Source organism: Podarcis raffonei, chromosome 8 (genome assembly GCF_027172205.1).
Source record: "Podarcis raffonei isolate rPodRaf1 chromosome 8, rPodRaf1.pri, whole genome shotgun sequence".
In the NCBI taxonomy this organism is placed as follows: domain Eukaryota; kingdom Metazoa; phylum Chordata; class Lepidosauria; order Squamata; family Lacertidae; genus Podarcis; species Podarcis raffonei.
The window spans coordinates 71,798,851-71,867,631 of record NC_070609.1 but is presented as its reverse complement, the minus strand read 5'-3'; the positions used below and the strand labels follow the sequence as shown (position 1 = coordinate 71,867,631).

At 45.4% G+C, this 68,781-nt stretch overlaps 3 protein-coding genes across 7 annotated transcripts; all 3 read right to left on the bottom strand.

The window, feature by feature from the left end:
• Positions 1–18,068: 18,068 nt before the first annotated feature.
• On the bottom strand, positions 18,069–34,363 carry CCNL2 (cyclin L2). 5 transcript variants are annotated; one of them, XM_053400746.1, is made up of 11 exons: positions 33,959–34,363; positions 29,367–29,441; positions 28,629–28,738; positions 27,856–27,976; positions 25,694–25,758; positions 23,046–23,145; positions 22,526–22,630; positions 21,987–22,128; positions 20,830–20,947; positions 20,260–20,352; positions 18,069–19,443 (listed from the first exon to the last, which is right to left on the bottom strand). In XM_053400746.1, the coding sequence occupies exons 1-11, from the start codon at positions 34,307–34,309 to the stop codon at positions 19,086–19,088; spliced, it is 1,638 nt and encodes a 545-aa protein (XP_053256721.1). In that variant the 5' UTR covers positions 34,310–34,363; the 3' UTR covers positions 18,069–19,085. The 5 variants fall into 5 exon arrangements, with proteins under 5 accessions (XP_053256721.1, XP_053256722.1, XP_053256726.1 ...); XM_053400747.1 differs by lacking the exon at positions 33,959–34,363 and adding an exon at positions 33,285–33,923; XM_053400751.1 differs by lacking the exons at positions 25,694–25,758; positions 27,856–27,976; positions 28,629–28,738; positions 29,367–29,441; positions 33,959–34,363 and adding an exon at positions 24,836–24,935.
• Positions 34,364–40,644: 6,281 nt separating this feature from the next.
• On the bottom strand, positions 40,645–46,357 carry MRPL20 (mitochondrial ribosomal protein L20). The gene is made up of 4 exons (XM_053400754.1): positions 46,147–46,357; positions 44,539–44,649; positions 42,871–42,948; positions 40,645–40,916 (listed from the first exon to the last, which is right to left on the bottom strand). The coding sequence occupies exons 1-4, from the start codon at positions 46,231–46,233 to the stop codon at positions 40,743–40,745; spliced, it is 450 nt and encodes a 149-aa protein (XP_053256729.1). The 5' UTR covers positions 46,234–46,357; the 3' UTR covers positions 40,645–40,742.
• Positions 46,358–50,662: 4,305 nt separating this feature from the next.
• Positions 50,663–56,806, bottom strand: ANKRD65 (ankyrin repeat domain 65). Its single transcript, XM_053400745.1, is given in 4 exon segments — positions 50,663–51,187; positions 53,196–53,745; positions 56,501–56,787; positions 56,789–56,806. Coding segments are annotated over 4 exon segments (1,323 nt in total). The 3' UTR covers positions 50,663–50,719.
• Between the last annotated feature and the right edge of the window lie 11,975 nt (positions 56,807–68,781).

Genomic DNA, 68,781 nt, shown 5'->3' with positions numbered 1-68,781 from the left:
ATGATATACAGGTGGTACATGACCCCAGTCAAGCTTGCAAAAATCTATCATTTGCCCGATAATAAGTGTTGGAAATGTAAGGAAAATGAAGGTACATTCTTTCACCTTTGGTGGACGTGTCCCAGGATTAAGGCTTTCTGGGAAATGATATATAATGAATTGAAAAAGGTATTTAAATATACCTTCGTGAAGAAACCGGAGGCCTTTCTCTTGGGCATGGTCGGCCAAGTTGGTGCCAAAGAAGGATAGAACTTTCTTTATGTACGCTCAGCGACGCGGACTTATAAAAAATATTGGGGGGGCCCGGGAAAGCTCATGAATAATAAATAAGCTCATGAATATGCAAATAAAGTGGCGCCGCCTCCTCGTGAGCGAATAGGGGAGAGCGTGCTGCGCCTATTAATCAGCTCCAAAGGAAATTGGGTGGAGCTTTTGCTCGGGAGGGAGGGCAGGAGGCATGCAGCCCGCCCCCCCTGTGCATTTTGGGCTGGGGGAGGGGCGGCGATGGCGCTCTGCTGGAGGGGCGCCGGAGATTATTGGGGGGGCGGAGCCCCCCCAAACGAATTTTTGAGGGGGCTCGGGCCCCCTCAAGCCCCATGGAGTCGGCGCCTATGTGTACGCTACAACAGCAGCAAGAATACTCATTGCAAAGTATTGGAAGACGCAAGATCTACCCACTATGGAAGAATGGCAGATGAAACTGATTGATTGCATGGGATTGGCAGAAATGACGAGCAGAATCCGTGACCAGGGAGAAGAGTCGGCAGAAGAAGATTGAAAAAAATTAAGGACTATTTACAGAAATATTGTAAAATTAAGGAATGTTGATGGTGTTGGATTGAAACTGAGTGGTTTCTAGCTGTAAGGTTATAAATGAATATAGATGGGGAAAAAGGGTTTGAAAAATAAGGTAATAATATAAGCTGTAATGCTTTAACTGAAGGATTTGCTGAACAAATAATTTTAATTGGAATACAAGGAGGAGAAGTATGGGGAGGTCTGAGAAATTTGTTATGGAAAAGTACGTTTTATGAACTATATGCCTTGTTTAATGTTTTTGTTTGTTCTGTTTTTGTTTGTTTGTTTAAAAAATTGGAAAATTTAATAAATATTTTATATATAAATAAAAATGAACCGCCTACCTTCTGATTGGCAAGTCCTAGGCTCTGTGGTTTAACCCTACGCCACCTGCGTCAGCCACAGCGTCACCTGCCACCCAGCTCTGGAAGAGATGACTAAAACCCCAGAGAGCCACTGCCAGTCAGTGCAGGCATTACTGAGCTTGATGGGCTAACTTTGACTCAGTATAAGGCAGCTTCCTATGTTCCTATTATTTGTTATTGTTATTTATTGGATTTGTAGACCCCCGCAGGTCTCAGGATGGTTGCAACATAAAATCACAATACAGAAACACAAAATACATAATCAAAATAAAAACAAAGCAGCCCAATAACCAACCCCCCAAAAAACACATTTTAAAAGGGCACTGGATGTCAATCAGCCAAAGGCCTGGTTAAAGAGGAATGTTTTCTCCGGTGAGCAATCTGGCCGCTGAATTCTGTACCAGCTGAAGTTTCCGAACCATCTTCAGAGGCAGCCCTATGTATAATGCATTGCAGGAATCTAAGCTTGAGGTTACCAGAGCAAAGATAACAGTCGTTAAGCTATCCCTGTCCTGTGGCTGGGACTGTGGGGAGCTGAAGTCCAAAATACCTGTTGGGCAGCAGGTTGGCCAAGGCTGAGGGTGGGGGAACCTTTACCCTCCAGATGTTGCTAAAGTGCAACTCCCATCAACCCTTGCAAGCAGGCCCAATGGCCGGGGATGATGGGAGTCGTAGTTCAACCACATCTGAAGGTCCACCATTTCCTCACACCAAAGCTAGAGCCTACATAACAACGGAAACCCCAGCCTTCCCCACGTCGTCGGGCTGTTTTGGTGACAGCTTTTGCCGCCTTGCCAATCGGAGCATTCATTAATGGCTTAAGACGCCTTTGAATCTGCTCTTTGCTTAATCCTGGATGTCAGCACAACAGTCAAGCTCTCTGGTGCCAGACACTCTGGCGTTCTTCAAAAGTCTGTTGACACAACAGGAGCTGTTCAGGGATGCCAGCTGTTGGAGAGTGTTGCGTGCTCACACATGTTGTGTGTGCTTGAGGTCAATCCGGACAGCAAAACCAACAACGGGGAACACGGCGGACCTGTGATTTGAGGGAGAGTCCTTTCCTGTGCAAGGGATCCTCTCCCAAAGAAACAAGGACTGCAAGGGTATCCAGAGGGCATTTCTCCTGCTTGGGCAAGCGCTAGACCTCTCGCTGCAGGGATAGAACATCCAGTGAGACCCCTCTGAGGAAGACCAGCACTGGATACAACCCAGTATGCGGGTGGCGCTGTGGTCTAAACCACTGAGCCTCTTGGGCTTGCTGATCAGAAGGTCGGCGGTTCGAATCCCCGTGACGGGGTGAGCTCCCGTTGCTCTGTCCCACTCCTGCCAACCTACCAGTTCAAAAGCACGCCAATGCAAGTAGATAAATAGGTACCGCTCCAGCGGGAAGGTAAACGGTGTTTCTGTGTGCTCTTGTTTCCGTCACGATGTCCTGTTGCGCCAGAAATGGTTCAGTCATGCCAGCCACATGGCCCAGAAAGCTGTCTGTGGACAAACGCCGACTCCCTCAGCCTGAAAGCAATATAAGCACCGCATCCCCATAGTTGCCTTTGAATGGACTTAACTGTCTTTACCATACACACACACATACATACATACATACATACATACACATAAACACACCGTATTTTTCCGTGTATAAGATGCCCCCGTGTATAAGATGCCCCCGACTTTTGGGGACCTCGAATTTAGAAAATGGGCATATGCACTATCAGTATATAAGACACCCCCAGATTTTTAACCTTATTTTAAAGTAAAAAAAACCTAGCCTTATACACGGAAAAGTATGGCGTGTGTGTCTGTCTGTCTGTCTGTGTGTGTGTGTGTGTGTATTACACACACACACACAGGGTAGCCCCTCCCTCCTTAGGCTTCTTTGTCTTTAAATCACTCACAAACCAGGCCGCCCTTCTAAGAGGGGACTTCTTCAAATAGAGGACAGCCCTCTTTTGGACAGGATGTGTGGCCACTCTGAGGATCCCTGATCACTTAACCAGGCCGTTTTCTCCATTAACATAAGTCGTCTCAAGCACTGAGTCAAGAGAAAGTGATTGATGTGTTGTTCGGTGCAAGTTTGAACCACACGGACTAGATCTAGTCACATCCAAGAAGCGTTTCGGTTAAACACATTGCAAACCCTAATCCTTCCCAAAACGGCTGGATCACCCAATAGGCATACTAAGGACATGCCTAGGGCAACTGCAATGCAGGGGCACCAGTGAGATAATTGTTTGGTGTGTTTTTTTTAAAAGAATTTGATATTTGAATTTTTTAAAAAGAAAAAATCCCCTAAAGTAGTCATCATTGGAATAATCAGAATTTTAGATTTCCTCACACTCCACTACAAACTGTTCCCCAATTTTCATGTTCTCTATTACTCATCCCCACTCGAAGGTGATGCCCAACTAACATAGGACAAAATCATGCAAAAAAATTGGATCCTCTCACGTATTGCATCAACATCCAAAAAACCAAAGTGCTGCAGCAACAAGTACGAAATAACCCCCTGCAGCGCCACAAATCCAATTCAGTGGTGTAATGTTGGAAACTGTCGATCACTTCTCCTACCTAGGCAGTTATCTTTCCACAAGGGCCAGCATTGATGCTGAAATCCAGCATCGCCTGAGCTCTGCGAGTGTGGCTTTCTCCCGATTGAAGTGCAGAGTGTTTGAGGACCAGGACATTCGCAGGGAAACCAAAATGCTTCTTTACAAAGCTATTGTACTACCAACCTTACTATATGCTTGTGAAACATGGACCGTATATAAACACCATCTCCAAAGATTCCATCAACGGTGTCTCCGAAAAATTTTACACATAACTTGGGAAGACAGGCGAACTAATATCTGTGTACTGGAAGAAGCAAAGATCACCAGTGTTGAAGCAATGATTCCTCAATATCAACTTCGTTGGACTGGTCACGTTGTGCGGGTGCCTGATGATCGTCTTCCAACGCAACTACTCTATTCCGAACTTAAAAATGGAAAGTGTAATGCTGGTGGTCAACAAAAGAGGTTTAAAGACTGCCTCAAGGCATTTTTAAAAAAATGTAGTATAAACACCGACAATGGGGAAACACTGTGCCGTGAGTGCTCCAATTGGCAAACAGCCTTTACCAAATGTGTCATGGGCTTTGAAGACACTCAAACTCAGGACGCAAGGGAGAAACGTGCTAAGAGGAAGGCACGCTTGGCAAATCCACACCGTTATCAACTCCCACTCGGAAACCAACGTCCCCACTGTGGAAGGACGTGTGGATCCAGAATTGGCCTCCACAGTCACTTACGGACTCACTGTTAAAACCATGTTTATGGAAGACAATCTTACTTGGCTACGAGTGATCGCCAAAGAAGAAGAAGATATATGTTATTCTGAGTTCTATGTAGCTGATGAGTTTTGATTTGCTCTTGATGGTTTTAATTTTTATTATGGGGGACACACCATAATATTTTCAGTGTTTAAAGGTCTTAATCTGGCTCTGCTTCCCATAATTATTTTTTTGGGGGGTGTGCCATGACTTGCTTAAAGTGGTGTGGTAGTTCTTTGAAGGGTGCAAATGTGGTCCTAATTCAAGGGTATTTTGGGGAGGATGTAATGAACCAGGGTCATTCCAACGTATGTGGGGAAATGTGGCAGTTTGGGACTGTGTTCTTTGCAGAAATTCCTAAAACAAAGGGGATGGCAACTATTGGAAACCTCCAGTATTGGCCTTGTGAAACCATTTTTTAAAAATGGCAATGGGAGAGTTGTCATTTCAAACCTCAAATTGGCTATCTTTTCCTATCTGCCTGCCTAGTTGTTTGATGTTGAAAAGACCTAAAGGGTGCCATGTTTGTTAACTGGTATAAGATGGCTTGGCAAGTCGGAAAAATTCACAAATAATCGACCTCTGACAGTATAAAGATTCTTTTGTGGCCTGGTGTTATTGTTTACATGAGCTAAGATGAAATACAAAGCCAACTCCCAGGTGACACAAAACTTTCTGGCTGCTATGAACATTGTGGACTTGAATTTTTATACTTCCTGATGGCTCGCACTGACGGATTAATATTTCGGGCTTGCCTTTTTTTTACTTTAGACTCTCCTCTATGAAATGTGGAGGAGATTGTTCTGTACTATTAAAATTGTGTTAATTTAAAAGCAGTCACAACCCTGCCCGCGCTCCTAAAGAACCCACAATAAATTAAGCACCAAAGGATGGCAACTTTACAGGACTGGTTTTGTACTTTTTAATCCCTCATTCTCTCACTTCATGCTCTATAAAAACAAAACAAGGGAAATGGCGTCACCTCCTTGCAAACACAAAGGGAGACAAAGGAAGGTAACCCAGCTATAAAGGCAAGGGGGGGGCGGGAGTAACTTAACAAAGAAACTGGTTCCGCCAGTTCTGCAGTTCCCCCTACTACAAACTACACTCTAACCAAATACTAAATCACTGGCTTGGTTGGGACCCACAGGTATCATCCAAACCAACCTTCAGTCCTATAATGACACAACATACCAAATGTAAAACAAGTCAACCCTTCACAATTTTAAAACCCTGAAATTTAAAATCTCAAAAAAGAAAAGAAGAAAAAAGGTGGCCAGAATAAAACACCCAAGAAGCAATTCAGGCCTCCCAAAATACCGTAAATCAGTTTTGACCACACACCTGGCGGGCAGAGTTGGCCCACAGCAGCTGGCCCTCAGCCTGGAGACTTATCATGCACAAGTAGAATGAGCGTTCACACTTATCTCCATCCTGTTTGGATACCACAGATTTCAAGCACCACCAGGAAAGAATTACGTCTCCCGTGGCAAAGCTGATAAAGACCCGGGCAGGTTAGCTAGTACAGGAAGCCCATCTACATCCAAGGGGGCATATAGAGTTTTTAAGCTATATATAGGTAAAGGTAAAGGGACCCCTGACCATTAGGTCCAGTCGTGGATGACGATGGGGTTGCAGTGCTCATCTCGCTTTATTGGCCGAGGGAGCCGGCGTACAGCTTCCTGATCATGTGGCCAGCATGACTAAGCCGCCTCTGGCAAACCAGAGCAGCGCACGGAAACGCCGTTTATCTTCCCGCCGGAGCAGTACCTATTTATCTACTTGCACTTTGAGGTGCTTTCAAACTGCTAGGTTGGCAGGAGCAGGGACCGAGCAACGGGAGCTCACCCCGTCGCGGGGATTCGAACCGTTGACCTTCTGATGAGCAAGTCCTAGGCTTTGTGGTTTAACCCACAGTGCCACCTGTGTCCCTTTAAACTATATAGTTAGGTGTAATAATTGGTTTCTTTTGTTAAAGTTATAAAAGAAAGGTGTGTCCGTGTTATATAGTACTACGTAAGAGGATTAGGAGTTAGGACAGTAGTACAGTGGTACCTCAGGTTACAGATGCTTCAGGTTACAGACTCCGCTAACCCAGAAATAGTGCTTCAGGTTAAGAACTTTGCTTCAGGATGAGAACAGAAATCGTGTGGTGGCGGCATGGCGGCAGCAGGAGGCCCCATTAGCTAAGGTGGTACCTCAGGTTAAGAACAGTTTCAGGCTAAGAACGGACCTCTGGAACGAATTAAGAACCTCAGGGCTCTGCACACTTACCTTTTGCTCTGCGCTTTGTCTTGGTCTGTGTCTGAGTGTTTTTCTTTCAACCATCCACTTTCCCCAGTAAAACCCAATCTCTACCGCTGAATCAGAGCAAGCAGCATTGTGGGTTTTCCACGGACTGCTGTTTGTTCCGGTCCAGCATTAAAGAGCGGATTTTTGCAGGGGAAACAGCAGGGGGTGGGGGTGGGGAATAAGCGCTTGGACACAGACCTGAAAATCATAGACCTCTTCCTAGAAATGCAGAGCAAAGGCAAGTACATGTGTGTCCCAATGAGAGAGAGCACAGGTTAAGGGAACAGTTTCCAGGAAGTGATTCAGCACTTAAAGTACAGGGAGAGAGCAGGAGGGTTCGTGAGAGTTAGCAGTTAAAGAAAGCTCGTATAGATAATGTTTATTGTTTTATAAGACTCCTGACTGATCCTTGAAACAACTGCCAGCAGCTTCTGCAATCCTTCCTCAGCCCAGATGCTTTGACAATTTCACACACATCTCTGCTCTCCAAACGCCTTCCAGTGGCTTCCCATCAAAATATTACCCTTGATGGTTATGGTGCTTGATGTGCCTTGAAATATTTGCACACACACATGCGCTGAGAACTGGCACTCAGCACCCATCCCCATCTGTGACAGGTACCGATTCTCTACCAGAGACTGTTGGGAGAGGAAAGGGAAGCAGGGAGGAATTTCACATGAATAAGGATGGATTTGTGAAGACGCCTGACTGAGTTCTGCCGCAGAAGCCCTTTCCCTGGCTTCTGCATGCACCGAAATAGATAACAGGAAGGAAGGCAAATCTACAAAAAATGTACCGTAATATGAACACTGGCAACTGGAAACAGTGGGCTGCGAGCGCTCCAATTGGAAAACAGCGTTTACCAAAGGTGTCATGGGCTTTGAAGACACTCGAACTCAGGTCGCAAGGGAGAAACGTGCTAAGAGGAAGGCACGCTTGGCAAACCCTCACTGTGATCAACTCCCACCCGGAAATCTTTGTCCCCGCTGTGGAAAGACGTGTGGATCCAGAATTGGCCTCCACAGTCACTTACGGGCTCACTGTTAAGATTGTGTTTATGGAAGATGAAATATACTCGGAGTCGAGTGTGAATTTCATGCTCTTTATTCAGCTCGTAGCAGCAATTAATGAATCTATCCCCAAAACATCTAGGTATATATACATTATTTACACAATGGGCCCCGCGTGATTGGCTAATTCCGGGCTGCTCCTGCAGGCCAATCAGGTTGCTGATTCACTTCATCCAGGAGCCTGATTAGCTGCTCCTGCAGGCCACTCAGGTCGCTGATTCACTTCCACATGGAGCTGGATTGGGTGGCTCCTGTGGACCAATCAGACTGCTGCATTCTGGATCCTATTGTTCATGAGTTCAGTACATAACAGAAGACAATCTTACTCGGTTACGAGTGATCACCAAAGAAGAAGACGACAGTGGAGAGAAGGCTCTCAGCATTCACATCTCAAGATGGTTCTTTGCTCCTCTCACAGGAGCAGGCAGACATAGGTCTACAGAGGAGCCAGCCATTCTGGCTGTCTCTTTGTTACCTGGAAAATGCCACAATTTTCCTTCAGCCTACATCATCCTATCTGAAAACCTAAACCTGTCTTTCCCTGCCCATGAACACACATAGCTGAAGGAGGAGCCTCACCCGTCCCTGTCTCTCACAGGCTTAGACCATGAGGACTTCCTCTAAGAGTTGATGACTGGTCTCATCAATCTTTGTTCCAACATAAAGGTTTATCTCCCAGCAATGTCTTGTGGTCCAGAGGGTCTGGTGGGGTTCTGTCCTGGGCCTGTTGCTGTTCAACATATTTATCAATGACTTAGATGAAGGAATTGAAAGGATGCTTTTGCATATGACACAAAACTGGGAGGGGTGTCCAGTGCTGTGGAAGACAGAATCGGGATTCAATAACGGATCCAATTTGAAACCACACCGGTTTGCATAGCTTTGTAAATATCCTAGCAGTTTTATTGCATCTCAGTATGCTGTGGGTTAAACCACAGAGCCTAGGACTTGCTGATCAGAAGGTCGGCGGTTCGAATCCCCGTGACGGGGTGATCTCCCATTGCTCGGTCCCTGCTCCTGCTAACCTAGCTGTTCGAAAGCACGTCAAAGTACAAGTAGATAAATAGGTACCACTCCGGTGGGAAGGTAAACGGTGTTTCCGTGTGCTGCTCTGGTTCTCCAGAAGCGGCTTAGTCATGCTGGGCACATGACCCGGAAGCTGTATGCCGGCTCCCTCGGCCAATAAAGTGAGATGAGCACTGCAACCCCAAAGTGGGCCACGACTGGACCTAATGGTCAGGGATCCCTTTACCTTTACTTTTTGTTCCTGGATCACTGGCCCTAGCCATCAAACTGGCTGGCGGGTGTTTGCCCTGGCTAGTAGCTCCTATCCTTCAATTTCCCTCTGGATTTGCTAGATGACAAAACCCATTTCAAGGAAGCATCTTTTGAGTTGTTCTTAGCAAAACCGAAACCACCAGAGGAGTTTTATCTTCATTGAACATGACTTAAAAAAACAAATACGTGGTGGCATTAAGCAAAAAAAATCAGGTATTTGGCATGCCAGCAGCCTGGTTCAAATCAAAGCATTCACATAACACACCCCAAATCCTACGGTTCAAAGACAAATAATACAGGCTGGATTTCCCTGAGTCACAGCTGGGTAATCTCCTGCATAAACTGTGCCTTTGTTAAGCACTGAAGACAGAAAGAGCAAGAACAAGCCCTGACTACCATCACTACAGAGAGGTCTACCTTGGCCTGGTGGTGGCAGAAGCAACACACACAACAGCTCCCTTCTATCATCACAACAGCATTGTGAAGTAGGCCGGGAAGAGAAATAGTGACCAGCCTCAAATCACCCCATAGAGCAGAGGTGGCAGACCTTTCCCAGTCAGAGGCCATATACCCCCCTGAGCAAGCTTTTGGGGGCCACATGCCAGTGGTGGGCGGGGTCAGAGTCAAAAGTGGGTGGAGCAACTGAGATGAATTTTACCTTTATAGAGTAAGTTAGTTTCTGCACATATCTCCCCCTGTACATTCAAGCGAGCAAGAGGCACGGTCTGAGTTCAAGCAAAGCAAAAACCAATTTTTTTGGGGGGAGGGGGTTGAAACAGGACCAACAAGGGTCAGGTAGCAAGGATTGGAAGGCTGCATTCAGGCCTGAGGCCTGAGGTTCTCCCACTCCTAAAACAGACTTTATGGCTGAGTAGGGATTAGAATCTGGGTGTTGCGTCCAGCTAAGTCAAATTCAGAGTAGTTCCATCAAAATTAATAAACCCAAGTTAGTCTTGGTGGATGTTCTGAAATAAGGGTGTCAGGTGCACTGGGTTACCATGGCAACAGAGCCGAGGTCGAGTGTATGACTTGCCAAGTCATTCACCTTCCCATTGGTTCAGGAATGTAGATATGGGCATAATAGTCTCTAGGTCATTGCTTTCATTATGTCCTGTGGCATGTCCTTTTTGGGGGGGGAAATCATTTTTATTTGATTTTACAAGTGCAAATTAGTTACAATACCATAAGATGAGATTTCTCTGAATCTCAGGACTGAATCCCCTCCATGGGTCCTATTGTCAACATTCCCAACTGCATATTATTTCATAGTCTGTATTTTGTACCTATCCATATTATCCATAATATTTGTTACATTACAAGTGGTATTAAAATCCTGCTAATGTTTTCATCTGCTTACAATGGTCTCCTAAATAAATTATAAACCTTCTCCATTCTTTCTTGAATTGCTTGACTTCTTGGTCTCTGAGCTTCCCAGTCAGTTTTGCCATTTCAGCATAGTCTAACAGCTTAGTTTCCCATTGCTCTTTCTTCTTTCCATCTCTGGGCTAGCAGCATCCATGCTGCTGTTGTCGTGGACTTAAAAAGTCTTTTTCTGTTCCTTTGGGATGTCGGTAATAATAGAAAGGCTTCTGGTTTGTTTTTTTTAATCAAAAGTTATTTTAAACATTTTTTTAAAAAAATCATTATATATCATTTCCCAGAAAGCCTTTATTGCTTTACAATACCACCACATATGATAAAATTGTGGCATATTCTGTTTGCTGCCTGGGTCTGACTCTGAATCTGTGAGAGTCAGGGGAAGAAGCTGGGAGTTTTACATAGCAGCATTAGCTAGCATGGGGATAGTTTTTGAGGATCTATCTATACATATGTCTCTTTAGTTCAAAGACCAGAAGAACTGTCTATAGTAGATTGCAGTGTTTAGCTCCATCTTGTGTCTAGAACCAATAAACATTTTGCTGCTTTGAACTGTGTGGAAGAGTTTTCCTCTTAACCGGGGACTCTGGAAGAAGTCGCTTTGCTGGGAGCAGGAGATCTCTGAACACTTTGCTGGGTCTCCGCATCCTCTGTTCACCCACCGCCATGGTTGTGGTGCGGCGAACTACCAACTGACTTCTGCAAGTCTCCAAAACTAACGTCGAAGGAACTACATCAAGTAGAACTCACGCAGAATACATTCCTGTCACTCTCTAGCCTTTACTTCAAACATTTTATCCACTTACTCCAAGCCCGGGTAGCCTTTGGCCCTCCCAATGTTCATGAACTACAACTCCCATCAGCCCCGGCAAGAGTGGGCAACTTGGGATGGGATGGGAGTTGTAGTTCAGCAACATCTGGAGGGCTGACGGTTCTCCACCACACCAAACAAAACAAAAAAAACCCGGTGTCAATGCTACAGTCAAACGAAACGGGTTAAATGTAGAGTTTCACCAAGCTCCAGCAAAAAGAAAAATGGGAAGCAGGACCCCTCTATCAGCTGTGGAGTCTATAGAGTTGCCAGCAGCTATTCTTTCTTGCAGAGGGCAATAAAGAAATAAACACACGTTTATTACAAAAAAATGTTTTAAGCAGGTGCTGGAAAGAGTATATTGAAGGCTCCTGCGTGGTGTCAATAGGCAAGGAGTTCCATAGTGTATGTTACAAAGCCAATTTCTTACAAGTGCAGAATGAGTATTTAATAATAATAATTTATTTATTATTTATACCCCACCCATCTGGCTGGGTTTTCCCAGCCACTCTGGGTTGCTCCCAACAAAATATTAAAAGCACGATAAAACATCAAACATTGAAAAACTTCCCTAAACAGGGCTGCCTTCAGGTGATTTCTAAAAGTCAGATAGTTGTTTATTTCCTTAACATCTGAAGGGAGGGTGTTCCACAGGGCAGGCGCCACCACCGAGAAGGCCCTCTGCCTGGTTCCCTGTAACCGCACTTCTCACAAGGAGGGAACCATCAGAAGGCCCTTGGTGCTGGATCTCAGTGTCTGGGCTAAACGGTGGGGGTGGAGATGCTCCTTCAGGTATACTGGGCCGAAGCCGTTTAGGGCTTTAAATATCAGCACCAACACTTTGAATTGTGCTCAGAAGCGTACTGGGAGCCAATGTGGCGCCACTTCTGCAGATCGAAGCGTTTGAGTGGGCATGTACGGGGGGGAGGAAGATGACCCTTCAAGTAAACTGGTCCCAAGCTGTTTAGGGCTTTATATACCTTTGATAACACATTGAACTTGGGCCGCCACTGCAGATCTCTTGATCAGAGGTACTATATGCTGAGAGGGTCTCATGCCCGTCAGCAGCCATGACACAGCACTCTGTGCTAGCCGCAGCTTCCGGACTGAGTGCAAGGGAAGCCCCACGCCCAGCGCATTGCGGTAATCCAACCTCGAAATCCACGTTGCCAGAACTACCGCTTGCCACAGGTATGTGACAAAGATTGGGAGCATCTGCTTCGAGATGAGTCACCTTTCTTGTGACACTGTGTTCTGCCAAGCACAATTATGTGGCGAGATTCAAGACCTGATAAAGGTGGAGAAAAATGCCCAACCGCAATAAAGAACAAAACAAAAGGCTATCTAAGGATAACCAAGGCAAAAGAACATAGGGTCTGGATTGGGCACAGCTAGGGGTGGGGAAATCTGTTACTTTCAACTTCCCTCAGTTCCTCATTTTTTCCAATCTTTAGTTCAGCTCTCCAAATTTCCTCATCACTTTGCTTTAAAAAAATAAAATAAAATCCTCCTGACGGTTCATCAGCATTTTAATGCGAATTTCCACTGATAGGCACATTTTTGTATGCATGTTTGCCTCATGTGATGTGGTTTCGTGTGTTATTTTGGCTTACATGTATTTAGATGCATGCTTTACCCTAGCACAAGCATGTTGGCAAACATTACTTGGCCGGAGAATGGCACTGCTAAATTCAGAGCAGGGCAAATCTCAAAGGCTGGCTGGGTTTTGGTTCACGTATCGTTTTAGGAATTGTGCATTAAGTAGGAACTGAATCAAAGTCTTCCCTCACTCATGGACATGGAGAACTTGTGGGCCTCCAGCTCCCATTAGCCCCTGCCAGCACAGCCCTCTTGATGGCGCTGTTGCTACCTGGTTAGGTAGCCTCCTTAGTGGTGGCTCCCCATTTTGTGGAATGTTCTCTGGTGAGGTATATCTGTAGGAGACTCTCCCCATGTTATTTCAGCTCTGAAACCATTTTGTGCAGTTAGAGCTATACAGTTACTAAATGTTTCCTAAGAGAGCAAGTGAACTGTTTTTAAGTGGAAGTATGCACAAGTCTATGTGCTCTTATAGTTCCCAGTGCAGCAGAAAGGATGAACGAAACACGAAGTCGGCCAAGCATCATAACTACACTAAGTCAAGCAGAGAACAAGATATCACACACCACAATTGCCTCATTACGTAAATCATGTCTAGAACACCACCACACACACGTAACTGGCTGTAAAGTAACATAACATTATATGTAATAAAACTGTAATTTAATTGTCATATCAAAAAATGGCAAAGCACAGTTCCTGATGGCAATAACATATCATATTACTATTAACCTTCTATATGTATTTATTGTCGCAAAGCCCAAGGATTGTCAAGTCCAATGATTACAACATACAGTTCCTCTTGGCAATGCCATTTCATACTAATATTTCCCTTCTGCATCGTCCTATGTCTTAAAAGTGTAACAAACGAAACTTCCTTCTGCATCATCCTGTCTTGAGAGTGTAACAAACGGAACTACTTAGTAACAACAAGGCAGTTCTCAGGATACACCCCTGTTTCGCCCACTGGGCTTCTTCAGTGACAAGGTTTCCAGGAAATTTTTCAGTAGGTTTTTTCAGCAGAGAGTAGTCCACAGGAACACAGAAGTTGCCAGTCAGAGACACTCCGTATCAATGACCATTGAAACTAAGCTATATAGGAGCAACCCCTGCAATGGGGCAGGTACATTAGGTGATTAGCTGTAAGGCTGTTTGGCTATTAAAAAAAATACTAAAAAACCTATTTTCAGATATTCTTAATGCTTTTAATTGCAGTGTTTTGCTACATTGTTGTGCGCTGTCATGGTCTCCTTTGGGAGAATGGACAGGGCAGAAATTTGAAAACCAGCCAGTACGATGTGGAAATCGTAGTCCCAAGCAGGATCTAGAACACAATCTCTCAATCTGCTCGCTGGATCATCATCTTGTTTTCTTTGCAGTGATGTTGTGTGCTACTTATAATCCTTTCTCAGGTGGAGATGGCAGGGATCAAATTATAGGATTAGAAACATGTGCAGACGGACATTCCCTCCTGGGACAAGATGTTCTCTCCCCTCCCCACAGCTTGTCCAATCCTTTTCTTATGGGAACCACCAATTCTTGACACACATGTAAAGGCAGATTTTAGGCTCTGGGGGCTTGGGGTTTTATTTTGGCTAAAGCGGCCTAGAGATCCCACAAGTCCTTTTGTTCTCCTGAATCCAGCAGCTCCATCTGCAAGCTGAGGCTCCAGAGACAGGGCTGTTCACAACCAACACACAGCTGCCACCATTAAGGGTGAGCCCTATCAAAGAACCCAGCAATTATGTGGATTCCCTGGTTTGTCCTGAAAGCTTCCGCTTTTTAAAGCACTCCGTGAGCTGGCGCCAACATCCGCTGGGACTGAGCCATAACCTACTATTGTCCCAGAATGTGTGGGGATCAAAAGGGAAGGTTGATTATCGAGTTAGAAATAAAATAAATAGCACACACTAGGACAAGTCTATTCTCATTTCCTGGCCCTCCGAAACCCGGAAGGTCTGCCTGCAAAGAGTGCACCAACGTGATCATTAGCTTAATCTTCACAGGGATGGTCAAGGTTTTCGGGCTAGCGGGTGCCTTTAGGGTGCTGAGAAAGCATCATGGGTGCCAGGCGCAAAACGGCTGCTGGAAGAGAATGACATGAGACAGAAAGAGACAAGATCGTAAGATGGTATGGGCATGTCCGTCCACGGGAAAGGCACCGACCTCAGCTACCACAGTCGCTCACAAAGAGAAGCTCTTTGCATCCCTCTTCCGCTTGGAACAGAAAGGCAGATGGATGTGCAGTCCTGGCAGCCAATGAAAATGTGACCGTGTTCTGACTTTGAGCCTGTGCAAAGAGAAACTCAAGAGCAAAGGCTAACATTGTGGATTTTTAAAGGGATGTTTACAGAGACCTTTTACGGGCACGGTGGTACTGCTCAGATTTGGTTCCCCTTATTCTGGACCTCAGCTTCAAGTACAGGAGAGGGCCGCTCTCAAGTTGTTACAATGCAGATCCCACTGGGATTCAAGCCCAGGTTTTTGGCCCAGCTTGTGGTGGCAAACTGCCAGGATCAATGCCGTTGAAGAAATTTATGGTGCAACTCCCATATTGTGTCCAGTTCTGGAGGGCTCACCTTCTCTCATAGCCACATAGGTAAAGGTAAAGGTACCCCTGACCGTTAGGTCCAGTCGCGGATGACTCTGGGGTTGCGGCGCTCATCTCGCTTTACTGGGAGCTGGCGTGGTGTGGCCAGCATGAATAAGCTGCTTCTGGTGAACCAGAGCAGTACACGGAAACACCGTTTACCTTCCCACCGGAGCGGTACCTATTTATCTACTTGCACTTGGACGTGCTTTCGAACTGCTAGCCACATACCAGGGTTCAAATCCCCACTCCATCATGCAGATCACAGGATTTATGGTTGTGGGGATTAACCGAGGACAGGGTGAACGATGTCTACCACCTTCAGTGCCTTCAATAAAAGGGTGACGTATAAATGCAATAAATAATTCTTGCAAGTCACTTTGGAGTGTACTGCCCTTGACTGACCTGCACCAGCCATGGAATAACATTTTAGAATTTCCACCCTGCCGTTTTGACTTTAGGGTTCAAAACACCTATATAAATATATAATTCCTCCACATGGTGACTGAAACAGCCACTACTACATCCCAGCTTCTCCTTGCCAGGCTCCCTTTCCAATCCGTTCCTTGCAGCACCATCAAGATCCACTGTAGGCAGTTTAGAAGCTCAACAGCGGCCACTAGTGCTCATTCCCTGATCGCTCATCTCAATGCTGTGGTTGTAGAGCAGTTGAAACGCTGCTCCACCTGTTAAGATGGAAACCAGGACCTACCAGTGCCTCACCTGGCAGGTGAACCTGGTTGCTGCCAGCAGCTCTTAACAGTTCTTGCAGTTGCAAACAGAGGGTTGGAGCCAACTAAGTTATTTTTTTAAACAGTACACCCATTCAAATGAATGGACCTAAGTTAGTCATGCCTGTTAATTTGAACGGGTCTAATCTGAAGACGACTAGCGTGGGATTGTAGAACCCAAATATTCCACAGCTATAGCTAGAAACACTTGGGGTTATTTTTAGCCAGGTGTCTCATTTTAAATATACTGTACAAAGAAAGCTATCCATAAAGGACTCTTTGCTAAATATATAGCCTAAGCAATGACTAGCTCAGCTGCCAAATGGGTCAGCATGCATTTCAAGGCAAGCCAGAGCCACAACTTGCCTTCTAAAGCAGGTCAATCAGGTGAGGGCTTCTAGAGTAGGCGAGACTTTTCGTTTTCAGAAATTTCTTAGAGCTTCCATCTTTCAGCAGAACTTTAGGAGGCAGAAGCTAAAGTGGGGGGAATCCCATATTGAAGCAGACTGCCTTAAAATTTCAGAAACCAAAGCCTCACCTATAACTAGAAACCCTCTCCACAAACGTCAGCAAAATGGTAGTTGGAACCAGGAGCAGAATCCACTTCTACTCCGCTGGTGTAAATTTGGGGCCAAGATAAGCCGCCGCTAGCAATCCATAAGGAAAGCTCCCAATACTACTGGCAATGTTACTCACCCACCACTCACTGAGAGGTCCACCTTTCCATGCCTAGGGATTCCTCCCATCTGACCCCACCCATTCTCTTTTACTACCACCCTCCCCAGCATGTGAAATGTGCATGTGGTGTCACCTGCCTTCCATTCCCACCTCCCTTTAAATGCCTTTGGTTTATCCCTCTTAATCCTCAATTTACAAATGCAATAAAGTCAGGCATGGAGAACCTCTTTAGCATCACAGGCTAGATCTTTATCTCCCCTAATGGGCCAATGTTGACAAGTGGGCAGTCCCGCCCCATCACCTGACCTGATGTCAAGATGGAACCTGGACGGCAGTTCCATCAGGCACCTGTCAAAGCTGACATGTGGGAATGGCTCCTTCAGGTGCACTCCTTCAGGGAACCCATTAGCAAAGCAGATCCCAGCAGGATTGAACCCCATCCCTCCAACATCAGCCACTGACAACACTTGGGACAGGTGGGCATGGTTTTGGGAGAAATGGCCCTACCAGCCAAGAATGGCCCACGGGTCAGAGGTTCCGCAATCCTGCTCTTACACAAATGGCATTAACTGTCCTCTAGAACTTTGAATCTCAGGTCAGTATTCAACTCACTTGGTGACCTTAGGCAATCCACTCCCCCCCCCAGCCCCCTGCTTCTCTACACCCCCTTGCTGATTTTGTGGAGTGGGAAACTCAATTTTTGCCTATGCACTCAGACATTGCTACATAAAATAAAAGCAGGCTATAAAAGGAGTAGAGATGTACAGGAAGCCAAGTTCAACACCCCATACAGTGGTACCTCTGGTTACGTACTTAATTCGTTCCTGAGGTCCATTCTTAACCTGAAAGCGTTCTTAACCTGAGGTACCACTTTAGCTAATGGGGCCTCCCGCCACCTCGTGATTTCTGTTCTCATCCTGAGGAAAAGTTCTTAACCCGAGGTACTGCATCCGGGTTAGCAGAGTCTGTAATCTGAAGTGTTTGTAACCAGAGATACCACTGTGCTGCATTCTTCACCTGTCCACCAGTGGAGAAACTCTTATTAACTATTCCTTAGTTAAGAGTTAAGCCCCCTGGGGTTGTGCACAGGCTAAGAACAAAGCCGTCTCGTTTCCAATGCTGATACTAAACAACCATCCTAGGCGAGGACAGAGGCAGAAGGTTTTTAAATATAAAATCAAATACTTTAATGAAAATCTGGGAACAGGAAGACAGCTCAGATATACCACTAAAACGGATATTCCTGCGCTGCATACAATTTCTCTCTTAATATAAACACCTTCTTATAAGCAAGCAACGGGAGGGCAAACTATCAGTTCTTCAAGAGTTTTTAAAGATCCTGAGTAGAGAGTTTATCTAAACCACATAAAACGTTATATTATATGAAAGCATCCGAAGTCCTGAGCTGGTGGCCAGCACCAGGCATTTCACCACGTTTTAAAAAATAGACAACTTCCAACACACTGAATCTAAATACTTTCACATTTCCACAGAGTTCTTTATGCAAAAAGAAAGAAGGGGGTGAGGAGAAGTCTTTAGTTGAGGAATTTAAATTTCTCAATATTCAGTATGCAGGTTACAAAGCCCCCCCCCATTTAATTCAATGCATTTGCACTTTGTGGGTGAAATTCAACAGGTTAAGGCCTTTCTCTGTCCTTACTGTTCCAACACCAGATATATACACACACAAAAAGGCCGCCTAATATAGGCATTGATTCTTATAAAATTTAAAAAAAAATTAACCTTGTGTTCTACAACGCAATCAAGTCCACTGCGAAATAAACGAACAAGGACTGCTGTTAGCACCAAGCAACGCTGTATGGTCTGAGTGTCCAAAATCCTTTGGGGCTGGGAAGGGCAATGTCTGAACACTCTGACCAGCCTCATAAGGCAATTCTCTCCACAGAGTCCAATATTATTTGGAAACAGTCCTGCTTCTGTAGCAGCAAAGAAGCATCGCCTGTCGAACACAGACAGATGATCCAGGAAGAGAGGGAGGCTCTCCCACATTATGAGACTCAAAAGACACCCGCCCCTCCAAAAAAAACCCCAACCATAGTAAATGGGACATGTCACAATTAAGTCCTTCTAACTATCCTTCCTTGCACCAAGCAGGCACCAAGAGTTTTAAGTCTGTGAGCCCCCGGAAGACAGAGCAAGAGCTCGTGTAGTCTGTTCTCTGGTCCTGCTCATCTGCGATGCCGGCTGTGGCCTGGGTGCTCCCTCTCATAGCGGTGGCCTGGCCTCTCATAGGAGTGGGGCCGCTCGGGCCTCTGATCCCTGTAGTAGTGGCTCTTCTTCTTGTACTTCCCAGAGTGGTCCGAGCGTTCTCGCGAGCGGCTCCGGGACCGCGACGAGCTCCTGCTGCGGGATTTCCGCTGCTTGGGAGAGGTGTATTTGTACCCCTTGGCCTTCTTGTAGCTCCTCATCTTGGAGGCTTTGTAGCTCGAGCTGCCATGGTTGAACTGCCGCGGGGGAGAGTCACTTCGGCTCCTCGAGCGGCTGTGGGATTTGGAGCCGCTCGATGGGGAATAGCTCTCACTCTTCCTAGTGGAGGGGACAAGGGGGGAAAGGCTTCAGTTTGCTAGCAAATTTGAGAAAGACACCCCTGTGGCTCCAATCGTGGAACAAGAACACCCCACAGGAACAACAGCATTCCTAGGCACCTATAGATGGGTGCTCCAGGTCCTATCACAGAGCTTTGCTGCAGCTCAGATCAGGCATGTTTTGACATTAATGATGTTGTCATCATCATCAGGTGCAGCAGAAACATGACTGAAGAAATACTGCTTTGGCTCTGGCAACAGTGGGGCTCGGGGAAGAGAGAAGCAGAGTCTCTGGGCTTAATGTGGTTGGCCTGCAGATCACCAAGCAAATGTGCCTATCACCAGACATGTTCCCCATGATTTCAGCAAATGAGGACCAGGTGTTTGCCAAGCTAAGATCTCCCCTCCCTCACAGCTTTTAAATCCATGCTGTTTCAACGTCTCCTTTTATATCTACACTAACGGGTGAAGCAAGCAATGCTATGGTCTTGTATGACCGAATCAAACACATGGTAAACTAGCAGGTCAAGGAAAAGTCTTGGGGAAATCTCTTTCCCCTGTGACATTTAACAGGAATGCTTTTCCCTAAATGCAGAGGTTCTCTTTCTGTGGTGGAATATAGAGCCAAGTGTTGCCGCCTCTGTGAGGACAAGGCCCCCAAATCATCTGAAATGCCAGAGACAGAGTGCTGGCCAATCACTACCACTACATTCACCTGAGACGCTGCTCTAGAGAGGTACGGGGTTGCTCTCTTCCCAGCTTGGGTATTGGTAGAGTTGGAACTCTAGTCCCTTCCAGAGGGCCCTGCAATACATACCTCTGCTTTGGAGATGGTGACCTTGAAGGAGACCTGGAATAACTCTGGTCTCTACTTCCACTCCGACTCCTGCTGTCTCGGCCTTTCTGAACGCTGGAAGGTTAAAGCAAGAGAATTTGATGTCAAAGCAACAAGTGGCCCAGTCAGCCCTTCAACCTAGGTACACATATGCCCAAGGCCAAAAATGAGGACAACCCACTTCTGGGGCAACACTGTCACAATAAGGCTAGGATGAAGTTAACAGAAGCAGGTCACACTTATCTGGACTCAATATGACCTAGAGATGTGATGACCTGGGTTTCCAGAAAGTGTGTCCCAAATCCTTAAAGCTACTTTAGCCTGTGCTAATATCGCCCCAAAGAGGCTCAGAGACCCTTTTTCCCACAACGTAATTTAAGTCAGACAGGAGGCAGTAGCCCTGGAAAGAAGGTTTGACTATGCCAAAGCCACGCCTATAGTCCCTCATGGCCTTATGGAGCAGTGTTACAGACCTGCACTGCTGCAAAAGCATTCAAAGAAATAGATACAGAGGGGGAAAAAAGAGACCAGTTTATCGTGCAAGGCCCTTACCCATTGACGGGACTGTTGGATTTCATCCGTTTCGTCGCTTCCATTTTCCGCTTGGCGTTTTTTACCACCTGCACAGCAAGTGGGGAAGGCTTGGTGCCTTTATTTTCCTTTGGAGACTCTAGAGATGCGTAAGAGGAAAGTCCAGTCAAAACTTAAGGGATGACATGCTTCTATGTACCATCACCCACAATGCACTTTTACAGATAGGGGGTCATATCCAAGTAGGTTCTACTCAGAGTAGACCCACTGAAATGAATGGACCATAGTCAACCATGTCCAGGAAATTCAGTGGGTATATTCAGCGTAGGGCCAGCACTGGAGACAAGCCAGGGCCTTTAGATTACAATGTTCCATGTCCAGAAAAACCCTGGAAAAATTAAAGTCGGGAGTGCTGACACAAATCTGCAAGTTCACCATAATGAGAGCTTTGATCAGAAAGGCTGACAACTACTATCAAGACAACAACAGGTCCTACTTTACTTAGCATGTTAGGGTGCAGCGTACATGCTAAATGGGATACAACTTCAAATGGGATCCTGCATGTGTAATTTACATGTGTGACATTCCATGTGGCTGACAGCTCCTTTAAAACTAGGTTGCCACCACCCATTTGTTTATCATTACTCTGGCCTGGGAAGGCATTTCATTTTGCATGTGCAGAGAACCAGATTTAAATGAGATACCAACCAGATGGAATGCTGTACCGGCTTCCTACATGCCCAGTCATCAATTTCAATTGGGTCACTGTGCTGAAGTGAGGCCTAAAGTCATCCTCTTCCTATAAAAGGCAGCACATGCGAGCAGACATCTAATTTGGTACAATTAAGGCCTAAACCTTAATAAGGATGGGAGGATTCGTCCCATATCTAGAGAAATTAGGCCCGGCCAACACAGAGCAGGTAGGCAGTGCAATGAATGACATGCACAGGTTTAGTTTGGGGGTCTGTTTCTTAATGCTCTACCCTAATAACTCCTTGCAAGGAGAAACCAGCACTGCATATAAAGAACTAGAACTTTCCCAGTGATAAGGTAGTTTTCCATTTGCAAGTAGTTTTGTTTTGAAGGTGGGAGGGCATTCAAAAATGATACTGCACCCATATTCCTGGCTATCCTGAGATAGTGTGAGGAACCACACATACAGGACCAGGGATACCAACCGGTTTTGGGAGCAGGAGAAAATCCCGACACTGTATCCAAATTGGGTGTTCCATCTGGTAAGAGGCCTTTGGCTTGCGCTTTTGCCTCTTCGATGGCAAGCTTTTTCTTCTCTACTCGGCTTTCCAGGATAGCTAGATCAACCTGTGGAAACGGGTGTGTGCTTTAGCAAAATATTGATCTGGCACTTACATAAGAGCATTGCATAGACAGGCTTTCCCCCAAAGGCTTACAATGGAAAACGCGAGGTAAGGCAAAGGAACAAAACACCAGGCACTTTTGTGAGACATGCTACTAGCAAGGTTACCTTCTTTATTAAGCAATATTACTATTATTATATGCAGAATTTGGGCTGCAACACAAATCCCAAATCTGTGTGGCAGGGAGGATGGAACAAAATTCTCGAGGTACTCAAGATGAAAAAAAGAAATTTAGATTCTAATCAACAGAACTTTGAAAATATGTGCCCTGAAGTCTTAAAAACACGCCAGTGTGCTTTCCCACCCTGTTTGAAAAATTCAAAAGAATAAGCAGGACCAACCTTTTTACGTGTGTATAATTGCAAAATTTTCGTGCATATCTCCTGGATTTCCTCTTCCGTAGCTCCAAACAGCAGGAACCAGTGAGGGCGGTTTGGAAGCGGAATCTGTGAGCAAGACACCGTTCACCATTAGTCACCAAAAAACCCCAACCCATTCAAAATCACTCTAAGGATCACTTCACCTTTCAGACAATAATCACTCTCTTAGCCTTTTACTGTTTATAACCAAGGAGATGGGTGGTTGTGAAGGAGTTAAGTGGTGTGATTTACATCAAGGATACCTTTCTCCTTAGGTCTGAGCTCCCACTTTCCTTCTGTGTATGAAGGAGGGTACTGACTTGGGAAAGGGGGAAATGTCTATGTAAGTCACCATTTCCCTTCTGCACATGAGAGCAAAAATAAAAAGGCAGCCACTATTAAATCCTCCAGATTTGTTCATTAAACACACTCATTGCGGCAGTAAAAACTCCACAAGGAAAACAAGAGCATCTTATATAGCATGAGTCAGGTTAACACCAACCTCCAGGGTCCTAGCAGCAAGGTAGATGCAGGCGCAAGCGATGCTCTCGGGGTGGAACCTTACAAAGACATCTGTCCGCAGACTGTCATTCATGTAGTTCCTGAGAAGACAAAAAGGAGGGGGGAAAGTTGCAGAAGTCTGCTGAAATCCCCTGCTTTGGCTATGCTGTTTTAAAGGCACACTGTAGCTAGCTGTCTAGGGCATTCTACAGCTGTTTGAATCCTAGATAATCCTGTGAAACCTGACAAGAAGTTGGAGTGCACAGATTTGACAGGGAAGGACAACTGCCAAGTATTTATTAACTGGATGTTGGCATTTTATGAAAGAGAACCAATTTTAACTTCACTTTTCTCCCTGCTATGAGCTACTGGCCTGTTCTCATGCAAAACAACATCAAAAATTCATTTTATTTTACGGTAGGCACAACTTTTGAAGCATAATTTGAAGAATTCTGTCAAAATCTACGTTTTATCCCGTCACGCAGAGCGACATGCAAACTTGAAAACGGACAGTCTGAAGTCACAGGTCCGGCTAGAAGTTCTTTGTCGAAGGAACGGGGCTTTTCCCAAGCATTCAGAATCTTCTGTTGCAATCTTCTTTTGGAGTGACCAGTCTCCACTCAGGAAAGTATCCGACACACAAATCGCTTTTAGAGAGAGCAAGAGAGCGCCACAGATATTCAGTCCAGGTGTCTGGTATTGTCACTGCTGAAGGACCAAAGTTCTTCAATGGGTTGTCATTGGGCCGCTTCCAGACTGCCCCACTGTAACAAGGTTTCTCAACACAAATGTTCACAGAATGAGGCAACTGTAAAAAATATTGCACTGTAAAAATATTGCACAAAGCCCAGCCAGAACATTTCACGCATTTCTGTGACCTTAAAATGAAAATCTGAAGGATAATTCCTTACAACACACCAAAATGCACAGTGGACAAAACCCAGAACAAAGTTTAAACAGTTGTAAAATGGAATGGGCCTATGGTTTGTGCCTGTCATAAAGGTGCAAATTAATATGTGACCAATGTCACTATACCAAATCAGGCTATGCACATAATTCCTACACAATTTGTTCAAAACCAAAGCAGCTGAAGAATATGGGGACTCTGGGTTTGGGTAGCAATGATTTTCAGTCTTCAGTTAGCAGGTTTTGAAAAAATACTATGGTTAACTGGATCCAAAATGTTTTCATTGCCATTTAGACTAACCCAGATGAGCTGGGATTTTGAAGAGTAGGCCAGCCCTTTAAAGGCTTACATCGTTCTTTAAAAGTGTTTCAGGGACCTTGAAAGTCCTATTTTAGGTGCAACCAAAGGGACTGCCTGGGTGGTCCTGTATATATTTCCCCACACTGAACTGCAGTTTCTCACAATATAATCCAAGTTCCAAAAGCATTTGTTATGATGCATGGAGGAAGAAACCCGCTGCAGAAATACATCCGAAGTTTTACTGGATATACATCAGTAGATATGTGCAGGACCCCAAAACACACAGTTTAAAAAGTACAACAGAAAAAATCTGAGGTGCTATGAAGTAACATATCTTCTTATTGCAATGCTTATGCTTTCAAGTAAGAATTAAGTTTTTAAAAACCCAACCCCACAAAGATTTTAAACCCAAGTTTAATAAAAGTCTGTGGGTTTTTTAAAGGACATAAAATGGGAACAAAGCATCCTGACAGTAACACAGACTTATCTGAAAAATGCACAAATAAAATTTAACAAGTTAAAAAAAGAAAAGAATCACAAGCAGCAGTCGGCCAGTTTTAACTCGACTTGTGTACGCATACCACCTGTCTAGAGCCAGCCTTCTCTCTGTGGAGCCTGCTTGGGTTTGACTGAAGACGGCAGTTATCCCTGCACCATAGCGCTTGGGCAGCAGAGGAGAAGTCTTAGTCACTTACCCTCAGAGGCTACCCTTTGATCAAAAGAGTACAGAAAAGAAGAGTCAAAAGAGGTTCTCTTTCAAAACAGCCAGACAATTTTAGTTAGTAGAAACACAAACTTTGCTTTCAGGTCAATTTTTACATCATGTCAGTTTTCACAGGTTACCATTTGTCAATGTATGCTTTCTTGGGAGCATGCCCGGGGGGAAGGGGGATATTTAATATAAACCCATACCAAGAAAGCGGCAGATAGACTACATATGGATACAATATATTGCATAAACAATGTCAAGAAGCTGAAAACTGTATGAGGAGGGTTGTTTTTACAATAATTTTCAAGTAAAATGATGGCATGGCAGAAGCGACCACCTCCCCACACTAGGAATGAAGGGGGTATATCTATGGTTAACACCTTATTCAGAGGCAGCATACTTCTGAATGACACATGCTGTTGGGCAAACAGGGGAGGGCGGGTGCCTTCACGCCCTGCTCCTGAGCAGTAACTTGAATGGGCAGGAGTAAAAGGAAGAAAGAGCAAAGGGTGCATTTGTGAGGGTGTAAAGCTCTCTTACCATTTTAGACAGTGTCTGAATCTTTAACAAAGAGGCCCGTCAACTTGGGGTGATAGAAGCAGCATTCCAGGCTAAGACTGGAACCATACTCATGCCACGAACATGAGTGGAGGAGAAAAGTACTGACCCCACACATGACATATTTTTGCCACTGCCCCGCTGGCCTCAATAAAAACAAGAAACATCAACTTACCATGAGGTCTGGACCAGGTGTTGGTTACGTTCACATTCTAATACCTGAAGGTACATAACGATTATCTGGAAGATACGGGTGATTGAGTTATACAGGTGATCCAAGTGGTGGAAAGAGGTTTTCATCTAGACAGAGGAGGGTACCCATGCAATGCAGGTTATTCTACTCTGGATCAATGGCCTGATAAGACTCCACAGTGTGTATAAAATGTTAAGAATATGTTTTAGGGTGTCAGAGAAGTGGTACTCTTGAGAGTATGTGTGCAGGAAAGCTTCTTTCCTCTGCACTGAAGTCTGCAGACACTGTCCCAAATGTATAATTTTAATCTGCTCACAAGTATCTCTTATTTTACCCCAATATTATTTGGCAGCTTTCCTTCTTCAGTGCTTGCTTCAAAGATATAGGACTAACAAAGAGGGAAATGGTGGAAGCACTTCTATACAAAGATTTGTTGCAATGAATTAGTACCACAGGTCAGATTTTGGGGGGGAGGTAGAGAGAAGAGTATATGATCTGCTGAATCAAGACCCAGAACCACAAGTTTTCATTTTTTCAAAAATGGAAAACACAAGAAGTACCAACGAAAGAAGAGAGGCAGATGAAAATGATGGACTCTGGAACTGGCAAAGCTAAAGGAAAAATCCGAAACCAGCATGATCAAGTATTCCAAAAAGACTGGAGTACATTTACAGGATATTTAAAAGATTAATTGTAAGCAATTAACATCACTAGCAGCGTTGTCTGAAGACTTGTAATGAGAAATTTTCTCCCATTCTATATTTATTTAAATTTTGAGTTTTTGGGGTAAGGAATTTATTACAATTGGAAAATGTACAAAATGCAATAATATAAAGGTTAATTATCAAACCCACAAGGCGGGAGGGAAGGAAGTCGAAGGGCTCTAAAGAGCCAGAGACATAAAGTGCATAATAATGGTGTGATTGTATATTAAATGGAAAACTAAGAAAAATATTTTTTTTAAAAAAAGGCCCAGAACCACCAGGATGTTCCAACAAATGAAGGCAAAGAGATTATAAAGGATGGTGCAGATCTGAGGACTGAAAAAGTCAGAGAAGATGGGAGCCTGCACTACTGGGTTATCATAAGCTTCCACTCATGGTAACCCCACCTACTACTGAAGGGTTCACATTTCCACAGCTGACAGGTATCAAACCAAATTTAATTAACCTTAGAAAATGCTACAATGTATCTTGCCCATTTTTTAATCCTGCCATTCCTTTACAGGGCAGAATTCAATCTTACAATCAAGACTTACAATCTTGCTATGTCAGGTTTTGTAGCATGCCCTGTCCAAGACGATCCAGCAAACCTAAGACATCATCTGGGCTTTAACCTCTTGAGCGTTCTGGGGGAGCCAGCCATGAGTGGCTAATGCTGAAGTAATGATGTAAGTGGCATAGCTAGAACATGAGCACCAAGGGCAGCTGAGGTAGAGAAGGGGATTGTGCCATGCCTGAATGGAACAAAGGAGGCCTGTAAGCTTCAGTTGGGCACAGAATTGGGTCCACACACCTGACTACCTCTCCAGCACTGCCTGCTTATTGGCAGTTAATTAGACATAAAACTCAAGAGATGCTAGAGTAGTGCCACCTATTAAGTGGGATGTTGTAAGTGACGTACCAGCCATGACTGCACAATTGGGACAAAATAAATTGAAAACGGCCAACGAAAACTGTCTCCCTGCTTCTTTAAAGTGATAGAACATGTCTCAATTATTTTCAGGGCAAAAAGTAAGCCAAACAGTAAAGCATACAAAGTGGGAGGAACAGAAGCAGCCACCAGTCCTAAGTAGGAACATCTTAGCAACACAAATGTAGTTCTGCACTGTGCCACTTGTAGGGCTGACCCGCCAAAGTCTTATCCACACTACCCAACAGATACACAATGGTGCTGTTACCTGCTTGCATAAGAATAAGCTGCTTTCATGCCAATGACTTTGAATGGAGAACTCAAGCTAAGTCTAGGCAGCACCTAATACCTGAAGCAACCAGTCTTCATTCACCAAATGAGACAGGATCAACTAGCAGGCAATTCTTGAAATGAGAAACAGAGACTGCCAATGGTTTGGCTACATTAAGAACAGGCTAATTTCTTATCCACTGCTCAAAAGGCAAACTTAAAAATACAAAAGAAATACAAACCTTGTGGGGATGTTTCACGTGTACGCAAAATCCCAACTCCTTCAGAACTCTCCTCTCAGCCTTTATAATTTGGTTCTTCAAGTTAACATACTCTTGATCCAGTATCAAAGGTACAGGCTTCCTGGGATTTTTTTTAGGGGGGGGGGAAATAGAAAAAAAAATCAGTTTAAATCCCTCCTACAAAAGTAGAGCAACAGTGGACATACCTCAGCGGAATAACACAACTTTGGTGTCTCGTGGGAACAGCATGAGAAGATTAAATTTTGACCAAGTTATCCAAGGAACTGGAGAATTGACTGTGGAGACTTTCAAGTCTGTAACTGTCTAGGCAACACTGGCACTGGTCGCCTTTTTGAACCCCAAACTTCCCTCTGGAACAGCCGACTCGTAGGAGGCGTGCAAACTTACTCCAAAAATGACCCCTCTCAAGAAGAAACTACCAAAATCTCAGAGAAGAAGCACCCACCTAAGCAATCTTTCAACCCTTTGAAGTTACAATTTGAAATTGTAAAATTTCACCCAGACACCGCCACTAGTTGAGGATGCAACGAGGGCTGGAAAAGTTGGAACTCACTGAAACTTTATTTCCAATTAGGTTTTTTGGGGGAAGGCGGGGTTCAGGGACATTCTTTGGGGTTGCATGAAATCCTCTGGAGTTTTGGGCAGGGGATAATGCAAGTCACAAATGGCCCTTGAGTAATTGCCACGATCCCTGGAAACAGATACTGTGTGTACTGTGTGAAGGCACACAGTTGGAGTAACAGTTGACTTACTTTTTCTCTCTCAGATACCGAAGTCTGTGGAACACATTAATGACATCTCTTATCCGCCTTGGGGCTTCTTCAATTTTCGATGCCAAGTGAACACAGGCCATCGACACATGCTGTAAATGAATATGGAACATAGCTAAGTTTTATTCTGATCTCTTACTATCCCCAACAGTTGAAGGAGCAATAACATGCAGAATATGGCCACCAGACTAGTGTAAGCATCTTGTACAAGGAGCTTCACCATGCATTTATGGGCACATTGAGAAAGGGATATGCATTATCTTTGAAAGCCCTGAACAGCTTGGGACCAGGGTGCTTGAAAGACCATCAGTTCAGATTTGACCTTATCAGGGAAGCTCCTTCAGAGAGCTTCTTTTCTATGGCTGAGTCCCAACTGTGGAACTCCCCTCTAAAGGAGAGACCACAAATAGATTTCTGGAACTTTTTGCCTCAAATGCAAACTATGGCAGAAAACCATTTTTAAAAAAGTTTTCTAGAATCTAAGGATTAAGAATCACTATGTTACAGAGATGGCAGAATAGCTTGCAGAATACATTTCAGTGACTAACACTTCAGCACACTTGCTTGGAATAGGTACAGCTGAGATCAATAGGAATTATTTGCAAATCAGTGTGCTAACACTGGGCTAACATGCAGGAAGCTCAGCAAACTAGTTTACCATGCTTAATCAATAAAATCAAATTGATACCAATTATTAATTGAATAGAACAAAGCCCATACCTCCATGGAATGCTTCACAAATGATTTTGTATAAAAGAAACGCTGGAATAACACCTGCCCCGTAGCCATGGCAACCTAAGAAAGAAAAGTGAGACTCCATATTAATATGACAGTAAATACAGTGGTACCTCTGGATGCAAACGGGATCCGTTCCAGAGCCCCGTTTGTATCCTGAGTAGAACACAACCCGTGACTGCGTGCGTCGCGATTCGTCGCTTCCGCACATGCACGCAACGTCATTTTGCGCGTCTGTGCATGCGCAAGCAGCGAAACCCGGAAGTAACATGTTCCGTTACTTTCGGGTCGCCGCAGAGCGTAACCTGAAAACGCTCAAGCTGAAGCATATTTAACCCGAGGTATGACTGTAGAGATGTTGGAAGGAATGCTAACAGACCACAACTGATTCGGCACCTATAAGACCACTATAAATGATTTAAGCCCTGACCAATTACAAGCCATGGATATTTAAGAACTGTTGACTATATAGTTGGGGAGAGACATTTATTTCCTTTTATCCCCATACCTTACTTACTTTCTTAGCTCTGCACTAATGCAGCAGTCTGCTAAGGTGTTTTAGGAAATCTTTCCTATTCAACATTGCAATATTAATCATACCTACTCCGTAGTAAGTCCAGCTAAATTTAATATGGCTTACTCCCAGGTAAGTGGGTTAGGATTGTAGCCCAATACTCCTGCATGGATCCAGAATCCTAGTCACACAGTATAGCTTCTATGTGTGTGACTGCCCTAGTACTGTGAAGACAAACACTTGCTAGAGGAAAGAAACCGTCACTGAAGACTCTCAAAAGATAACCTTCCTCCTCCACAGATAATGTTTACACCATTTCTATCTTGCTCTTCATCAATTTCATGATACCAGAGTGAATTACAATAAAACAGAAACAGTAACATAATTAAAAAGGGGTGGAGTGAACTCAAAAGAACTTCTCAGTGCTCTGTCAATTGTACGATGGGAAGGTGGGAGTCACAAGTATTTTTAGGTACAAAACTAGCCAAATTGTAACCATCCTCATCCAATGACTCTAACTTGGCTAGTGAGTTTGAAACATTTGCTTGGTGTTAATACAGGTCTTCAGACCATACAAAGTTTACCCGCCCACAATGCTTTGCTCATCTAAGCTTCCCCCCCAGAGATCCAGCTGTTAAAATTTAAGAGCTAAATGAAAGAGATCGTAGTTCCTCCTCAAAACTAGGCAACACAGTCCTTTCAAAAGCCAATCAATGAGCACAAAACATTTGATCAGAGGCAGTCCGGAAGGAGAAACCAAGAACAGATTCCCCTAAAAACATGAGAACAAAAACAAGTCGCTAGATACAAGGCAAGATGAATCAGCCACAGTGAACTCGTCACAGTTTCAGCATCAGAGAAATGTTACCAAAAACTCTTCTAGTTTGAACAGAAAAAAACACCACCACATCCTCCTCAAAAGGGTGGTAACCAGCAGGCTTGCCGGAATGTCTTGGCAAACATACAAGACTAGCAAGGGAGGGGATAGCGTCATTTCCGGGCAAGACCTGTTACATCACTCATTTCCTGGAATAGAACTACGGGCTTGCGAACCTCCTCCATTAAGCAGGGTTTTCCCCTCTCTGCCTTCCTCCTTTTCTTGGGACACTGAAATCCCCATGCCAGGGTGGGAAGGGGTCCTTATCAGAATCTTTAAGATCTACTCATCCTTGGCAGCCTAGGGTCCTCAGTTCTAGGGCTCAACTGTCCCAGAGGAAGAACGACACCCCCTGTCCAGTGCTAGTGAGGGAAACTGAACAAAGCAGCAAATCCAATCAACCACCTTTCTCCTATTCTCCAAACATTTACATCCAAAACATGGGAGTTCTAGTCAGCAGGCTTTCCTTTATCAAGACCAGGTCAGACAGTCTCAAACAGTGCTTCTCCAAGTTGCTTTCCTTGCTTTTGGAAAAGACCACCAACTCTTCTTTTCCCTTAAAATACAGCAGCTTCTTAGGAACCCTCCCAACTGAAGCCCCAGCATAAAGCACAATTATAACAGTACATTATCTCTACTGCATCTATGTATTATATAGCTTATATAAAAAAGTACACAAACATATTACACACATAATGCTAACTTGTTTTCTCCAGAAAGCCATCAAACTACTCTTCCAAAATGGTTTCTGCTTGGGGAAATGTGTGTTATAACCCCTGCCCCAACAACACAATTCTACCACCTCTCAGCAAGCTTTTAAAAAGGCCCTATGTTCAATTTTTAATGTAAATCCTACCTCATTACACAAACACACACTCCTCCCTATAGAACGCTTTTCCTTTAAGAACATCCTGCCCCAATCCCAGATCAAAGCATCAGTCAGTCCATGTCTTACAGCATTATCCTCCCAACAATATCTGTCTAGTTTATAGTGAAAACCATTATTTGTAAATTGGCATCCAGCTCTTAGTATCCAGTTATACTGCCTCTGGGCATAGAGGTTCCACTAAGCTATCAGTGCCAAGAACTAACGACAGACCTGCACACCATGTATCTATCCAAATCCTTACCCCCCAGCAAAAAAAATCTAGGTGTGCCTTGCTTTGCCAGCCCAATGGTTCATTTAGTCTAATGTTCTGTTTGACACAGCAGTCAACCAGCTGCCCATGAATTCCTCCTGTTCATGAATCCAGCCTTCATAATTTTATTTAATCCATTACAGGAAACAGTCTGTATCTGACCAAAGATCCAACTAGTTTGGTAGCCAGTTTCCAACTGTGACCTATCAAATACTTCCAGAAACTACATAAGCAAGGGAGAGCAAGAGTCCTCTCCCCTGGGGGCTCCACTTTGCTCTGGATGCAAAAGCCCCACTTTTGCTTCCATGACTTGGATACCACCCACGAACCTGAGAGTTTGGATGCAGACATCATGACTACCAGGCAAATTCATGAAGGTTGCTTAATGCTATAAAATAACTTGTTAAATTACAACAGACTTATCCTCAAAAAGTCAAAAATTGCCTTGATGAATCAAGCCAGAGGTCCTATTAAATCCACTCTCCTCCTTGAATAAGTCACACTCAGAAAAGGGTGTGTGTGATGGTGTACTATTCCAGTCCAGAATGGACAGAACAACCTGGTATTGACTATTTTCTTTGATGAATTCAACACCAATGTTAACAACATTGTATTGTAACACCTTAAATGGTAAATATTGGATCCAGATGAAATTAGTTGTGCTTAGGTTCCAACTGATTTCAATGGGAACTAAGTTCTGGATCTAACTCCAGAAGTTCTAGGAGAATACTTTTTCTAGTCTTCTGAAGTGTCACAGGTCTCTGTTGCTTTTGCTGCAACAGATTAACAAGGCTACCCCTCTCAAAAAAGCTCATTCTGTTGCCAGGTACATCCAGAGGATCAGAGGAAAGCGGAGGTCCCCAGAAAGAGAAGTGGGGTGGGGAATAAAAACAGAGAAGCTTGAACTTTATTGCTCTCTATAATAGGCTTCTCCACTTTTTACTGGGTATGTATTAATATATTTAGACACACTGGAGAGTCATGCTTTTTAATCATATATATAGATATATAGCATGGTAGCACTTTTATTGTAAAATAAACTAGTTGCAATAATTAGCTAAAAGAGATCCAGTGTGGTGGTATAGTGTGGCTGGACTATTAAACTTGGACCAGGCCAGAAAGACCCAGGCTCTAATTTCCATTCAATGAAATCACTGAGTGACCTTGGGCCAGAAACTTTCTAACCTACCTCATTTTACTGCTGTAAGGAGGCAGGATAGAAATATAGTGATTCTTTATCTAAAGCTGTCTGTATCTTCCCAGGAAGAACGGAACGTTTTCACAGCTGTATAAAAACATACTACTAACAACGACCCAGGCTTTGAGAACACAGAGCTAGGCAATATCTATACTACTACTATCTAAAAACTCACCAAATAACACTGCAGCTTTTCAGTTTGCCAGAACACTTTCCATCAGGTGAGATGGTATAAAAAGCAGGAGCTTCGGGGAGGGGGCAGAAAATGAATAAAGAAAGGAGGGCCGGGATGGGACAGCACCTAGAGTTTCATTACAGAAGGAAAAAAGAATTCCCCCTCCACAATTCTTGTACACTTTTCCAACTTATGAAGACGCTAAAGAAAATGGCTTACTTTTTATCATATAAATGCATACATATGTACAAAAGCCACAGTACATTACCTTTACCTGCAATTCTCTTACACTGACTTCTGGATCGACTTGTGAAGCTACCTGAATGACTCAAAGGCAAGATACATATTTTTTTTTGTATGAACTAAATACGAACTAAGTTATAAAAATAAAAGCGCTGGATCCTGAAGCCTCGATGTCTAGATTCAGATAGGACAAAAAACAACACCACGACAGATGCACGCTCAGAATCTGTAACAGGCTCTTTTCCAACCGTCTTCCAGAACCTTCCAACTGCCCTCAACCGCCCAACGAAGCCCCCTCCCGGTTCTCTCTGACCTTTTCTCTCCTTTTTCTTCCCCGTCCCTCCTTAATCCCATTTCAAGGCCTCCCTTCCAGAGGCGAGTGCGGCCTAGGCCTTAGGTTTAGGCCTAGCGCTCGCTCGCTCCTTCCGCACCTGAGGAAGCCGCAACAGGATCCCGGCGGCCTGGATGAGCTCACAGCCGGTGACTCGGAGCTGAGCCTCGGTCTCGGCGTCCAGGCCGCTGCTCATGGAAGGCGTGAAGCGGAGGGCGTCGGCCGACAGAAGGCAGTTTTCCAGCGTGATGAGGACCCCCGAGTATAGCCGGTCGCCGATGCGGACCGCGCCGGGGGGCGGAGGGAGAGCCGGAGGAGGAAGGGCTGGCGGGCAGTAGCCGCCGGAGGACGACGACGAGGACGCCGACGACGCCACCGCTGAGCCGGCGAGTCCGGGCCCTACCGTCGCCAGCGCCGCTGCTCCTCCCGCGGCCGCCATTATCGCCGCCATCTTGTCTCGACGTCGCTCCCCTCAGACTGACTCACTTCGCCTCCGCCTCCAAACCCCCGTCCGCCCCTACGTCACGCGCAAACCTTTTGTCTCCCCACCTCCTCCTCCTCATTGGCCAGCCGCAAAGACGCGCGTCCTCCTATTGGGCGAAAGCGCCGGCTTTTTCCGTTGTGACGCAACGGTTGGGAATTCAACCGTCTCAGAACGAGGCGGGAGAAGGTACGTTGGGGAGATGGAAGAAAGGCAAAGTTTTCCCGGCATGCGCTACGCGCACTCTCTGGCACGGCTGGCTCACGTTGGGTTGTACCACTTCAGAGTGAAGGGGGGGAAGATTTAAATAATTACGGTTTTTATCCTCTTCTTAATTTTTTTTTTTTAAAAACCCTCCGATAGAAAACCTCCATGTCAGGAAAAAACCCTGGCACTTACTTTTAAAAAACACAGGTGAGATGCCACCTCGTACTTTGAAGTGGTACAGTCCATGTTACGTCAGGTGAGAGAACAGGGCCCAAAATGCTCCCTTGCCTCAGTTGCGTCAATGCCTGAATCGACCACTCTCGACTCGAGCTAAAAACAAAGGAAGCTTCGGGTTGTACCCAACTAAGTGTTATTCGATGTAGACCTACTGAAATTGGTGCGCCTAAATCAATCATGACCATTATCTTCAATGGTTCTGCTCTGAAGAGGACTCTTTGCCACAACACTGGTTTTCCTGCCCGGTCCTCAAATTTGTTTTAACACAGAAATTGAACCTGTTTCCAACTTCGAAAGAGGGACCAAAGATCCCCTTCGTTTTCAATTTGGGAGGAAATCCTACCAACAGGAGTGGGACTTCTTGGAGCGCATGCCTTTAAAAGCTGCACTCTTAAAATACTCCCTATTAGTAAGGTTGCAATCCTATACACATTTAAGGGCAAGCCCCTACTCAGCACTGGATTTATTTATGGTGGTGTGGGCAATTCCCCCCCTCCCCAGATGCTGAGCCCATGGGGAGCATCATCATCATAAATAATAGTAAAACCAGTAGTTATACTGATAATGTGATAGGAATTTTATGGTCTTAGATATATGGCAATGTTCATAACTGCACATACATAGATCAACACAGGAAGGCCAACCTGGAACCATTTTGATTCCTAAACTGACCAAATGTTTTCTCTGCAAGGTCAAACTGGAAAAGTCTCCCCATTGTCTCTTTCCTCACAAATCCTGTCTTAAGGACACATTTAAGATATGAATAAGGTGTGAGCCTGTGACCTGGCCCAGGAAATAAGTATTTTACCACTACAAAAGAATGGCCAGGCTCCCCAGGAAATCCAATCAAGTAACCTGCCAAACAGGAGATAAACAAGGACAAGAGAAAAACAACATTTAAATTTCTGTGATTTAGGTGGGATGTATCTGAGGGGTGGTCTTAGGTTACACCCCTTCTGTGATGAATGCATAATGTTTCTGGGGGTGGTCTGATCTAGAGGATGGGAATTTCAAAAGTCTTTATAAGCCCTTGCACAGCATTTTTGGGGGTCCTCTTCCTCTCCTGCGTGTGAGGGGAGTACCCTGTTGCAACAGATCAATAAAGATCAAGCTTACTAGCTGCTTTGCTTCTCAATATAGGGAACCTATGTAAGGACTCTATATGGGCTCTTGGATACCCCATAAGGGAAAAGGGCATATTTTTTATTTACAACAGAACCTACTGAGAAGGCCCATTTTAAAAAACCAACTGACCTAGTTCCTACCAAAGAGCAATGGCAAACTAAACTGTCAGATTGCGCCAAAATGGCAAAACTGACTGGAAAGCTCAGGAACCAAGAAGACAAAAACTTCCAGAAAGAATGAGAAAAATTTATAATTTTAGGAGACTGCTGTAAGCAGTTGAAAACATTAGCAGGATTTTAATCTCACTTGTAATGTAACAAATACTATGAATGATATGGATAGATATAAAATATAGATTATAATATGCAGTTGAAAACGCCAACATTAGGACCTGCAGAGATGGAGGGAGGTCTTGCGATTCAGAGAAATCTCTGTATGGAAATGTATTTGGTTTTGTTATAAATTTATATTTGTAAAATCAAATAACAATGATTTTTTAAACAAACAAACAGAAGGAATTATTGTGAAAATAAGAAATAATTAGTGGGGATGCCAAATATTGCCCTTGCTCAGGGTGCCATATTACCAAAGTCTGCCCACCCCTGTCTTTGAACTCAATGTAGGAAAAATATTACTTCCAAGGACAAGGGGAGTAAGGATTGCTGCACTCTTATCCACTGAGTAGTGTTATGAGAAAAAACCTTCTCCTTTTCCCTTATGGGGTACCCAAGAGCCCATATAGAGTCCTTTTGTAGGTTCTCTATCAGTAGGAGAAAATAACAGACCAACCAGAGAATATTGAGAAGCAAAGCAGCTAGTAAGCCTGATTTTTATTAAAGTGTTGCAACAGGGTCCTCGCTCACCACAAGCAGGAAAGAGGAGGAACCCAAAACAAAGGTGTGCCCGCCCTCATACAGACTTTTTAAATTGCCCACTCTCAAACTCCAGACCACCCCCAGAAACATCATACATACATCACAGGAGAGTGTATCCCAGGACCACCTCCCCCAATGCATCATACATACACCACAGGGGGTGGTCTAAAACAGAATCCTGAGTGTTTTATCTCCTGTCTGGCAGGTTACCTGATTGCATTATCTGGGTTTTGGCCACTCTTTTGTTATTATAACTACTTAATTCTGAATCCAGGTCACAGTTCACAGGCTCACCCTATTCACACTTTAAATGTGCCCTTAAGGAAGGATTTGTGAGCACAGAGACAATGTTTTTTTTTTCATTTCCTTTGATCTTGCAGAGACATATTTGAGGTCATTTTGGGAGAGAGAAAATGGTTTCAGGACTTTACTGTGATTTTCAGACATGTGGTTTACATATCTGTATGTGTTTGTTTGGCACATTTATGAACATCTATTTTATATATATAAGACCTTAAAATTCTTATAACAGTAGATTGTTTATTTCTGTCATTTATATTTGGAAAATGTAGATGCACACACACATGCCCTTCCCCAATGCATATGCAATCCCTAAACTAGCTTAAAACAGCAATTAAAACAATCCCATAAAAGAAATCAATTAAAACAACCCCAGAAAAGAAATCAAACACCTTAAGATTAGAAACAGTCTTGTCAGATACAAGCAACGTTCAAATTTTGTGTAACAGGAAAGTTTTAACCAATCTGTTGTAAGAGGATGTCAGATGGATTTCATGCGTAAGGCAGAAAAGATTCAAGCATGTAACAAAGTGATGAATGAGAGGTCACTCTAAAGAGGAAATGTATCTCCCCCCCCCCTGAAAAAAAGGGCAGATCTGCATAAAATTTGTTGTTGTTGTTGTTTAGTCGTTTAGTCGTGTCCGACTCTTCGTGACCCCGTGGACCAGAGCACGCCAGGCACCTCTGTCTTTCACTGCCTCCCGCAGTTTGGACAGACTCATGTTTGTAGCTTCGAGAACACTGTCCAACCATCTCGTCCTCTGTCGCCCCCTTCTCCTTGTGCCCTCCATCTTTCCCAGCATCAGTGTCTTCTCCAGGGAGTCTTCTCTTCTCATGAGGTGGCCAAAGTACTGGAGCCTCAGCTTCACGATCTGTCCTTCCAGTGAGCACTCAGGGCTGATTTCCTTAAGAATGGATGCGTTTGATCTTCTTGCAGTCCATGGGACTCTCAAGAGTCTTCTCCAGCACCATAATTCAAAAGCATCAATTCTTCGGCGATCAGCCTTCTTTATGGTCCAGCTCTCACTTCCATACATCACTACTGGGAAAACCATGGCTTTAAAATTAGCACTAGCTAATTTATATGTATAAATGCAAATTACAAAACAGGATGGAATTTAAGACCGCAAGGAACAGTATCTAACCATAGTGTTAGAAGACCATGCCCTGCTCATCTGTGTTAATTAATTGCTGACAGGCAACTTTGAAGTCCGCTTTCTTTGAACCCTTTTACCCTTTATTTCTTCAGCCGGACAAACCTTCAAATAGAGGAATGTCCTACATAAAGTAAGACCCATGCCTGTCTTAAGCATATCTCAGTCCCAGGCAGGACAGTAGACCTTAGTTGGAGGACAGGTTGGTATGCAATTGTTGTAAATAAAAAATATGCCCTTTTCCCTTATGGGGTATCCAAGAGCCCATATAGAGTCCTTACATAGGTTCCCTATTGGTAGGAGAAAATAACAGAGGCCAACCAGAGAATATTGAGAAGCAAAGCAGCTAGTAAGCTTGATCTTTATTGATCTGTTGCAACAGGGTGCTCCCCTCACTCGCAGGAAAGGAGAAAGACCCACAAAAATGCTGTGCAAGGGCTTATAAAGAGTTTTGAAATTCCCATCCTCTAGATCAAGACCACCCTCCAGAAACATTACATACATCACAGAAGGGGTGTAACCTAAGACTACCCCTCAGATACATCCCACCTACACCACAGAAATTTAAATGTTGTTTTTCTCCTGTCACAGTTTATCTCCTGTCTGGCAAGTTACTTGATTGGATTTCCCGGGGAGCCTGGCCATTCTTTTGTAGTGGTAAAATACTTATTTCCTGGGCCAGGTCACAGGCTCACACCTTATTCATATCTTAAATGTGTCCTTAAGACAGGATTTGTGAGGAAAGAGACAATGGGGAGACTTTTCCAGTTTGACCTTGCAGAGAAAACATTTGGTCAGTTTAGGAATCAAAATGGTTCCAGGTTGGTCTTCCTGTGTTGATCTATGTATGTGCAGTTATGAACATTACCATATATCTAAGACCATAAAATTCCTATCACACAATGAGATAAAGGTATCCTGGATCGAAGCAATTTACCTTTAAAACCCTTTTCACTGATGCAGTGGGGCTTATGTGAAGTACAGTGGTACCTCAGGTTACATATGCTTCAGGTTACAGACTCCGCGAACCCAGAAATAGTACCTCGGGTTAAAAACTTTGCTTCAGGATGAGAATAGAAATCGTGCTCCGGCGGCGCAGCGGCAGGCCCCATTAGCTAAAGTGGTGCTTCAAGTTAAGAACAGTTTCAGGTTAAGAATGGACCTCTGGAACAAGTACCACTGTACACCTTTATCAGCTTATGTGTTAAAAGAGCAGTAGCTCCAATATTCATTGGGTAAACTTCAAAACAAAAATCAATTTTCTGCAACATTTTTACATCCCCCGCACTGGCAAGAATTTGACTGCCCCAGGTAGAAACTCATGCCCCAGTCTAGCTACCAAAGAAAATTAAGAACTTTGATTAATTTATGTCATTCTTTTCATGTGAGGCAGGGAAATCAGAGGACCGTGGACCACGGAAGCTTACACCATAAGGGGCCACAAGTCTCTTGTTTTTGCTGCACAGAAATTGTTAGAGGTTTTGTTTGTATAATGTGTTGCTTATGAAGATTGTGACCCTACAGAGCAAGGCATTATGCACATTTACAACGGAGTCTCACGGCCCCTTCAATACCAGGGGATGACAAAGTTATACAAACTTTGTTGAGAATAAGTCCCACTGAACTCAGAAGGACCTACTTCTGAATAAAAAAGCAGGTCAGGTCATAGCAGAATCTGCTCATTGTTTAATGTTTCTCATAAAATACTAGATTTATTTATTTTTAATGCAAAGAAGCAATATGTCTTTAGATGGGCTTATTTTAAACCCTTTATTTAAAAGATTTTTAAAAAGGAAAGGTGCTGTGCTCGTAAATCACCAAGGCCCAGTGTATCTGTTTAAAAACACCACAGTTGCATATTCACACCTGTAAACATTCTGCATATGCTCAGAAATAAGTTGAGGTGCTGTATCTGCTATAGATATTTTGGAAAGTTGTTAGACACCTCTTAAGATATGGTAATGAATTTTGCACAATGGCTCCCGAGATCAAGGAGCAGGTAAGAGCATCTGCCTTCCATGCACAAGGTCCCAGGTTCAATCCCCAGCATTGACAGACAAGATGGGGAGAAACTCCTGTCCGAAACCCTGGAGAGCTGCTGCCAGTCAGTGCAGACAACACTGAACTCCACTGACCAATCATCTGATTCAGTATAAAGGCAGCTTCTTACTTACTGAACTGTCAGTGGGCAGAGCCTCACACTCCACTAGCCTTTTGCTCAGTTGAAAATCTAGGCAACAATTAAAAAATTAATTGCCAGGCACAAGTTCTTCATACAAAAGCACACAAATGACTTCTGCAGACTGGGTTATAATCCATGCACCTTAAAATGCAACAAAGAGAATCTCTGTATCGCCTCAACAAATCACAAATCCAACTGGGTTGATTATGAGGGTTTGGAAAGAACTAATTTTGGATCACAGATTGAGACAGAATTTTTTTTTAGTATAAATATTCCTCTTTTAATACTAGCACAACTCCACAAGCCAGCAGCAGCCCCCTGCTTCAAGTACATCTCACAATGCGTGAAAATATCCCTTCGGGTTCCTTTCCACCTCCCCGGGCAGCAAGAAGGCCTTCTTGTCCTCTCCTCTTGGCTAAAGAGGCTAAGGACTTGAACGTCTTTGGCTCGTAGATCGCCAGGTCGGCCAGCGTTTTCCGGTTCAGTTCCACTTGACACTGAAATATGGAAAAAAAGAAGAGGAGGAAAACTTAAGAGGCAACTCAACCTTTCTGGATGTGGATAAAGTACGGCAGGAAGCTGTTGATACGGGTTTATACCGCAGTTCCTCCAAGGTGCTCAAGTTGACAATACATGTGTCAGGGATCGGTTTGCAGGGCAGGGGGGAGAGACAGAAACGTATAGAGAGCCGCCTCCTCCTCTGTTGAGCAGCTGCACTTTGTCAGGGTCTGGGGAGGGGAAGCTTGCAGGAGACACGGAAGACGAGAGAAAGGGGAGCCAAAAATTTGCTACCAGGGAAGGGAATGTGCAGCTTCCATCGCATAATAATAATAATAATAATAATAATAATAATAATAATAATAATTTATTATTTATACCACGCCCATCTGGCTGAGTTTCCCCAGCCACTCTGGGCGGCTCCCAATCAAGTGTTAAAAACAGTACAGCGTTAAATATTAACAACTTCCCTGAACAGGGCTGCCTTCAGATGTCTTTTAAAGATAGGATAGCTGCTTATTTCCTTCACATCTGAAGGGAGGGTGTTCCACAGGGTGGGCGCCACTACCGAGAAGGCCCTCTGTCTGGTTCCCTGTAACCTCACTTCTCGCAATGAGGGAACCGCCAGAAGGCCCTCGGCGCTGGATCTCAGTGTCCGGGCTGAACGATGGGGGTGGAGACGCTCCTTCAGGTATACTGGGCCGAGGCCGTTTAGGGCTTTAAAGGTCAGCACCAACACTTAGAGTTGTGCTCGGAAACGTACTGGGAGCCAATGCAGATCTCTCAGAACCGTAAGGAAAAAAGGTGGAGAGAGGGTTTTCCTGGTTTTCTATGCTAGAGGAGAAATAGGAAGAAGGCACTTCCGGATTCTGCTAGCAATTGAGGCAGACAAGGTTTTGAAACTTCTGCACTGTACATAAGTTTTGCACTCAATAAAACCTGAAAAGACAGGCAGGAGTCCTGGCTGTTATCTTCGCAGGCATCCACACTCCCTTCTGACAACGTGGTTCTTTCCCTCTTACCCTCAACAACACCCCAATGAGGTAGGCTGTGAACGGTGACTGGCTCAAGGTCGCCCAGAGAGCATTATGGCCGTGTGGAGGTTTGAACCCTGGTCTCCTGGGTCCTAGGCCAAGACTCCAGGCATTATCCAGCACTCAGCCTAGCTGGAACCCGGTGTGAGCAGCCGAAAGAGCCTGAGGCAATGGTACAACATCTATTTTGTTGGCACAAGGTCCTGGTAAGCATTTTCCAGGTAAGGAAGAAGATCCCTGTCTGAAACCCTGGAGTGGTGCTGTCAGTCCGTGTAGACATTACTGACTTAGATGGGCCTATGATCTGACTCAATATAAGGCAGCTTCCTGTTTCCCAAAGTGTGGAAAACTAAAAAGCAGATTTTATTTTATTTTTTAAAAAAAGGTTGTGGGGAAACGAGAGAAGGAAACACACAGAACTTGCAGCTAGCAAATTAAACGCAGCCTGTTACGGCCCAATAGATGCCTAGCAACTCATGCATTTAGGCACATCACCATTTTCATTTTTGCAGCTCTGGCTTGCTGTTTATCAAGCCCAGGGGTCAGCAAACTGTTTCAGCAAGGGGCCGGTCCACTGTCCCTCAAACCTTGTGGGGGGGGGCGAACAAAATTTTTGAGGAAAAAAGGAAAAATGAACGAATTCCTATGCCCCACAAATATCCCAGAGATGGATTTTAAATAAAAGCACACATTCTACTCATGTAAAAACACGCTGATTCCGGAAAGTTTGCGGGCCGGATTTAGAACGCGGTTGGGCCAGATCCAGCCCCTGGGCCTTAGTTTGCCTATCCATGATCGAGCCCTTTGCTTAACTGTCATTCGTGGCTGGTGGGCTCATCAAGGGAGGAGGTGGTGGTCCAAAAGGGCTACTCCAGAAGCAGGCTGTATGCTAAGGAAGGGGTGACGGAAAGCCACTTACCTGGGAGAGACCGCCACGGAAAACGTGATACTTCAGACCATGCTCAAGTGATGCTGCTTCGATCCTGGTTTGCCAAAGCTGAAAGCCGAAACGGGAGCGTTCAGAAATACGTTTACTAAGGGACCACATGCCAGTGGTGGGCGGAGCCAGAGCCAAAAGGGGGCGGGATATCAAATGTAATTTTTACTTCCATGTGGCAGGCTACAAACACCCCTCCATCCATCCAATCAAACAGGAAACATTATCAGGGTTTAAGGACACATCCCAGTTGGCCAAAAGCACTCAAGGGGGGTAAAAAGTAGGACCAGTGAGGGGCGTAGCCTGAAGAAAGGGGGTGTGGCTTGGGAAGCTTTCCGAGGGCCAGATAGAGGTACAGAGGGCCACATCTGGCACCCAGGGCTGACCAGTCTTTTAAAAACACCTTTAATTAAGTAAAAAAGAAACCTGTTCCGTTAAAGTATAAATTTTGCATTTCTTTCAACAAATGTAATTACAGTATTTTTTGCTCTATAAGACTCACTTTTTCCCTCCTAAAAAGTAAGGGGAAATGTGTGTGCATCTTATGGAGTGAATGCAGGCTGCGCAGCTATCCCAGAAGCCAGAACAGCAAGAGGGATTGCTGCATTCACTGCGCAGCGATCCCTCTTACTGTTCTGGCTTCTGAGATTCAGAATATTTTTTTTTCTTGTTTTCCTCCTCCAAAAACTAGGTGCGTCTTGTGGTCTGGTACGTCTTAAAGAGCGAAAAATACAGTATTATTTATTGAATTTCTATACCGCCCTATACCCAGAGGTCTCAGGGCAGTTCACAGAAAAGATCAACATAAAAACCACAATATATAATCAAAATAAAAACAACCCAGTAACACCTCCCCAAAAGGAGCCACATTTTAAAAGGATGTCAATCAGATCAACCAAAGGTCTGGTTAAAAAGGAACGTTTTTGCCTGGTGCCTAAAAGTGTATAATGAAGGCACCAGGCAAACTTCCCTGGGGGGAGCGTTCCACTGCAGAAAAGGCCTGTTTTTGTGTTGCCCCCCTCCACACCTCTCGAGGAAGCTGCTACTGATTTGGACTGGTAGGTGAGAAGGCCAGGAGGCCGACAGTAGGTGGCGCCAGAGCCAAGGGCAGGCGCAGACGGAGATGAGAATGGGGGGAGCCAACTCTTTCTGGTTTCATCTCCAGCCGCCCTGCTGAAATCTACAAAGGCAGCACTGAGATGGAGGTGGATGAGACGCAGGCCCATCTAGCCCAACGGTTGCCATTAATTTGATTCTGAATTGATTTTAGAATGTATTTTAATTAATTGATTGTGATTTTATGTAAACTGTGCTATTTTTATTGTTAGCCGCTCTGAGCCCAGCTTTGGCTGGGGAGGGCGGGATATAAATATTATTATTATTATTATTATTATTATTATCAACATCTACGTGAGTGGTGGTGAGTAAGGAGGCAGGTAGGCAGGGTCTGCTGGAAGGCAAACCGAGACTGATGGGGCAGCTCTAATGGACCAGCCTCCAATGAAGGACTGCGCTATAGTTTCTCACCCACAGAGAGAGAGTGAACACAGCAAGCAAACCACCCCTTAATCGAGCCTGTGCCAATTTTGCCGTGTTACGGGAACGCGGAAACCTCACAAACGGAGCGGCATTTCTAGCCGCCATCTTTACCATTCTCATGTCCTTCTTTTTCCGCTGTCTGGCCTTCGTGGCGTACATGAAAGCCCTCTGGACGGCGCGGACGGCCAAGCTGTAGCAACGGTTCTTCCGCCCCCGGAAATGCTGGAAAGGCAAAGCACACAACACGCTAAAAACAAAACACCCAAATGGTCTTCCGTTAAGGGAAGAAGGTTATCTCCTCTCACCTTGCACTTCCTCGTCGCAGAACCCTGAACATTCTGCAGTTCCCAGAGCTACAATTCCCAGCCCGCTTAACAAATTACATCCCCAGGATTCTTTGGGAGAAATAAGGAGCTCTGGGTGTCATGGCCGTTGCAGGACGCCAAATGTTTTGACGTATCCTAATAGGAGAGGCGGTTCTGGTTGCCCTTTTAGGATTCACCTGCAGAATTATTATTATTACTTTTTAGGAGGGAAAAAGTGAGTCTTATAGAGCAAAAAATACGGCATTTATTTATACCCCACCCATCTGGCTGGACTTCCCCAGCCACTCTGGGCGGCTTCCAAAAACAATATTAAAATACTGTAATACATCAAACATTAAAAGCTTCCCTAAACAGGGCTGCCTTCAGATGTCTTCTAAAAGTCTGGTAGTTGTTCTCTTTGACATCTGGTGGGAGGGCGTTCCACAGAATATTTTGGATGGGGGCATTTTTCAACCTCCTTTTAGGGAAAGAAAACCATAGGGTTGTAGCCAATGCTAGTCATACTCAGAGTAGACCCACTGATAGGAAGGAACCTAAATCATGTCTGTCTATTAGCTGGTTTTAATATTTAAATGGTGCTTCTACATTGCTTTGGGTGACCTTTTTTTGAGCAAGTTGACTAATAAATATAAAGCATAATATTAACTACAGTGGGTCTTCTTTGAGTAAGGACTAGAATTGGATACCGCCTATGTGTCATTATTATTTTAAAGAAAAAACAATGTCAAATTCAATGTCAACGCAAACTGGATTAAAATAAATTACCTCCACCCAAAAGCCGCCTTGGAAAAATGAAGTTTTAGCATGTGCTGCTAATCTCCTACAACCTTTTTTTGAGCATCTCAGTTTTCAATAGAGAAGGGACTGGTGGAAGAAATATTGAGGACTCAAGAAGAATGACAACACCATGCAATGAGTGAAATAAATAGGCAAAAACACTGAAGAATTAAAAAAAAAAAGATATTACAATGTCCTATATTATCTGGTGCTTCTTGCAAAGTGAACTATGCAGATAAAAGAGAGGACTGCCTCCAATGCTAATACAGTAATAATAATAATAATAATAATAATAATAATAATAATAATAATAATAATATTTCAGCCCCCTGAAACAGTCCTGCGAGGACGGCTCGGCTGAGAGGCAGTCACCGGCCCAAGGTAACCCCCCAGGGATCTTCCGACACTCCCGTTAATTACGATGGGTCTACTCGGAGCAGGGCTTACTCGAACACAGACCTACCCACCGCAGGCCTACCCACCGCAGAAGCTAGTAAATGAATGGATTCACGTGGGCAGCGAGGAAACAGGCTGCAAAAGGGCAAAGGAGCTGGGCAGGGCAATAGGGTGGGAGTTATGGGGAGGGGGGAGCAGGGCACCGATCCCCAGTTCTTACCCGTGCATGCTTCAGCACCTCCTGCTTCCGCCAAAAGCGATCGGTCAAACGGGCCCGGACCCAAAGGCTGGCCGTTAGGAAAACCATCCCAGCCCGCTTTCCCCCACCGTCTCCTCCTCCTCCTCGGATTTGCAAAGGAGGAGAAGCAAGGGCGGAAGCCACGCGGTGCAAACTGCGAGGCTTCCCTTCCGGGCTTGCAAACAGCGGCGATTTGCAACGCTGTGCAAAGGGAGAGCCGAAGAGGCTGAAGGCAAGCGCGCGCCCCCTGCCTTCCGCTTCTCTTTGGGACTCCCTGTTATGGGGTGAGGGGTATCGCGCGGGTCTCCATCGAAATCAGAAGAACAAAAAACAAGGCGCACCCTACCTTTGGAGCACCAAAGAGCGCCCCCCAAAATATAGGAACGTTAGTTTTGTTAACGGTGCTGGGAACTGTAGCTCGCTGAAGCTGCTGTTCTCTGCGGGTTTTGTTGGCAGGGAAAGGAACGTGTTCTAAACGTATTGTGTTTTAGGCTGCCAAGAGTCTTGTAATACTATGCTTTCTCCCACCTCAGTCCTGGGAACTGTAGTTTACCCCTCCCAGAGCTACAGTTCCCAGCAACCTGCCGCTTCTAGGATTCTTCGGGTGGGGGAAGAACCGTGCACTAAATGTATGGTATTTAGGGAGTCAAGCGTCTCGTAATGTCATGCATTGCCCTGCTTCAGGCCTGGGAACAGTGGGGGGATTGTCTGTTAGTTAATGAATTTGGGAAACAGATTGGTATAGAAATATCGGGAATTGTGGGTAGAAAGGTGGGGATATCTAAATTAATGGTTCTTCTTAGTCTGAGTAGCACCGAGTTAAAAACAAATGAGGAATGTAAATGGGTAAAATTAATGGTAACTGCAGCCAGACAGGTTATAGCGAGTAATTGGAAAAATGCAGAAGAGCTAGGGGTGAACCAATGGAGAGAAAAACTGAATAATATTATAATTTTAGAATATCTAACTGTGAAGAATGGAAGGGTTTAAGGTCAGGGAGAAAGAGGAGGAGTGGTTGGAGAAGGTATTGAATTGTGTGGGTAGGTTTGAACAATTTGGGGCAATTAAAATGTTAAAACTTAAGTAAACCTTGTGGATGGAGGAGTGTTAATGTATATAAAATTGTACATATGGTTGATTTGAATAGGTTATTATTATGTACACCCAATGTATCAGCTGCTGGGGCGGTTTTCCACTGTGTTTTGGTTGTTGGTAAAAAATAAAAATTTTAAACATTTTTTTAAAAAAGGCCTGGGAACTGTAGTTTACCCCCATAGAACTACAGTTCCTGGCACCCATAGAAACTACAGTTCCCAGGATGTGCTTTAAACACATGAAATGAAGTTGTTGGGGCATTTTAAAGACTAAGGGCTGTTTCCAGGTCATTGAGACAAATATTGTATGCAGCGCCAGTCCCACTCGGAATACAGTAGACCCACTGAAATAAAAATAATATCTAAAAAGAAAACTAATAAAATTATTATCTATACCCATTTAAATCAATGGTCCTGACATTAATTTCAATTAATGTCTACTCTGGGCAGGATTAATTTTGGGCATAGCCCTAGCCCCACTTACCTGGGAGCAAGTCTCACAAGGCTTACTTCTGAGTAGACATAGGAATGCACCGCAAGGGTTGCAAGCCAGCGTTTGTCAGAGCAGATCCACTGAAAGGGCTGTCTGGCGTAATGTAGTCCGAAGTGTGTCTTGTTGGGGATTTTGCCACTTACACACCCATTTTCCCTCAGATTATGGTTGCCTCCCAGCCATCATGGCTAGTAGCCACTCATCATCTTAAAGGTAAAGAGGTAAAGAGCCCCTGACCATTAGGTCCAGTCGAGACCGACTCTGGGGTTGCGCGCTCATCTCGCTTTATTGGCCGAGGGAGCCAGCGTAAGGCTTCCAGGTCATGTGGCCAGCATGACTGAGCCGCTTCTGGTGAACCAGAGCAGCGCACGGAAATGCCGTTTACCTTCCCACTGGAGCGGTACCTATTTATCTACTTGCACTTTGACGTGCTTTCGAACTGCTAGGTTGGCAGGAGCAGGGACCGAGCAACGGGAGCTCACCCCGTCGCGGGGATTCGAACCGCTGACCTTCTGATTGGCAAGTCCTACGCTCTGTGGTTTAACCCACAGCGCCACCCGCATCCCTTCTTACCTTCCATGAAAAGCTTATGCTTTTGGAAGAGGCAGGACATAGGCAGCTGTGGCAGTCATGTTTTCGCCAAATTTCTGACATCTTCCGATTCACTTGAAAATGGTGCCAAACACCTGCAATTCAGCTCCTGCACCGTTTGGCGGTGCCAATCCCATGTTTCATGGTAGGCCATAAAATGAGCCCTCAGCACCCTAACCCATGGGGGTCACTGTTTCGCCAGAAACCCGGCATTATCTAATTAGCTCAAAAATGGACGGAGGAGTAAACTACAGTGCTGTACTGACTGAGTTATCAAACATCGTCCATATATAACCAATCTGTCCATTTCCACCCTCCATTTCCCATCTCCCCAACCTTAAATTCAGTCTTCCACATTCATGCAGCAATTTGCTACTTATTTGTTTATTTTAAAAATCCTCGTGGAAATCCGATAGCATTTTCATGCTAATTTCTCCCAATAAACACAGTTTTGCTAAATTTCCCCTTACACATCTGTGTATGTTGACTTCGCTAACACATTTTATTCATTTTTTTTAAAAAATGCATCCTCTCCCGTAATGTCTGTGTTTTTGTAAACATTGCTTGGTTGGAGAACTGCATGGCAAAATTCAGAGAAGTGCAAATTCTGAAGGATGCCTGCGGTTTGGTCTGCGCATTGTTCCAGAAACTGAATTTGGTAAGGTAAAGGTAAAGGGAACCCTGACCATTAGGTCCAGTCGTGGCCGACTCTGGGGTTGCGGCGCTCATCTCACTTTATTGGCCGAGGGAGCTGGCATACAGCTTCCGGTTCATGTGGCCAGCATGACTAAGCCGCTTCTGGCAAACCAGAGCAGCACACGGAAACGCCGTTTACCTTCCCGCCAGAGCGGTACCTATTTATCTACTTGCACTTTGACGTGCTTTCGAACTGCTAGGTTGGCAGGAGCAGGGACCAAGCAACGGGAGCTCACTCCGTCACGGGGATTCGAACCGCTGACCTTCTGATTGGCAATTCCGAGGCTCTGTGGTTTAACCCTTATGAATTTGGTAGGTTCCCCTTTAAATGCCAAGTGAATCCATTCTCTTCCCCAAACTCCACCAGGGAATCCCTTTGCTATCATCATAATCAGCACAAAAACCAGTTAGAGAATTTAACACATCTCCATAGGAAACTGCCACAGTCAGACCACAGGGTCCACACTGAGTGGTAGCAGCTCGCCAGGATTTCTGTTGGGGGTCTTTCTTAGAGCCCTATCTTTTGCCCAACCTGGCAAAACAATCACCAGGGCTACTGATGGGTGTAGCCTGAGGAAAGTGGGTGTGGTTGGTGAGGGGTGTGGCTTGAGGAGAGAGGGCGTGGTCTTGGGAGGGACTCAATGGCCAGCAAGAGAGACTTGGGGGCAGGTGTGCTGTGCTCCACCTCCAGAGATTGTCTGGGACTACACAAAGCTATTGCCTCTCCCTTACATTTCTTTATTTATTACAGGCTTCCTCAAACTCCAGATGTTTTGAGACTACAATTCCCATCATCCCTGACCACTGGTCCTGCTAGCTAGGGATCATGGGAGTTGTAGGCCAAAAACATCTGAAGGGCCGAGTTTGAGGAAACCTGATTTATTACATTCACACTCTAGGAGGCCTACACAATTCTCTTCCTCCCCGTGTTATCCTCATAACCACCCTGTGAGGTAGGTTAGGTTGATGGACTGGTGACTGGCCCAAGGTCACCCAGTGAGTTTCATGCCCTTGGGGTAAAGTTACCAGATTTTTTTCAATGAATCCGGGGACACTTTTTGATTTCCTACTAAATAGATGGATTTTGTTAGAGGACTGATTTGTAAATCCAGGGACTGTCCCCAGGAAACGGGGATGTCTGGTAACCTTACCTTGGGGGGATTTGAACCCTAGTCTCCCAGATTCCCAGTACCTGAAGGAGCATCTCCACCCCCAATGTTCAGCCCAGACACTGAGGTCCAGCTCCAAGGGCCTTGCGGCGGTTCACTCACTGCGAGAAGCGAGGTTACAGGGAACCAGGCAGAGGGCCTTCTTGGTAGTGGTGCCTGCCCTGCGGAACGCCCTCCCATCAGATGTCAAAGAAATAATCAGCTATCTGACTTTTAGAGGGCATCTGAAGGCAGCCCTGCTTAAGGAAGTTTTTAATGTTTGATGTTTTATCGTGTTTTTAATATTCTGTTGGGAGCCGCCCAGAGTGGCCGGGGAAACCCAGCCAGATGGGTGGGGTATAAATAATAAATTATTATCATTACATTTTAACTGCTATACCCGACTGGCTCTCATACACCCACCCACCAGTACCGTACCGATGTTACAACTGAACCGCTGTACATCAAACCATAAATAACAATACTAAAAAGGCAAGCATTTAATATGTGATCAGACCAGGCAGAGGGCTGAGTCAGGAGGCTATAGAGTTACAGGAGGGGGAAGACTGAGGTGGCCCAGGGTCCCCCAGGCTAAGTATGCCTCCAGGACTTGTCCTCTCTGAGACCAGCTCCTGCGCTGTCTCCTTCCACTGAGTCCTCTGGAAAAGGCTTGCCCCCTTTGCCAACAAGAGTTCCATCAAAGCAAAGTGCCCTTTCTCTGCAGCCAGGTGCAAGGGGGTTTTGCCCAGCCAGCCAGCGGCGTTGACGTCTGCCCCCTCGTCCAGGAGGAAGCTGACGACGGCGACGTGGCCGCGGCTGGCAGCCCGGTGAAGCGGAGTCAGGTTGAGGTGGTCCCTCCCATCGATGCTCGCAGCACCTTCCCAGACCAGGGAGGAGACAACTGGCAGGTGACCCTCAGTCGCAGCTTTGTGGAGGGCAGTGCAGCCGTAGCGGTCAGTCAGGTTCACAGCTGCTTGACTCTGCAGCAGAAGCTTCACCATCTAGTGAAAGGGAGAGGAAAATACAGTGGTACCTCGGGTTACATACGCTTCAGGTTACACACTCCACTAACCCAGAAATAGTGCTTCAGGTTAAGAACTTTGCTTCAGGATAAGAACAGAAATCGGGCTCTGGCGGCGCAGCAGCAGCAGGAGGCCCCATTAGCTAAAGTGGTGCTTCAGGTTAAGAACAGTTTCAGCTTAAGTACGGACCTCTGGAACGAATTAAGTACTTAACCTGAGGTACCACTGTACAGCAAACAACGAGGGACTCACGTAAGCCCCGGACACCACTTCATCCGTAAGTTCTCTAATGTTTCGGGGGGCCCTGAGCTGCCATAAGTGGCCTGCACGATAGGGGAGAGACTAAGGGGGAAGGAGTAGGAGGGAAGCAGACAGAGAGACGCAGGCAGAAGAAAAAGGCTGGAATGGATCTGCTTCTTCCTACATCTGTCTCTGGAAGCAGCTCAAGTAGAAGCTGAAGGTCCATTCCAGCCTTTTTCTCCTGCCTGTGTCTGTCTCTGCTCTTCACCATTTTGCTCATTCTCTAGGACAGGAAGATGAAGAAACCTTGCTCTGCTTTGGTCAGTTGGGGTGAGCTCATTATCTGGTTAGATCATGTACATTGGCTGTATCTTTGTAAAGTCCTGGCAAAAAAATTTGGTGTTTTGTGTTTCATTTTTTAATTTTTTTTAAATTAAAGTTTAGTTGTTATTTCTTTTTCTGAAGAAAAAAAACAATAAATAAGCAAATTTAAGTTTTAGCTTCTTTGAGGAATAAAAAGAATGTTCTTTATGATTGAGTATGAGTATGTACTCAATACATGTTTGGCTTAAAAAAAAATCTTCCCCAAAGCCTAGGTGCACACCTTAGCGCATGGGTAGGCTAACTAAGGCCCGGGGGCCGGATCCGGCCCAATCGCCTTCTAAATCCGGCCCGCGGACAGTCCGGGAATCAGCGTGATTTTACATGAGTAGAATGTGTGCTTTTATTTAAAATGCATCTCTGGGTTATTTGTGGGGCATAGGAATTTGTTCATTTCCCCCTCCAAAATATAGTCCAGCCCCCCACAAGGTCTGAGGGGCTGTGGACCGGCCCACTGCTGAAAAGTTTGCTGACATCTGCTTAGCGAAATGCATGCTTATGACTTTTCCACCATACTGTAATGGCAAAACCGAAGTGCAGGATCCTTCCCTGACAGCCATGCTTCCTCACCGCCATGTCCCCTTCAAAGATTTTACAGCCTTAGAAGGGGACAACTCTAGCTCTCATCAGCCCCAGCCAATGTGGCCAGGGATCATGGAGTTGTAGTGCACCAACATCTGGAGGGCATATTCCAATATTTGTGGAATATTGATTTATAACCAATTATTTTTGTGGGCTGACAAAGTGAAGAGTAACTCTACTTGATATTCTGGGAATATGTAATACAGTGGCACCTAGGTTCTTGAACTTAATCTGTTTTGGGAGTCTGTTCGATTCCCGAAATGGTTTGAAAATCAAGATGCGGCTTCTGATTGGCTGCAGGAACTTCCTGCACTCAATCAGAAGCTGCAGAAGCCGTGTTGAACGTTCAGCTTCTGAAAAGCGTTCGCAAACCGGAACACTCACTTCCGGGTTTCCGGCGTTCAGGAGCCGATTTGTTTGCAAGCCAAGCCATTTGAGTACTAAGGTACCACTGTAGTTGTATAAAAGTCTAAGCAGAAATTGAAATATGTACTGATGGGAAATGAAGAAGGGGGGAAATGAATGATAAAATGTTAAAATATTTTAAGTATTGAAATGGAATTAGGAGAAGTATGTAACATTCAGCAGCAAGTAAGGGAGGGAAGAGAAACATGGAAGCAACATAGCAAGTCAGCTTTAAAATTTGTATTAAATTTGTATTAATTTGCTGTTAATTTGTTAAAATCTTTGAAAAGCAATAAGAATTAATTGGCTAGCATCTGGAGAACGCCACAGGCTCCCACCCGTGGCTGTATAAAGACAACAAACAAACAAATAATCTAACCTCATGATGGCTGTTGTTAGCAGCGATGGAGAGCGGCGTTCTCCCTAGGCTGTCCTGAACATTCACGCTGGCGCCTTTGGCAAGCAAGAACTTCAGAGCTTCTGTTTTTCTGCTCTCAGCTGCTACGTGCAGTGGTGTGACACTCCCTCCGCTTCCTAAATCCGGGCTGACGCCCTGCGATATCAGCAGGTCCACAATATGCAACCGGTTGTTGGCCGTTGCCCAATGCAGGGCCGACCACTGGCGACGGTCGAGGCCGGCCGGGTCAGCTCTGTTCCGCAAGAGGAGCTGTACCACCAGGATGTGCCCGTTGGCAGCGGCGAAATGGAGTGGGGTGAGGCTTCCTTTGGTCGGCGCCTCCGCTGCTGCACCCCGGTGCAGGAGGAGCTCCGCCACTTGGCTGTGGCCGCTCCAAGCGGCACAGTGGAGAGGCATGTAGCCGAAAGCGTCGCTGGCGTTGGCCAACGCTCCACGCTGGATGAGAAACTTCACCAATGCGGCACTACCGTTCAAGGAGGCGGCGTGCAAAGGCGTCCAGCCATTCTCATCTCTGAAAGGGTGGTTTCTCATTACTTATTTGTTTTGTAAGATTTATATACTGCTTGGTTGTGAAACGGAACGGAACAGCAACCTCGACGCAGTTTGCAAGGAGAATGAAACAAACCGTTGAAAACAACTACAGTCAAACCTCGGTTGTCGAACGTAATCCGTTCCGGAAGCCCATTCGGCTTCTGAAATGTTCGACAACCGAGGCGCGGCTTCCGATTGGCTGTAAGAGCTTCTTGCACTCAAGCGGAAGCCGCGTTGGACGTTTGGCTTCCGAAAAACGTTCAAATACGAGAACACTTACTTCTGGGTTTGGGGTGTGTTATGTACTCAGTTGAATAGGATCCAAACTGCAGCAGTCTGATTGGTCCTAGAACAATAGGATCCAAAAGGCAGCAGTCTGATTGGTCCTAGAACAATAGGATTCAGAATGCAGCAGTCTGATTGGTCCTAGAACAATGCAGCAGTATGATTGGTTGGCAGGAACTACCCAATCATGCTCCAGATAGAAGTGAATCCACAACCTGATTGGCTTACAGTAGAATTCCGGAATTAGCCAATCATGTGCAGCCCATTGTGTAAATAATGTATATAAAGCAGATACTTTGAGGGGACTTTCATTCATTCCTCCTCACCACTATGAGCTGAATAAAGAGCATGAAATCACTTCGCGACTCTGAGTATATTTCAGGGTGTTCGGGAGCTGAAACGTACGATAACGGAAGCGTTCAGGAACCGAATTTTGACTGTATTTAGAACATTCAAAAATTAATTGACACTAACATTAAGCTTTAAAACCAGGTTAAAACACTCATCCACATTCTATGTGGATAGGTTTCCCTAAGTTAAGACATTTTTAAGCAGGTGAGGGAGCCTGCCTGGTGTCAGTCATTTGACGCCCCCCCTGCAGCCCTTGCACTGCCTTCTCAAAGTTGGGTAAGTGAGGCACTGGGCTTTGGAAAGGAGGCCTACAGGACCTGACAGAGCCCTTGAGTCCTCCTGCCTCTTTCCCAAAGCCTGGTTAGCGCTTTCCTGGCTTTGGGAAGGAGGTGGGAGGGTTCTGGGACCCTGCCAGAGCCTCCTGCCTCCTTCCCAAAGCCAGTTCCTCACTTAGCCAATATTGGGAAGGCTGCACGAAGGGTTTTTTTTTGGGGGGGTAGCAGTGAATTAGGGTCCCGCTCTCCCCCTCCCATGCAACAATGCAGTGTGCCGCCTGCAGGTTTCGTGTCGAATTACTGTTGCGGCCCCCTTGGTGTAAGAAGTTCAGATCCTCCAAGTGTCCCTATTTTCCTGGATTTACAGCCAGTTGTCCTGGTTTCTGATTTGATCTTGGAACGTCTCATTTTCCCCCCTTTGGAAGTCCCTATTTTCATTGGAGAGATGTCGGAGGGTATGGGGTTATGCGACCCCCTGAGCCAAGGGAAGTTTTTAAATGCTTCATGTTTGATCACATTTTTATATATGTTGGAAGCTGCCAACAGTGGCTGGGAAAACCCGATCAGATGAGCGGGATATAAATATAAATATAAATATCAGTGCTTTTTTCTGGAGGGGACGCAGGGGTACACATACCCCTAAACATTTTGTGATTCTTTGTACTTTTTTCCATTTACTGTATTTATTTTTCCCGGTTTGAACTATAAAGTGGTGATTTTCTTGAGTCAAAATGAGAGTACAGTGGTACCTCGGGTTACATACGCTTCAGGTTACATGCACTTCAGGTTACATACGCTTCAGGTTACAGACTCCGCTAACCCAGAAATAGTACCTTGGTTTAAGAACTTTACTTCAGGACGAGAACAGAAATCGTGTTCCGGCAGTATGGCAGCAGCAGGAGGCCCCATTAGCTAAAGTGGTGCTTCAGGTTAAGAACAGTTTCAGGTTAAGAACGGACCTCCAGAACAAATTAAGTACTTAACCTGAGGTACCATTGTACCCCTAAACATTTTTTAGAAAATAGCACGGAATATAAATATAAATAATATACCGTATTTTTCGTCCCATAGGACGCTCCGTCCCATAGGACGCACCTAGTTTTTTTGGGGGGGAAATAAAGGAAATTTCCCCCCTTTATTTCCCCCCCAAAACCAGGTTGGGGAAAAGCGGAATGGCGGTGCTGTGCCTCCCCGCTGTCCCCCGAGCTTGTGGGGCTGGCCGATGTCTGCCTGAAGCGCGGGGCGCTCTGCTTCAGCGCGCCCCGCGCTCCGTGCAGCAGGCTGCTATCCACAGCGTGGGGAGCCCTGTGGGAACTCCCGCAGGTCTCCCCACGCTGCCGATGTCTGCCCGGCGGGAGGGGTGCTCTGCTTCAGGGCGCCCTGCGCGCCGGGCGGCAGGCTGCTATCCGCAGCCTAGGGAGCCCTGCGGGAACTCCCGCGGGCTCCCCAGGCTTGCTGATAGCTTCCTGAAGCCTGGAGAGCGAGAGGGGTCGGTGTGCACCGACCCCTCTCGCTCTCCAAGCTTCAGCGAAAGCCTGTATTCGCCCCATAGGACGCACACAGATTTCCCCTTCATTTTTGGAGGGGAAAAAGTGCGTCCTATAGGGCGAAAAATACGGTAGATATAGATATATAGGTATAGATATAATACTATAGGATGTCCCTATTTTCATCAGAGAAATATTGGACGGTATGGAAGTTGGACCTTCCTGTTCTTAACTGATAGCGTTGCTGACTCATAGGCAGTGCTACCATAGGTCCAGTGCTTGCACTTCCTCCAGGACACCAGAAGGGGCAGCAGAGGGCCCTCCCCTCTCGCCTCACCTGCTCTCTGTGTCGGCCCCTTGCTTCAACAGCTGCTTGACCAGATGTGTGTGTCCATTCCGGGCCGCCCGGTGCAGCTCCTTCCAGCTCGGTTGCACAGCAGTCGGGATCAGGTGATTCTCGGGGATAAATTCGTGGCTGTGCTCCCCAGTCAGGGTCCCCTCCTCAGCATCCTCCTCCTCACTCAGCACCATCCATTTCCTTGCTGCCTCAGCTTCGACTCTGGTGCCTCTCAGGAAGAAGGACAAGAAATCTGTTAAGATGCTCTCAATCTTGACAATACATATTTGGCCATAATATAGACATGGGAATGATTGTGGAATATAGATATAAAATTTACGGCGTGTTACAGTTTAAGAGCAAATTACAGTGGTACCTCTGGATGCAAATGGGATCCGTTCAAGAGCCCCGTTCGCATCCTGAAGCGAACGCACCCAGCGCCTGCGCGTGCGCAGGTCGCGATTCGTCGCTTATGCGCATGCGCGTGACGTCCTTTTGAAACATCATACATACATCACAGAAGGGGTGTAACCTAAGACCACCCCCCTCAGATACATCATACCTACATCACAGAAAAGGCGGTCTAAAACAGAAATTTGAATGTTGTTTTTCCTGTCTGCCAGTTATCTGATTGCCTTTCCTGATAGTCTGTCACCCATCAAAATGCTCCCTGACCCCCCCCTCCTTGGTCAGTTTGGGACTCAAAATGGTTTCAGGTCGGTCTTCCTGTGCTTGGGTGGTACACTTATGAACATTACCATATAGCTAACGTTACCATATAGCTAACGGTGAGCTCCCGTTGCTCGGTCCCTGCTCCTGCCAACCTAGCAGTTCAAAAGGACATCAAAGTGCAAGTAGATAAATAGGTACCGCTCCGGTGGGAAGGTAAACAGCGTTTCCGTGCGCTACTCTGGTTCTCCAGAAGCGGCTTAGTCATGCTGGCCACATGACCCGGAAGCTGTACGCCGGCTCTCTCGGCCAATAAAGCGAGATGAGCGCCGCAACCCCAGAGTTGGCCACGACTGGACCTAATGGTCAGGGGTCCCGTTACCTTTACCTTTACCTTTAAGACCTCAAAATTACTATCACAGTATTAGCCTCTTGTGCATGGGCAAAATTTACATCCATTGCTCCACCCACTTCTGCCTTTGGCCCCACCCCATGCCTAGCATGTGACCTTCTGATATCCCAGGGCATCATACTGGATCTAGAAAGTGAGTGGGGGGAGTATCACATTTCTGCACATAGCAGCCAAGAGTGGAGGAACTGAACCTCCCTTTTGAGAACATTATCACTTAATGGAGAGAGCGAGAGAGAAATATATTTTTCTTACCAGTCATTTCTCTTCCACGGCCGACTAGCACTCTTTTATTTATTCTGAGGTTGCTCCTGAACAAAACATGGGCGGTTCTCTTATCTCGTGGGTTCTGAGTGCGAGGAGGCGTGTACGGCTGTTTGCTCCCCAAAATTCGGCTGTCCTCATGCCCCAAGGTCGTCTCTCCTGCTTCTTGGAGGGTCCTCAGAGCAGCAACTCTCAGATTTGTTTGTGCAAGCAAAGCTTCGATCGAACACACAAATGGACCATTCCTATGGAAAGGAAACCGGCTACCAGACCATATTTTAACCCCGAAAGCCTTTGCCCCGTTAATATCCAGCCCGTTCAGAAGCAGAGCCAGCCAGCCAGCTCCCTTCGCCTCCTTGTTTTGTTACGATCCGTGCATTCTGGAGTGTACCGAGAGCTGTTTATTTAATGACTAAATGGATTCTAAGAAGAGGGAGGGGTGGCTGACCGCTAATGGTTAATAGGATATTGGCCTGACAGACTTCTTGGCTCCGTGCCTAGGGCACATTTGTGAGCTCTTCCAAGTCGAAGTTCTGAAACTGTAGATGGGGGGGGGGGAGGGACCTTTTTCACATGGAGGCCCTTTAAAAAAAAAAAAAATCCTTCTCCTCATAACTGTGTGAACATCCAATGTACCGGAATATTGGACTGTTCAGGACAGTTAAAAGAAGGTACTTCTTCAGGTAAAGGTAAAAGGACCCCTGGATGGTTAAGTCCAGTCAAAGGCGACTATGGGGCTGCGCCGCTCATCTTGCTTTCAGGCTGAGGGAGCCGGTGTTTGTCCACAGACAGTTTCCGGCTCATGAGGCCAGCATGACTAAACTGCTTCTGGTGCAACAGAACACCGTGATGGAAACCAGAGTGCATAGAAACGCCGTTTACCTTCCCGCCGCAGTGGTACCTATTTATCTACTTGCACTAGCATGCTTTCGATCTGCTAGGTTGGCAGGAGCTGGGACAGATAACGGGAGCTCACCCCGTCGTGGGGATTCGAACCGGCGACCTTCTGATCGGCAAGCCCAAGAGGCTCAGTGGTTTCGACCACAGCGCCACCCACATTCCACTTCTTCATGTAGCGCCCAGTTAAACTACGGAACTCGCTTCCACAGGAGGCAGTGGAAGCCACCAAGCTATATGGTTTTAAAAGAGGACTGGACAAATTCATGGAGGGCTGGGCTAACGAAGACTAATAACCATGATGGCTATGCTCTACCCCTGTGATCAAAGGCAGTAATTGATTTTTGAATTGGCTCTTCTTATGTTCCTGACTGTAACCGAATCCTGAAAAGACAGAGGTGTTCTGTATACTGAGTTCTCATGCCCAGGAGGTGGGGAGATGGCTTGCCCTGGACAGTGTTGCGCAGGTGAGCAGCTTGGGGATGCTCCTCCCTGAATCAGCACTGTCACTAGAGGTGCCTCGCTTCCCCATGCTTTTCGGGCAGAGATGGCTTGGCCACTGCATTCCATTCTCTGCTAACTTCCAGATCGGATTACTGCAATGCATTCTACATGAGGCTTCCGTGAGTTTCCCCCTCACAGTGCTGCATTTCCCAGCACCATAAGCGAACCACACTTCCCAGGATTCATGTCTCTCTTTCTGTGTGTATATGAAAGAGAGAGAGAGAGAGAGAGATGCTTGAAATGTGCATTGGATGTGCTTTAAACACACTGTGGATTTGCAGGGCTACCCCTAGTCTAGCTGTAAGTAAGCAGGCTGGCAGGGGGCTGGGTGGGCAGACTAAGATTGGTGGGGCAGTGCTCTGTTTGCCCTAATGGACCATCCACTGGTTCAGAAGCAAGAGGGATTAATTATAGTGTCATCCGTGGAAGGCTGGTGGATTCTTTGGAAAACCTGGACAGAGGTGGAACGGGATGGAGCATCCTGCCAGTGGGCTCTGTGCTGGAACACTGAGTAGCAGGTCCTGCTTTGACTTGCTAATGGTGTAGGATGCAATCCAGTTTCACGCCGCACCTGTTTCTGCCTTCTGATTTTGGTGTGGGCAGGGGCACTGAGGAGGAGGGGGCGTCAAGCCATTTCCCTGGTCTTAATGACTCTCTTGAAGCTGCTATATTCATCCCACTGGGGGAGGATGTGGGGCAGATGGGAATTGAGGCAATCAACAAAACAAGCAACTTGTTCCACCTGATTGCTGGTAAGTTGGCAACAACAAGAGCAGCAATAACTGAGCACTGGTACTCAGAATGCCAGAAGTTACCTTGTTGGGCCCCAGTGGAAAGAGGTTTATTGTTATGTACTGAAGTTCTCACCCTGGGCCAGCAGGGGGATACTGTACATAGTTTTCACTCAGGTCCACGTCAGTTATTTTAGGCGGGAAACCCTGGGTTGTTGTTGCTACAATGTTGATAGCTGGCTGCCTATAAAAGCAGGCCGGCTGAGCTGTTTGCTGTTCAGTTTCTATTCCAGCTTACAAAATAAAGAGCTGCTTTGGAGAAATCGCTGTGTCGTCTGCCATGTCTACCCACTATTTAACACTTACGATTTAAATCCCTGCTATTGCATCCCTGCACCCAAGCCCTGAAGCACGACCCCTCTGAGAAGATCAAGTGCTGTGAGGAATAGCAGGTCGCTGCGCAACAGGAAGAACCTCGCCGAGGAGGCATGTCGGAGCATGCCAGACTGTCTGTAACAAGATCTCCTGGTGTTGTTTTGTTTCATTCTGCTAAAGTTGGCATCTCTCTGGTCCCAGGTCACCCACCCAGAGCTTTCTGGGAGTGACAAGACAGCTTTGCCTGGCAGATCAAGTCTGGGCTATGAGAGTTCTTTCGTAGTTAGTGGTTTAACAAACAAACAAACCCTCAGCACCTTCAACAAACCACCGTTTCCCAGATTTTTAGTGGGAAGCCATGACGGTTTGAAGTGGTATGATACGACTTTAAATCTATAATGCAGACAGGGCCTGACACAGATACCTAGAAGAAGCCCTCTGTAAGACTCCCTTCTCAGCAGAGTTAACAAACGGCAGCAGCTCCTAGGATTCTTTCTGTTGGGTATATTTCAGACAGAAATTCCCAGGTGTCAAAAAAGGTTATTTACTGCGGCCCATGTTTTGTTAGCCCCCAAATGGAAAACGAGCGAGGTCCCAACTGAAGAAGAATGGCAACTTAAGCTGACGGAATATGCACAGCTTGCAGACCTAACATATAGAATAAGAGAACAAGAAGAACATACGTTTGGAGAAGATTGGAAAATGTTTATTGAATATATGGGGGGAAATTTTGTACACTTGAAAACGTTGGCAGCATTAAGATAAATTCAACAGTGTAAATAAGTTTTGATGGCTGTACTAATGGGATCCTGAATGGTTTCATTTATGTGAAATATGCAGGGATTTGTGGTATGCAAAATGTACCACGGAAAGAGAAGAAGGCAAGTCATTGATATTTTAAGGATGTTTCAATGAGTATGCAAAATTGTAAAACAGAAAATTTAATAAAAATTACACACACACAGTGTGACATCATAGAGCTTTAAGTGTCTGGTGCGAATGGCGCTTGAGTCATCACCATGCCCCTGTTGTAAAAACAAGGACCATTTATCCAGCTGCCCACAAGATGGTGCTCTGAGTACAAGTGAGCAGGAGTCGCTTAAGAGCAAAATCCAGTTTCTAGATGGGTTGGCGGTGTTGGCCTATTGTGATGAAGTTTATTATGGAATAAACTTGTGCATCAGAGCCCACCATCAAGTTGCATGAAGAGTTACCCACAGTTGGCAGGTGCATGTACAGAACCATAGAATTGTGGACTTGGAAGAGACCCTGAGGATCATCTGGTCTGACCCCCTGCAGTGCAGGAATAGGCAGCTGTCCCTTATAGGGATCAGACCTGCAACCTTGGTGTTACCAGCACCACGCTCTAACCAACTGAGTGATATATAAAATATGTGCACCTAATTCAGGATCTCAGAGTTGCAGCCCGGTCAGAGTAGACACATTGAAGTTAACAGACAGGACTAACCGAGGTTCATGCATTTCAACAACTTAACTGGATACGACCCCCAACAATAAGCCTCAGAGATGTCACGTGTGGGCATGACACTCAAGGGCGCATCATGTTTTGTTTAACGACACAGCAGAACTCGTAATCCTTTTCTTTTCAAGATTTAGATAACTTGGTTAAGCTTTAGATGAGCTGTCAAGAGTCTTTAATTTCTCCCGGCTTTGGTCTGGTTCGAAGCTCTTTCTCTGCTCTTCATTATGCTGTGACTCCCTTCACCTGTTCCTGATTTTATTGTATTTAGAACTGGTTTTTATTGCATTTTAATGTGTTGGGTTTTTTTATATTGTGATACACTTTGAGGGCTGCTTTTATGGCTGAAAGGCTGCATATAAATGACTTTATAAGTGAGCAAAAGCAATCAGTAAGATCTACATATACATCAATAGCTTATTTATTTTTTATTTAAGTGAGCTGCTGTTGGGAATCTCAGTGATGATGACCATCAACTGAGATTGCTTTAGAGGAGGATTAGACAGGTTCATGTAGGATATTTGCTTCTTCCAGTAAACTGCTATTAGTTCACCTGTCTTCCCAAGTGAATTATGGTGCTGGAGGAGACTCTTGAGAGTCCCATGGACTGCAAGAAGATCAAACCTATTCATTCTTAAGGAAATCAGCCCTGAGTGCTCACTGGAAGGACAAATCCTGAAGCTGAGGCTCCAATACTTTGGCCACCTCATGAGAAGAGAAGACTCCCTGGAAAAGACCCTGATGTTGGGAAAGATGGAGGGCACAAGAAGGGGACGACAGAGGACGAGATTGTTGGAAAGTGTTCGCGAAGCTACCAGCATGAGTTTGACCAAACTGTGGGAGGCAGCGGAAGACAGGAGTGCCTGGTGTGCTCTGGTCCATGGGGTCACGAAGAGTCGGACACGACTAAACGACTAAACAACAACAACTTCCCAAGTGATGTATAAAAATTTTCAGAGGCACCCTTGATGGATTCTTTTGAGGAGTTCGAGATGGAGATTTAAGTGGTCCATGTTTCACAAGCATACAGTAAGGTTGGTAGTACAATAGTTCCGTAAACAAGCATTTTTTGGTCTCCCTGCGAATGTCCCGGTCCCCAAACACTCTGCACTTCAATTGGGAGAAAGCAGCACTCACAGAGCTCAGAGGAAAATCTCTCTTCTTGAGCTATGCCTCTGGAGAGGGTGGTTGTTTTCTCTCAGTGCATGGAACCAGCTTCAGAGGAGAGATCTTATTTAGAATTGCAGCCGGGGGAAAAAGTGTTAAAATGCCCCTTGATGTCTAAGAGACCCACATTACCTGCAAGAAACCGCCTGGCCCCTAGTTATACCACCGGTGCAACATCCACTCGAAAGGCTGACCCATGCCAAATTTTCCTTTCCAGTCCCACCCCTATTAAGGTTGGCACTGTTCCATCACCTTACGAAGGACCCGTGGAAAAGAAGCTCAAAACAGACCCAACCCATCTGTATAAAACTTGCTTCTGGAAATGCTCACGGAGAGATGGATCTTATCAGCCTTTGAATGTATTCCGCTAATCTACATTAATGATTACCCTTGTCAGCCAAGAATCCGGTTAAGTTTTCAAGGGAAGGCAAACTCACTGCTGTTTACAACTCTCCCAGCCTCATTTGCAATGCTAAAAGGCAGCTGGGAAGGTAATTAAATGATCCGTCTTCCCTCCGAGGTGCATCAGTGTTGCTGTGGGTGGGAGGTGTCAGGTATGAAAGAGGGGGAAGCTGGGCTGTTAATATTATCTCTTTGCCTTCATGAGATCCGGTCTAGTGGTGCGGCTACCACATTACTAGGTAGGTGTTAGAAGAAAAACTGCTCCCTTTCCCTTATGGGGTATTCCAGAGCTCATATAGAGTCCTTACGTGGATTCCCTATTGGTAGGAGAAAACAGAGGCCAACCAGAGTATATTGAGAAGCAAAGCGGCTAGTAAGCCTGATCTTTATTCAAGGAACTGTTGCAACAGGGTCCGCACTCACCACACACAGGAGGGAAGAGAGAACCCAGAACAATGGTGCACAAGCCCTTATGTAGACTTTTGAAATTGCCCACCCTGTAGCCCAAGACCACTCCCCCAACATCATCCATACATCACAGAAGGAGGCAGTCTACAGCAGAAATCCTGTCTGCCGGGATACCTGACAATGGTCACTGATTGCATTACCTGGGCAGTCTGGCCATTCTTTTGTGATGGTTAATGATTTAGTTCCCGAATCCAGGTTACAGGCTCACCCTATTCATACACAAATACGCCCTGAAGACAGAATTTGCAAGCAAATCACATTGGGAAGGCTTTCCCCATTTGCCTCCCTTTCTGCAGAGGAATATTTGAGGTCACTGAGAGAGTCAAAATGGCTTCATGATTGCTCTCACATACTATTTCAGACACATGGTCCATATAATTAGATATGTGTGCATTCATGAATATTTATTCTACATTTGAGACCTTAAAATTCTTATAACACAGGGTTCCACTAGCAACTCATTTACACATTCGATCCAAAAGGGGTTGAATTCGCCACCCAGGGCATCAGCTCTGACCCTATCTGCATATTACATTTAAAGCAGTATTATAGAATAGTAGAGTTGGCAGGGAACACAAGGGTCATCTAGTTCAACCCCCTGGAATGCAGGAATCTTTTGTCCAGCGTTGGACTCGAACCCACGACTGTGAGCTTAAGAGTCTTAGGCTGTATCTAAACTAGACTGCAACCTGATAATTTGAGTCTAGGTGTCCTGGGTGGGAGGGATGGGTATTCCAGGAGAGTGATTTATACAGCATTTTAAAATATAATTGACTTATACGTTTGCCTTCCACAGCTGCCAGCTGCCATTCCAAGCCGGGGAGGTGGGGGCGGGCTGAGCAAAATTGATTCAGAGCCGAGGGTTGGGGGATCGCTCTCTGTCTAAACACTAGATAAGGTTCATTACCGCTTATCCTTTTTCAAAAGCCACCTAAGGGAATGAAAGTCTTTATTACACAAGCTGGTAGCTCGTTTTTCTTCCCTCCTGAACATTTGGCTGTGAAATGTCCTTTCTTTTATTTGTATTCCAGCAAAGAACATTCATCATGCCTGCTTTTCGTTACAGAGGTGGTGCCGTGGGGGGCCAGGGTGGGTAAAGGCCCCTGCCCCTCAGAGAAGCCGGTTGCCCTCTATCTTCACCCCATGGCTTGAAGGAAAAGCCCCTTTCCCATATAAACCATAACTGAATTGTAAACCATCATGGAGAAAAAGGCTATCCATGGCTACTAGCCACAATGGCTAGGTTCTCCTTCCACTGTCAGAGGTGGTTTGTCTCTGAATTGCTGGGAATCACAAGTGGGGAGAGTCAGTGGCATAGGAAGGGGTGTGTGGTGGGTGAGGGCCCTGGGTGTCAGCACTGAGGGGGTGACAAAATGGCAAAAATATGTGTTTGTTTATTTATTTATTTATTTTTAAATGGGCTCATGGCACTATATCATTGCATTTTGTACCTTTTCCAGTTCTAATTACACTCATTACAAAATAGCTCAAAATTTTAAAAAAATAGGTAAAGGTAAAGGGACGCTTGATCATTAGGTCCAGTCGTGGCCGACTCTGGGGTTGCGGCGCTCATCTCGCTTTACTGGCCGAGGGAGCCGGCATACAGCTGCTGGGTCATGTGGCCAGCATGACTAAGCCGCTTCTGGCAAACCAGAGCAGCGCACGGAAACGCTGTTTACCTTCCCGCCGGAGCGGTACCTATTTATTCTACTTGCACTTTGACGTGCTTTCGAACTGCTAGGTTGGCAGGAGCAGGGACCGAGTAACGGGAGCTCACCCCGTTGCGGGGGTTTGAACCGCTGACCTTCTGATTGGCAAGTCCTAGGCTCTGTGGTTTAACCCACAGCGCCACTTACGTCCCTAAAAACAAACAAACAAACAAAACAAACAAACAAACAAACAAACAAACAAACAAACACAGAAAGGTAGAAAAGTTCTCATTACAAGATAACCCTGCTAGTGATGCTAATTGCTTACAATAATCTTTCAGATATCATATAAATTTACTCCAGTCCTTTTGGAATACTTGATCATGCTGGTTTTGGATTTTTCCTGTCAGCTTCGCCAGTTCTGCAAAGTCCATCATCTTCATCTGCCACTCTTCTTTCACTGGTACAGCAATGTTGCTTTTGAACTCGAGTCCTGCTTCTGAGTTTCCCACCGGAATCTGGTTAGCCACTGTGAGAACAGGATGCTGGAGAAGTTGGGCCACTGGCCTGGTCCACCTGACTCTTCCTACATTATTATGCAGCCACTTCCCCCTCTGGCCTAGGCTGTCATGGCCTAGGCACTCTATGGATTCCAGTCACGCAAAGAGACCAGGATAAGCTCCGGGAAGCGGTGGCATCAATCTTCTTGCAATAGCAGCTGCTGTTGACAGCCGCCGTTTGACAACATGCGTTGCCATGAATTTTTTATTCCACCTCTCCCCCCTCTTTTAGAAAAAACCCCACAAACCTATATTTCATGGGAGAGGAAGAAGAAACTCTGAGGTGAATCATGTCAACGTTACATTTCACCTTCAAGAACGAAGGTGCAGAGCCGAGCTTGAATCTCTGCCATCAGATCTGATCTGTCCAAGATGGATATTGCTCAGGCTGGGTGAGAATCAATATCAGGCTGGCGTGGGAGGCAATAACAGGTCTTTTAGTCTAGCACAGAGGGAGGGAAACTTTTTCCAGCCCTTTGTGGGGAACATTTCGTGGGGGCAGAGGAACACAGGCAAGTTTGACTTTTGTACAGTAGGCTAGTTTCTACAAATACAGTGGTACCTCAGGTTAAGAACTTAATTCGTTCTGGAGGTCTGTTGTTAACCTGAAACTGTTCTTAACCTGAGGTACCACTTTAGCTAATGGGGCCTCCTGCCGCCGCCACACGATTTCTGTTCTCATCCTGAAGCAAAGTTCTTAACCCAAGGTACTATTTCTGGGTTAGCGGAGTCTGTAACCTGAAGGGTCTGTAACCTGAAGCATCTGTAACCCGAGGTACCAATGTACTTGCAACATACCTTCTCTATTCTCCACCCAGGCAGGCAAGAAGCACTCCTCAGAGTTCAAGGAAACCTTCTGGTCAGTCAAAAAGCACCCTCTGAATTTTGCAATGCTTTTCTGAAACCAAAGGATGTGTACAAAGACACGTATATTAGTGCAAAGTGCATACAGAAAATACATCTGAGGGCAAACGGTGCATAAGAATGCCTTCTAATGGGGTTCAAATAGCTTCGGGCAAATAGTGCAGATTGCCACAAAGGTAGCATGACAACCCACCACTCTCTGCCGAACTGCAGCAAGATTCCAGGAGGTTTCCAGGTGCTCACCCAGGATCTGCACTGAAAACTGCCATAGCTAATAACAAACAACAACAGAAATAATAATTTATTATTTATACCCCACCCATCTGGCTGGGCTTCCCCAGCCACTCTGGGCGGCTTCCAACAAAATATTAAAATACCGTAATACATCAAACATTAAAAGGGCTGCCTTCAGCTAAGAAATATGTTTTATTCACATTTTTACGACTGTATCTAGATGAAGAGAATACAAATCTTACAGCATGGTCATCTCAAGAGGTACTTGTTCCCCACAGCAGTTCAGCCCTGGAGTCCAGCCTGCTAGAAGATGGATCTCTCTTTGCTATCCCCCAGCACACCTCTCTCTCACACCCCACCAACCTGGCAACCTCTGTCTGCCTAGGCCCAAGGATTCCTCTTAGACTGGCCATCAATACTTTTTGTCAACGGCTTGGCCAGGGCCGGATTTAGGTTTGATGAGTCCCTAAGCTACTGAAAGTAATGGGGCCCTTTATATGTCCAGCTGTTCTTTGTCAACAACAAATTGTCCCTTTTGTGTGTGTTGAATATATGCTATCTGGTAATTTATGGACCTAATAGGTATCTAAAGCCATTTGCACATGCAGCGTGTAGATACCCTATATACAGAAATGAGCAAACCAGCGATATTTTAGGGAGCAGGCTAGCAGGGGGGCCATTACTTACATCCTAGGAGCCTACACAACACAAAACACTGTTGCTGTATGTAGGTTTTATTTTATTTGTTTTTTAACTTATATTTTGGAAATGTACATCTAGTTTTTTCCCTTTAATTTTTTTGGGGGCCCCCAAGAGAGTGGGGCCCTAAGCTATAGCTTGTTTACGTAAATCTGGCACTGGGCTTGGCTTATCTGCAGCTAGCTATGTGGAGCTACTTGGGCTTGTGATCTGAAACTGAACGCAGCAACAGTGCTTGGCTTGCTTTTAATTAACCAAACTTTTTTCTTACTTCATGAAATTTATGAGCTTGCTCAAAGTTTAGCTCTTTACTGAATATAGAGATTATGGCAAGTTTGCCCCTCCTGGAAAACCGTAACATCGTATGAGGGGGAATGGATGTGAAGATCCACACAATTTTTCCTGTGAAACTCAAAATAATAATAATAATAAACTCAGATCTGTGCACAAGAGGGGTGCATTTGGACGTAAGATATTCATCCATTCCTAGCTGGTGTGGTGTAGCGGTCAGAGGGTCAGACTAGGACCCAGGAGACCAAGGTTCAAAAACCTCACTCAGCCGTGAAGCTCACCTTGGGCCAGTCACTGACTCTTAGCCTGGCCTACCTCACAGGGTCGTTGTGAGGATTAAAGGATGAAGGGGAGCACCCTTTTGCTCCCTGAAGAAAAAGGTGAGTTATAAATGCAATACATAAAGGTAAAGGGACCCCTGACCATTAGGTCCAGTCATGGCCGACTCTGGGGTTGTGGTGCTCATCTCACTTTATTGGCCAAGGGAGCCGGCGTACAGCTTCCGGGTCACGTGGCCAGCATGACTAAGCCGCTTCTGGCAAACCAGAGCAGTGCACGGAAACGCCGTTTACCTTCCCGCCGGAGTGGTACCTATTTATCTACTTGCACTTTGTGCTT

Excerpts from the sequence above, each read along its gene's own strand:
- CCNL2 (XM_053400746.1), bottom strand. The coding sequence starts at position 34,309 with ATGGCGGCGATAATGGCGGCCGCGGGAGGAGCAGCGGCGCTGGCGACG. Across the intron at positions 23,146-25,693 it reads CACCTGGTCCAGACCTCATG|GAACTACATGAATGACAGTC; the intron begins GTAAGTTGATGT and ends TTGTCTTCTCAG. Across the intron at positions 22,631-23,045 it reads TTGCTGCTAGGACCCTGGAG|ATTCCGCTTCCAAACCGCCC; the intron begins GTTGGTGTTAAC and ends TCTTGCTCACAG.
- MRPL20 (XM_053400754.1), bottom strand. The coding sequence starts at position 46,233 with ATGGTTTTCCTAACGGCCAGCCTTTGGGTCCGGGCCCGTTTGACCGAT. Across the intron at positions 44,650-46,146 it reads AGGTGCTGAAGCATGCACGG|CATTTCCGGGGGCGGAAGAA; the intron begins GTAAGAACTGGG and ends TTGCCTTTCCAG. Across the intron at positions 42,949-44,538 it reads AAAAGAAGGACATGAGAATG|CTTTGGCAAACCAGGATCGA; the intron begins GTAAAGATGGCG and ends TTCGGCTTTCAG.